The sequence below is a fragment of the Panthera uncia genome, chromosome B1 (genome assembly GCF_023721935.1).
Source record: "Panthera uncia isolate 11264 chromosome B1, Puncia_PCG_1.0, whole genome shotgun sequence".
Lineage (NCBI taxonomy): Eukaryota > Metazoa > Chordata > Mammalia > Carnivora > Felidae > Panthera > Panthera uncia.
The window spans coordinates 91,135,611-91,207,699 of record NC_064811.1 but is presented as its reverse complement, the minus strand read 5'-3'; positions in this window follow the sequence as shown (position 1 = coordinate 91,207,699).

Below are 72,089 nucleotides of genomic sequence, written 5' to 3'. Positions count from 1 at the left end.
AACAAAAATATACTGTTTTATATATATATATAAAATTTCCTTTTGTTTAGAGTTATAGAGAAGGAAAATTGTGAGTTAAGTATGAGAAATAGCAGGAGAGAGCTAGATAGAAAGGAAGGAGGCTAGCAATGCTCTGACAGGAGAAAACTGTGGCAAAAATGAAAAGACAGAACTGGAAAGTAGATCAGGGGAGGGTTGCAGGTGGAGTTTAGAGAATCAAAGGCCTCTAGGTGAGGCTTAGTACTTTCAGTTTTGTTTTGCTTTGGTTTGTTTTTTATTTTCTCTGTGATATGAAAATCATTTTAAGGCATTAGTAAAAAGATCACTCTGCAAGCAGTGTAAAGGGTAAACTGAAAGATGGTGATCCTGGAAGCAGAAAGACACTGTGCAAGGCTAATGGAAGAGCCCAGAGGCTCTGTACTTGGGTAGGATGGAAAGGAAGGAGTGGATTAAGAGGGGGTTATATGGAAGGTATAGTCTGGGGTATCAGAGCAGTGTCTGCAGTTATATCCAGGTTTTGGTCTTGGTTTCTCAAAAGGTAAAGAAACGCAAATAAAAGAGAATGTTTCAAAGTGAGAAAAGGGAGTATTTTTGTTAATTTGGACATAGTCTATTTCAGACAATGATAGGACATTCAAGTGGAGAAGTTTCATGGGTAATGGGGCATAGAATGCATGTAGCAAAAACTCGGAAGTCATCAGTGCACAGGAAGTTTACAGTTCCACTTTTACATGAAGAGAACATACATACAAGGCTAGGAAAGCAAAGGTTCAAGAAGATAGTTCCAGGGCATTTAAACTCTTAAGGAGAAAGCAGAGGAACGAGGACTCAACAACAGGGCTGTTGCATGACTGGAGAAATAGGAAGATTAAAACACACACACACATACACACTAAAAACACAGCATTACAGAAACCATTGTAAAAGAGTTTTTCAAAAGAAGAATCATTCATTGGTCTCAATGCTGTAGAAAGATCAAGAAGGAGAATATAAAAAGGTCCAGTGAACTATTTTAATTTGAAAGACACTGGCCACCTTAGCAAGAAGAATTTTAGTGTGGTCTTTAGGTTAAGTTCATTAAATTAAAGGGTAAACAGGAGACAAAGAATTGGAGAGGACAGGTATAGATTGCATTTCCAAGAAGCTTATCTGCCATTAGTGTAATAGTAATTATTATTATAATTATTTAGTCTTTTGAGTGCTTGCCATGTGTCAGGCTCTGTGCCAAGTGCTCTGTAGTAAATAAGCCATTAATCATTAAAATCTATTTTTAAAAGTATTGTTATCCTCGCTTTAAAGTGATAAAACTGAAGCCTTTAAAGATTAAGTAATGTGCCTGAGATCCACAGTTAATAAGTCAGACATTCTTAACCATTCTTCGGATACCCATTAACAGACGGAGAGACTTAGAACTTGAAATGGAAACAACAGATGGAAGAAAGGCATTTTTCTTTAATATATAAGAGGTAAGACTGATCATGTTTCTAAACTGATGAAAAGGACCAGGGTCAAAGGAAAAGCTGGGGTGCAGGGGACTGAAGGAAAAAGTCTTGCCAGATGTCATAGGGTCCATTATGTGGTTGGAGGAACTATTCTTGTATAAGAGATAAAAATGCATCTTCTTGGACAACAAGACTGAGAGAGAGATGTGATTATAATTACTTAATACATTAAGACTTCAGTTTTCTCTACTATAAAATGGGGATGATAATAACTGGTCTACAAATTTCATTTTGCTTTTATAATGGAAAATAAAATCAGGGAAGCTGAAGAATTTAAACTCGACTGTGCAGTTCGAAGAGTGGGTTTAGCCACAGTCCATTGATATGTGTATGTGCATGTTAGAATACTATCAAGCATTCCCAAATAAAGGCATATCATTAGCAAACTTGACTTATCCATGATGTAGTTACAGTTTTTAAGTACAACGTGTCTCTAATTGCTCAAAAAGTTTTTTACTCTTCTTTTTGGAACTCCTTGTCTGCACCAGACATTCTGGATCTTCTAGCTCCCCATAATACCCTAGAGCATTCCCACACTGCTCCAGTATCTACACATCCTTAACTCCCTGCATTTTGTCACACAGAAAATGTCTTCCTATCCTCCCTTAGAAAAAGAGGTGGCTTCTCTCTTTAAAAGCAACTCTCTTGGGGCACCTAGGTGGCTCACTCCATTAAGTGTCCGACTTAGGCTCAGGTCATGATCCCGTGGTTGGCAAGTTTGAGCCCCTTGTTATGCTCTGTGCTGACAGCTCAGAGCCTGGAGCCTGCTTTGAATTCTGTGTCTCCCTCTCTCTCTGCCCCTCCCCTGCTCATGCTCTGTCTCTGTCTCTCTATCAAAACTAAATAAACATAAAAACAATAAACAAACAAACAACTCGTTCACTTGTGTCCTCAACTTCATCCCTGAGGACATGGAATAACCTATAGATAAACAAAACTGAGATGTAGTCCTGCTTCTAGTGAATATTTAAGCATACGACTTGGGAAAATACCTTAACCTTAACTGAATTTGAATATCCTAATTCATAAAATGAGAATAATACTAATTTATAACAAAATTATTTGAGCGTTAAGTTAGGTACTTATGTCAAAGGATGTGAAGAATCTGTTCTTATTCCGTTTCCTAACCCATAAATTTGTATATTTTTTTCTCCAATATCTTCTTTATTTTAGTTTTCCACTATTTATTCCCTCCTTATTTAAGAAAAACTATCATCATATTTTTAGTTTCTCTTTTTCTTTCTTTCCCATATAGTCTTTCTTCTAACTTCTTTAATGAATTGCCTCAATAGCCAACTTCACTCATATGCCATTTTCACATCTACTAGTCCCTCCAGATTAAATTTTCTATAGAAATCAGCAAAGGGCAGGCTACATAAGAGATGCCTGTTGGATTAATGAATGAGTAAAGAATGTGTGTTTACAAGTTCATTTTATAAACACTTCAGTAAACTATATCTTGATTACAAAATCAATAAGCTAAGCCACACATTTGGTTTATACAAATGAAAACACAAAATGGCTTATTATATCAATATCAGTAAATTTGGATGTCAGCAATGGCAGAACAAAGATCATCACTATAATGGCCCAGCATTTTACACTTTACTAGTTACATTGATTTCACTCGGAATGCAGGTTAGTGCTGGATCTTGAAGAAACATAAGGACATAGCTGAAAAGAGACAGCAGGAAAGCGGATGGGGGGGGCAGTTTGTTATTCCATCTTTCACTGAGTAATTGTCATTCTTTTATTATTATTTATCAAAATAGATTGAGAGGATTTAATCTATACTATTGCATTACATTACTATATATTACTATATATACATTAATATATATACATATATATTACTCTACTATAAATTACTATATACTATATCATTACATTACTCATCAGAGGCCATTTATTTTTTTAGAATGTGATATAATAAGCGATTTTAGCTTTCAAGAAAACATAATAACTCTGGTTGCCAGGATCCCATCTGAGGGCGATGCTTAATAGTTTTATTTTTTCTGTATACCACGAGTTTTCATCTCTCCATTACTCACCAAAAGGAGAATGTGGAAGCAATCCTTACATGAATATTTTTTTCATTCCCCCTGATACACCCAGATGGCTCCTTTTCTAGTACACATCACTGTGAGACCCAATTCCTGGATCAAGTAATATACGCTTTGGTATGTGCTGGGATTGGAAGAGAGCCTGAAATTACTCTCCCACACCCATAGCTCTTCCATCACATTAATTGCCAAAAATAAGTTAACGACATATGAACCATCTCTACAAGAGAATAGTCAAAATGCAGTCTGATTGTTTGATTGAATCATCTACTCGTTCAGTATTAAGTGCTTATCTGGAGCTTACACGGTCTAACCCAGTAGACAGAAGCAGTGCTGGAAAAAACTTATTGCAATTTACAGCAGTCTTTAATTAGAGAACAAACAGCCATATATAACATGGGTATGATTCAGGAAATATGGTGATTATAGCTGTAAGCAATAAAAGAAGAAATTCAAAGCACGCTGGATCAGTTGGGGAAAATTTCATGATGGATACAGGACTTGCATGAGATATTGATGCATGGGTAGCATTTGAATAGTCTATGGGTATGAGACAGATATTCCTATTGGTGAAACAATGTGGATATGTGCACAGCTTGGAATAAGCTGAGAATGGACATGTGTATGGGGTCTAAGACTCACATTCTGGAATTATAAGAGATAATTCTAAATATGTAGATGAATTTTGGAACATCTAGACCAACTGTATATCCTATATAAAGTAGGATATAGACAATGTAATAAAGGCTTTTTAATTGTGCAGATGACTGTTGAAGCTCATTAAGCAGATCAAATGCCTATACTTATGGAACTAAGAGAAAGAGTATCAAAGCCATCTGATAAGAATAAAATTTCAAATAAAAAATATCTCTAGACTGATAAAAGTTCCTAGTTATATGTTGTACATAGGGGGCAAAAAAGTATCTATTGCAAACTTTTTATAGAAAAGGATGTATTCCTTTAGTTCCAATAACAATAGGTAGAAGGTAAGCTTCATGAAGTTAGGACTTAGTCTGTTTTGTTCACTGCTATTTTCCCATTGTTCTGAAGTTTTCTCAATATATGGAGGTACTTAATAACAATAAATCTATGTAGAATGAAGAGCTGATATTAGAGAGAATAGCATGATCACTATTTTACAGATACAAAAGCTGAAACTTTTACAGGGTTTAAACGCATGCCCACTTGACTCCAAACTTTACCCTCTTTATTTGGAAGAGTGAATAAATGACAGAGTCAGAATTCTCATTACAAATTTGCAACTTCTATCTCCTTCAGCAATCTAGCTCTGCCATAGCTCAGGACACAAAGATGTGTCTCAGCATAACCTATATGTCTTAACAGAAGAGGGAAAAAAGGATTTCTCTTTTAATCCTATCCTATCCTATCTTATTTGTCTATGCATGTATGTACGTATCTATCTATCTATCCACCTATCTATGCATCTATGTATCTATCTATCATACCAAATCACATCACATCTCTCCCAAAGTGTATTATCCAAAAGAGGCATGACTCAGGAAAAAGCACAAGGGAGAGTTTGCCTGTTTCGTGTCTGTCAAAAGCAATCAGGTTTCTTCCCCCTCGTTTCTGCAGCTTCTGGCCAGGCCCTGAGTAGTGATATTTGTGAACAGTTTAGCCTCACGGACTGAAGGCAATGCAGAGAAGACCCTTGTCCCTCCTTTCCTTTAGGGTACTTCCACAATTCAGGGTTCAGATAAAAACTTTGCGTGTGTTTTATGTTAGCCATTAGAGGTGTGTTTTTTAGAGCTGTCGATAACTATTCTTTTTTTCCTTCTTTTTAAAATGTTTACAGTAGGAGGGAGGGAGGGAGAAGAGACAGAGAGACAGAGACAAAGAGGGACCGAGAGAGAGGGACTGCAGATATAAAGATGGCAACAGACCCAACACAGGAGTAATGAGAATGCAAATCCTTCCATTTGACCCACCACTGACTTGGTGAAGTCTTCAGCGGCTTGGCGGCCTCAGAGTCTATTTGATGTGGCTCTTTCAACCCTTCTGTGTGTTTACATAGCCAAATCCACTGGGCTCTTTTCCCAAACCTTACTTTTTAAAGGTCTGTTTCAACTAGCAGTTTGGGATCACTTACCACTCAGCTGAGTTCCATTGACAATTATGTTAGCAATATCATAGTAAAAGTAAGAAAATCGCTGTATTTAGAAGAATATTAAAATTCTTTTATTTGGCCAATGTAGAAATTATTTTGTTTTCATGTTAATCATAACTTAAGTGTACATCCACAAACTGGATTAAAAGAAAAAGTTCAAAGCATGATTTAATCAATTTAAACTTATAGAATCTTATAGCTCCTGAATAGTACTTCTCAACATTTTAGTATATTAATTATGTCATTTTAAGTTTATGTCTACTTCTTCTGCTTTATAATTCAATGAGGGCAGAGTCTCTGATGTCTTTCTCAGCAATATACCCTGCTTCGATATAGTATCTGACAACAAATAGATAGGTACTCAATAATTAGGTATTGGTTAAAGAAATGAACGGCTATTGAGTGCGTACTATATTTTCAATGTGTTTACTGAGGATAGAAACATACCAAACAACATAAGTGGCTCACATTAAAATGCTGTAAAAGTTTATATGAGCACAACAACTTATTCAAAAAATAGCATAACTTTTGTGGTGGTTCATTTGAAAAGCCATGACCACTATGCACCTTCCGTTAAGAAAACTTAGGGATTCCTCTCAGCTTATGAAATATCATATCAACCAACCTGTATGGCCATCATGTACATCATCTGCAACAGAGACTTCTGTTAAGCAATAAATCTGAGGGGGATGGTTACTTTAGCTTTGAGAGTTTCCAGGTAAAGCAAGTCAATTTCTCATCAGATCTTAAAGATTAATAGCCACAAATTGTAAGCGTCTTGTGGCCATTTCAAGTTTCTTGAAGTTTCCACTGTAGCATTAGCTCCTTGGTGTATATATAGGAGATTCAGTAAAATAAATGTTAGAGTGAAGACAGTTTCCAGTAAATGGAGAAAGCTGTATTACATGTCAAAGTCTATTATTGCATTGGCAGCCCTGGACACTTAAATGGTGTGCATTTTTCTTGAAGCAAATATTCTTTCATAATGAAAGGGGGGGGGGGAATGTATTCCAGTAGATGTTGTGAAGCAAGCAAGGGGAATAGCTAGATACTTAGTACGAATCCATGGTCCCTTCCCCTGCCCTTGCTACATAGAACATAAATTTCAAAAGAGAAAAGTAATACTCAGCAAGTCTTCCAGATATCCTCTAGAAAAAAAAATTCCAAACAGGAAGATAATCAGAAGAGAAAATGATGCTAGAAGAACACTCAATACAGAAAGAAAAACTTTTGTCTATTTTGTTGTCCCACTAAATATTCCCATTCCTAGTTCTTGTCTGAAACATTTCCTTGAATTTGTCCCAATCTTTCTCCTTAGTGGGGGATCAAAGGATTAATCTTAAACTCTTACTAAAGATTGGAGCCTAATAATATGCCAGCTCCAATATTCCAAAATCAGCAAATGCGGATCATTGCCTCTTGAAATTTATTTATTCACTTGGCCAAGGAGCATCAGCTGCCTACTATGTGCCAATCACTGTTCCAAGGGCTGCGAATCTGGTGATGAACTCAACATAAAAGTCGGCCTTCATAGAACTTAATATAAGTTATCTTAGAGCTCGATGCTAAACAAAGTGCTTTATCTCAATTATTTGATGGACTCCTTCAAACTCTTTGAGGTAGGCACTGATATTATTCACATGTTACAGATGAGGAAACTGAGTTTTGGTAAGGAAAGCAATTGCAAAGATGACATAGAAGGCCAGTTTCCTCACCTCTTTAGTAGATCGCGGACACTTGCCCCAGCGATTACGGAAGACAGAATTAAAAACAAGGGGAATATGCTTCCAGAACATCATGGTGACTAAATGATTGGAAAAACCTAAAAACCAAAAAAAAAAAAAAAAAAATTATAGTTACCTGACAGCTATTTTAAGTCAGTGCTAGACATGGAAGAAAATGAAAATATATTTCATTTTCAACTTATATTGGCAACCTGTTGTAATAACCGAGTGGTGGATGGAACATAAATCATCAATAGTAAATATAATCCTCATCATCAGCTATTATTTATAGTATGCCTCGGGTATACAAAAGTCAACTTCATTTTAATATATCAAGGCTTATAAATTATTATAACATTTAGAAATAAGAATGTAACTTTGTTTGAGTGAATCATTAAGCTTTGTATGACCATAAGCATCTCTTCTGTTTATTATCTCTGCCATGGCACCCCACCCTCGACAACAGAATAGCTACTGCTTTAATCCCCATCATCTTTATCTCCAGCATTGTTTTTCTCACATTTATACAACCACCTCTAAAATGAACAATTTCTCTCTGGGCCCCATAAGTTTTCCAATCCCTTCTGAGATGTGCCTCTGAGATTCAAGCTACTATCATCAACAGCCTCCTCCTAGCCAGTTTTCTTTAGGTCTATCAGCAGATAAAGTTCTATCATCTACAAAGGATCCGCAGCCAAAAAATTTTAGTCCCCTGGAAACACTTCTAAGGCATTTAGAATTTCCCCCATTTACCTTCAAAATAAAAATAACAAGGTAAGTCACACTAAATTAAAAACAATAATATGCTCTAATATTTACGTTTCAGGGAGGAACAAGTAAGAATAAGGTTTACTCCAAACATGACATAAATAACATTTTATGTAAGAATTATGTGTATGCCACAAATTATCCCTCGGAAGGCGAATGTGTTTCCTTTGCATTGTCTAACTAGCCACAGGTTTCTTTCTTCATGCAAACCAGTCGTCAGGAAAGCAAAACCAACAAAATTCAAAGTGGCTTCTGTGTGGATAGAGCCTCAGTCTAGTTTATAAGCTTGGACCCAAGGGACGTTATCTCAGATGCCTCTAGAATGAAATGGAATTAACAATTACACAGATCTCCTCCACTAGAATTGCATTAAAAATAATTTAACATACTTGTTACGTATACTTTAATCATATTATCCCATAAGTAACCAGCCACTGATCTCAAAGGTCAGTATATAATTACAATGTATGTACAAGGGGGAATACAGCCCTAGACATTGGAATGTATCGTTGCCTCTACAATTCTTGCTTCCTCCTTTTCTTGTACAGTTCATTCAAAGAAGCTAGCTTCTTACCTCTCTCTGTAGAAAATACAAATGAGAAGTCTTAGAGGAGAGGCACTATAGATCTGACACTTTGCTTGAAATAAAACAATATGTTGTCTTCATATAGAAAGATAATATCATTAAAATAGCTTTGCTTCATCTGTCTTAAATCTAGTATGCTCAGAGGTATTCACTCTGTCATGGAATGAAGAATCTTAATTAGCCATATGTACATGTGGCTCATGACCTTTCCCAGACATGAAAAAATAAATGCATTTTTTCAACAATCTTGATGCATATGTTTTCATAGCAAAGTGTTCTTCATCTTGACTGCTATTTCCAGAGTTAGACTGTACTTTCTGAGCATGGAATGGGAAAAATGCCCCTTCTGCCTAGTTATCTATCCAGGAATCCATTATTGAAACATACAAAACAAGTAAGAAAATTATATGGCCACCTTATACTGTTCTCTGGCATGCAAAAAATTAGCCATACATGTCAATTTAGAGAGTAAAAGAAACTCCCTTCCTGCACACAGAAAGCCAGAGATGATGTGGTAGAAAATAACAGCCTAGCTTAATCTCTGGCTCTTTCTGGTGCTGTACTCTTGCATCCGCCCAGCAAACAAGGTTTGCTACACAGAGAAAGGATGAAGATATAGATATCTGTCTCTCTCTATATATATATAGCCAGATGCCACTACCTTCTATGTAAAGCTAACTCTGCACATTAAAGGAGAAATGCTAAGTGTTTTGCTTTCAAGGCAACATTAACACAAGTCAATCAATGTCTGTTAGCCAAAAAATGGAAGCACTGATGGGCCTAGGTTCCAAAGCCTAGTAAGAACAAAACAGGAGAAAAACTACCATTCCCTGAGTGAATTTTATGGTGAGGAATTGTAGGCAGTCATACACTGATAATCTGATAAAACAGTTTCCTAATGTGTTTTATCTCTAAGTGCTGATAATCCCACCCAACACTCTGTCAATTTGTGCCCATAAATGACTTGCTTTATAGCTCCTAAAGTTCTCACTTCTTTTTCCAAACTAAATGTCTCCAATTTTATATTCCTCAAAAAATATAGATTTTTTTTTCTATTTAAGGAAACAGGTGATAGATAGATAGATAGATAGAGCATTAATAAAAAAACAGACCAATAAAAATCCAGATTTTAATGGGAGTGATCATCAAAAAATTTAAAGCAGAAACATTTATTTTTTTTTCTGAAAATAAGAGAAACATCTCAACCAATAAGAAAATTATATTAACATATAATTATTTTTTTTCTCCCAAGTATACTGCCTTAATGATAGAGTAGCCATAGTAAATTCATATATTTTCTGGTCTTCTGTCCAATTAGGACCATATTTTGACTAACTGCTTGTGTATCTTTGCATATATTATACATACATACATATGTATATGTATACCTGCATATGTGTATATAATATATATACACACACATATATATATAAGGTATTATATATATGTATACATTATATAATGGGCATTATATATATATATACACATATATACACATATACGTATCTATGTATGTGTGTGTGTGTGTGTATACATATATATATATATATATATATAGAGAGAGAGAGAGAGAGAGAGAGAGAGAAAGAAATAGGCGTGCCTGGTGGCTTGGTTGGTTAGGCAGCCGACTTTGGCTCAGGTCATGGTCTCGCGGTCTGTGGGTTTGAGCCCCCCATCAGGCTCTGTGCTGACAGCTCGGAGCCTGAAGCCTGCTTCCGATTCTCTGTCTCCCTCTCTCTCTGCCCTCCCCTGCTTGCTCTCTGTCTCTTTCTCAAAAATAATAAACATTAAAAAAAAAAGAAGGAAAGAAATAGTCTATGTAGTTGTATAATTGAGATTTCAATTGCTGTTTCTGCTTGTTTGTTTTTGTCCTTTTGAGTATCTGGCAGCACGCTGCTCTATGACATTTCCATTTTAGGCTCTGCGTAACAGTGTTAGTCATCCCAATGGTTTTAGCTGCTATGAGTCACCGTTTGCCAAAGTTGCCTGTTACCACTACCCAAACATTATTAAAGAGCTGTGTTCTCATGTATGAACCTTAATGTTTGCAAATGCAATATACTGACTGGTCATCATGAGTTCAAGACATGACCTCCATGTTTAGGTTTTATGAGTTAGCAAAACACGGGCTTTATGAGATCGTTCTTCTCTCAGTGTCCTCAGCATTTTTATTTACCTTTTCCTTCTTTCTCATCAGAGAACTTGTTTCCGTGACTGAAGTTTTAATTTGTCCACTTGAGAAGACATTTGTTCACTTAGTATAGGATTTCCCTCCATCTCATTCTAATTGTGTCTTTTTTTTTAATTAAATTTAATTTAATTTTTTAATTTGAAATTTATTGTCAAATTGGTTTCCATACAACACCCAGTGCTCATCCCAGCAGGTGCCCTCCTCAATGCCCCCCCCACCCCCCATCAACCTTCAGTTTATTCTCAGTTTTTAAGAGTCTCTTATGGTCAATTGTGTCTTAAATCAATCCTTCTTTCTTTGTTATATCTCCTCTTCCATCTATAAATAAAATCAAGCTTCCATGTCTTGGAAAAGAAAATTCTATTTTCTACCAAGTATCATTACATATCTTGCCTGAACTATTACAATAGCTTCCAGCATGGTCTTTCTGCTTCCAGTCTTGTTCCCTGTGACACAGTTTTATTACAACAATCACAGTGATCTTTTTAAACTATGAATTAGGTTATTAGCATCTTTGCTCCAAATCCCTAGATGACTTTCCCTGATTTTCTCACATCCTCCAGTCTGAGTCAGGTGCCCCTACTTTGTACTTTTAGAATATTCATGTATACTTCACTATGCTATGCTACAATAATTATTTTACTTGTGTCTCTCCTGCACTGAAATCTTTGAATTCAATTTACAGTAAAATACCTGTTTTTGTATCTACCATGCCTAACAATAACGCATGCTTAAAAAATTTTTCCTCAATAAATGAAAAAGTAAATGAGTCTATTCTGAAACTGTAGAGCTCATATTTTTTCTTCTATCAACTTTTATCAACCTACTGAGGGTTACATTTATATGCTCTTTGTCCTTCTTTAGCATTGTCCACTCCACTGCACTCTAGCTTTTCATTTCTTTCATTTCATGAAAGAATGATAGCAAATGATAATCGGTCTTCAAAGATAGACAAAGATTGTTCAAGGGAAAAAACTTAGCCTTATAAATGAAAAACCTAGATCAAGTCCTTTTTTGCTTATCATGTACCTTTGGTCATCACTTATTTTCTTAGTTTCTTCATCTTAAATGGATTTATTGACTTCGTGTAAGATTCAAATATTAATATTTGAGAAAACATTTTGTAAGGTGTCAACCTCTACACAAATAATAATACAGGTAAGACCTTATGATTTAGGCAGCTGACACAATTCTAACGGTGTCAACTGTTTCAACTTTTTTAATACAACAGCTGTATAAGGTGACATGTCTACATCAAATGGAGATATCTACTTATCCCCATTTTACAGGTGAATACATTGAGGCATAAAGATGTTATGTGAAGCACCCATGAAAACAGCAAATAAGTGACAGAGTCAGGATATGATCCCAGGGCATCTGGCTGGAGATTCTGAATTCTCGACCTCTCTCTCTTTTTTTCCACTGTACAGTGATGGCCTCCATCTCTGCTAAAATATCCTAAAAGGCCTTTGAGATTTCCGGAACTTCTTTGCTTCATGTGCGTTTCTCATGAACAGCTCTGCCATACTTTTTGAACCTTTATATAAAATAAGCTTGAAGAGTGAAATGAAAGGATATAAAACAAACAAACAAGCAAAAACCCCCAAACAACAAACAGAAGTTCAGGAGAAAGACTCAGAAGCGTCATGGCATGACCATAATCAACCTCACTGTCTAGTTGGCATGCAATTACTGAAAAGGATTTTGAGGAAGGACAAAGCAGATTGAGGAAATCAAAATGTAAGTTACTTTTAATTTTTTTTAACGTTTATTTGTTTTTTTGAGACAGAGACAGAGCATGAACGGGGGAGGGTCAGAGAGAGAGGAAGGGGCTCCAGGCTCTGAGCTGTCAGCACAGAGTCCGACGTGGGGCTCGAACTCATGGACCATGAGATCATGACCTGAGCCGAAGTCGGTCGCTCAACTGACTGAGCCACCCAGGCTCCCTGAAGTGTAAGTTGTTTTTTTTTTTTTACACTTCCATATTCTGTCTCCTTTCTCCCCATGTCAAGTCTTCCTGGCTTTTTCCTCTTTGAAGTTCACAGAGACATTAGAACCAAAGGTGAATGGTGGGGCTGGAGCCTGACAGGCAGCTGCTACCAGGGCCTTCGCCAGCGGGCAGCCAGAATCCCAGCAAACGTTGGACATATATACATCCCACGTCACTGCAGGCACTGTGTGAAAGCACACCAAGAAAAAAACAAATCAGGCAGAAACTCATGAGAGGACAAGTCATCTCAAAACCTGGAATAGTAGTGCATAGGCATTTCCTGAGACCCACCCCAGTGATGAATTCAGAACAGTGTTCGGCTCACAGGTTTCACTGACCCAAGAGCACAGCACCTGTAAAAAGATAGGAGTGAGGAGACTTCTTAATTAGGCAACTTCTCAGACACTAGAGACAAATCTACTTTCACCCAGGTTTTTTTTCTTGAATGGTAGAGAGATATTTGAATGCTACTTTTAATTTATAAATGTTACGATCTCAGAAATTCAGGGATAAAGCAGCCAAGACATCAGAAAAGAGTTTTGTATAATCATTTGGATTCAAAGAGTGATTCCTGCAGTAGCTCGGTATGACAAACTGAAGAAAAAGAAATTAAATGTAGTTTCACAAATACAACACAATGATTGATAATTTGAGTCGAGAAATGAAAAGTACTAGCTATGGGGAAGGAGCGAAGAGAATTAATGATGCGTGCTCCAAAATGATATGCTGTCGTTCTCACTAGACAAATTCATTCTGACTTTAACACAAGAGTATCTAAAATATCATGGCCGTTTTCAAGGATTGCATCAACAAACACAATTAAAATTGCTCACTGGAAATTTTGTACTTGCTCTGTGATTTGTAAGTACAGGTCTTAAAAGTTCTAGAAGGAAAGGGAAGAAGGGAATGCAAAAAGAAGAAACGTTATCTTACCAATTTTCAGTTTGAAACAGAATTCTATTTGAAATACAAAATTTTCAGTAAGTCTTAGCTGTAATTTCTCAGTATAAAACAAAAGTAACAAAAATTAACCATATTAAAATACAAGTCTTTTAAAGCTTTCTAATAGCAAACATTATTTCATAGTAAGTATTTTGACAATTGCTTACAATATGTTAATTTTAAATAAATCTCAGTTTCAAAATTTGTTGAAGGTAACTAATTGCCAAGAATGCATTTTATTCTCTTAAACCCAAAGTACTTGGGAGGAAAAAAAAAAAAAGAGCCAGGACTGCCCTATTGTCTTCCTTGATATAACCTTTCAAATTTACTCTCTTTGCTATGTGTTATTTCTATAACATACATACTTTGCTCAATGCAAAATGATCATTCTAAATACATTCTCTTTTTCAGTGGTGTGCATGAAAAGCATCCCTACAGTCCAATGTCAGTGGTGCAAAGTTGATTATGGCACTATGAAAGATGGCCAAAAATTCAGAAGCAGACTTAAAAATACATTGAAGGGAACAATGATAAGATAAAATAGTGCCAAGCTCATTATAGTGAACAAAATACTAAATGCTTGAGGATAATAGAGAGGATTTCAAGAGGAGTAGCCATTAAATATCCCAGTATAATAGTATGCTAAATAGAGTACATATTCTCATGAACCTTTTCCACATCCAGGATCCAAATCAACATCGACAACTGAACATGATCAGTATCAGTTTGAGTTTTGTCACAGTTAACAAGCCAAATTGATGCAGATCAAAACACCTTTTTCATGTCGGAATAGAGCTTGGTTGTCAAAAAAGCATAGTGATGAGTGACCGTGGGGAAACATCCCGGCAATAATCAATCGTCAATCAGTCATGGAAAGTGCTTATTCTGCTCTTGTACGAGCCTCTTCATTACTGGCTGTGCACTGATCTCAGGAGAGAGAAGATAAAGGTTCCTTTCAATGAATAAAGCAATAGTTTCTGCTCAGAGAGAGAGAAATGGAGAGCAAAGTGACCTAGACTTGGTTTAGAAATCATTTTTGTTTTCTAATTGTTTGGGTTTTTCTTTTTCTATTTAAAAAGATAGCTTTTTACGAGGTGGCAATAGAAATAACTAAAATGGTGCTAAAATTTGCTTTCCTCAAACCCGGTAATTCGTCATGTCCTTAAATAAATGTCATAAGTCAGAGATCTAAATCTGCACAGTGGAAGCTGATTAATTGAAGTGAAGATGTTCTCTTTAAATATACACATAAGAATATTTCTCTACGTGTATATATGGGGACTAGAGTAATGGTACATGGCAGCAATATCTTAAGAATATTAAAAGGTTAATCAAAATATTGGTTTCAGGTAAAGTTTACAGAGTTAAATAAAATGTGTACGATTTATGGAAGCGCAAAGGCAGAACATTCAAGTGGCTTGAATTTACAGATGCCCTTTTTTGGGGATATTAAAATTCTGTCCTCTTGGGATCTGTACATAATAACCTTGAATCCCACCAGAAGGCCAAAAAAAAAAGTCATTTCTTCTCTTCTGCCTGTTTATTTTTGAAGCAGATGCATTCTGTATTCCTTAAGTGAGTCCACAACCGCTTGGCACCTACCCTCAGCTACTAAGCATAACTGAATGCTTATGGTAGGAAAGATGGTAAGGGAAATAATTTTCAATGTATTTTCATAGTGGAAAACAGGTTTGCCAAAATAGTTTGACTTTATGAAAGAGGAGAACAGCTGTATTTGGTTTATAATAAATCTTTCACAAATCAGTAAAAGCAAATAGACAGCACAACTGCAACCCATAAAAGTGGAAAATATTAAACAACAGGCAGTGAAGTTGTTAAACTTTCCCACAGACACTGCAGGTTTGAAAAAAAAAAAAGAAAAGAAAAGAAAGAAAGTCTAGAAAATCCACACATGCGACTCACATGAAAAAGTAGACCAAAACACATCAGAAGAGGAGAAGGAATTATTGCTGATTAGAGGAAAAATCCTGTTAAGGTGACTTTTCTGGGCATCGGGATGAAGGTGTCCACGGCAGTTTCCTCCTCCTATTACTGAATGTTAGTGCAGAATAATTACTTGCTTGCCAAAAATGACAGGACATTGACCCTGCAGACTTATTGAATTCTCATTGCTTGCCTCCAGGCCATGTCGGGGGTTATTCAATTTTGCCTGAGGAGGACAATCTATTATGAGAGATGAGTCAAGAAGGCATCCTCCTTGATTGCCCACCAAAACCATTATCGCAGCACAGAGAGGGCATCGGCAGGGAGTGGACAGACAAGACAACACTGATCTCGATTACCCAGGGACAAGATACAATTTACATTACTTGAAGCCACAGGACAGAGGGCAATCAGCCCTGGGAATAGGGCGGCAGCCCTAGAGTGAACAGGTATTAACAGCAGAGCGGCATCTGAGCTACTTGCTTATGCTAGACATGACCTTTAGCCTGACAAGGTAGTAACTGGTTTGATCTGTAATTATGTAAATAATCGTACATTTCTAAACAGAATTGTTCTCAAAAGCTAGAAGCAAAAACCAGAATCCTAAAATATGAAAATCTGTGGGTCATATTTACTTTCTCACGTCTGTCCTAGATTTTCTGTTCTAAGACAATTTCATAGCCATAGCAGTTATTTTGACCCAGGGAACTTGTTGCAACAAAAATTGCCTTCCAGTAGAGAAAACAAGAGCCTCAATCCTAAAATGGTCACAATCCCCACAGCCTACAATCCTTTTATTATTTTTTTTAAGTACTGGATAATGAATGAAATTATGAAAATATCCTTTAAGCATAAACTCTCAGCGTGCAATGTGCCAGAGTGATGTAAAATCTTGATATGAGATTCTGCTCAATAAATTAATTTTACGGGGCTAATGATAATATATAAAGAAATCAAATAATGTATCTCTTTAGTCTTGCTAGCTAAACCTTATTGGATCCCAACATCCTGTTCAACTATTCTACTCAATTGGAAAATCGTACACAATTTTTATTTCAGTCAATGAGAAATGCTTTATTACATGTTTTGGAAAATGATTTAATTGAAAAAAACAAATGCTTACATTTTTCTGTAGTTATCAGGGTCAGGGACTATGGTAGGGATTTCTAAATATAATTATATGTTCAATTTAACATATTGGAATAATAGTATGCTCAAAAGACCTGGTAACGGGGAGATTTTTCTGATCTTGGGAGTTCCTGTCAGTGTGAGAGAAAATTCCAATAGAAACAATGGTTCACATTTTCTAGATAATTATATAAGAATCCATGGGAAACGACTTCAAATATGAAAAATAACCCATGTTATTTCAGAATTCTCCTGCTATGCTATTAGTATATCTGCAGAAGCTGAAAAACAAATAACCTCTTGTTCCCCCATGAACACTGATTAATTAAGGCATGAAACGAGGGTGATTTGTGAAAAAGCTTTGCAAAACAAAAGCTTTGTGTGATTTTATGCTTGACTCCTATTCTGAATGAAGCTAGCAACTAAAGACAATTACAGGAAACTACTAACTTAACAATTGAATATGTACTAGTAAAGGATCAAAAATAACTATCAGCCCCTCTTTTTGAGTTAGAATTTGTTAAATAATCAAAGTGCTTTGTTTGGGTTCAAGCCCAGCATATGCACAGATCGATATGTCTTTGATCCCATATATAAGGCACACCTGTCATTCAGTTTAAATGGTTTATGAAATTAGAATCAAGAAAAAGAAAGAAAAAAGATAGTACTGAGCTTGGCACATAGTAGGCACTGAAAAAATTTATTGATTGGTTACACAAAACATAGACTTTTGGCAAACATTGGGTTAAAGATCACAGAATAATTATTGCATAGGTCGCCTAGCATTTTACAGTTGAGGAGATGAGCTTCTCATGTTAAATTGGAGCTGGAATCATACTGTGTAGTCTTGGGCAATTTATTTAACCTCTCTGTGCTTCAGTTTTCTGAAGCACTAGGGATAATAATAGTACTTACCTTATGTGGGGGTTGTACGGATTCGCTGGGCTAATACACTCATAAGAGACATCTATCAGACACTTGGCACAAATTACACTCTCAATAAACTTTAGCATTTACTGTTAACCGTAAAGCCAAAGTTATTCAATTAGGTGATGGTAGGGCAACAACTGAAAAGCAGGCTGCTCTTGTATTAAAACACATTATCACTTTTCCTGTGAGGCTCATTGTTGTTAATTGCATTAATATTGTACATCCAGTTTTGAAAAGATAGAAAATCAAATCGACAAAACATATATGTATATATATATATATATATATATATATATATATATATTTGAAATAATCCATAACCTCAACACCAAGAAAGAAGCAGAGTCAGCAGCATGGCATATGGTTTACCAAATAGATTTATTTGTACATGATGTATATACAATAAAACCCTGTAATACACTATAAATGCAGTGTAAATTTCATTATATAAAATATGGGTAGATTTTCTTGTAGATTAAGACAAAGACTAGAGTGAACCTGCACAGCTAGATACCTGAACAGGAGAGCAAAGGATCTGGTAATCACCTGCCAGTCACAGGAGCTTTATCTCAGGGTTTTGTTTTACACACACACATGTGTGCATATGTTTGCATTTTTATGCAAATGAAATCATGCTATGATTCATAAAGTTTGGCTACGTACTTCTTCATTTAGCAACAGATTATGAGCATCATTCCATGCCCAAACTATATCACACCAATTAAAATCTTCACCTCTGGATTCAGACAAATGTGGGTTCTATTGTTAACTTTGACAGAAGCTGCGTATCATTGAGCAAAAATATGTTTTGCATCTGTTAAAAAAAGAAAAAAAACGATTTTAACCATCCAACACATCCATTGGAATAATCCATACTAGGCACATAGTACAAATGCATGGCACCTAATAAGTAAGCTCTGCAAAAAAATACTAGTGTTTTTTACATTTTATTTCTGTGATAATCTTAAATGCCTGGATAGCGCTCTATTTTGTAGTTAGAACATGATTATCCAGTCCAGTCCCCAACTCTTAGATGTTTAGAGTTTTCTTGTCTTGCTTTCATCACTATCTTAGAACATGCTGTCGGTGGCCCAACATTTTACAGGTGGGGAGATGAACCACTTGTGTTAAGTCTGCAGGGAGGGTACAGTTTAAGGATTTATTGTCACCTTATATATGCATTTTTGTCACTTGCCAATTTCTTTCCTTAGAAGCAGTTATTAGAAGCAAGACTTTCTGGGTCAGATAGTACAAGCATTAAAAAAAATAAACCTTTGTATCATATTTGAAATTGCTCTCAGGGAGATTATAACTATTCCATTTCTACCTGCATTATATAAGATTCCCATTTCCATATTGTCCATTTTCTACATTGAGGTGCAATATATACAATGTAAATTGCAAGATCTTAATTGTACAGCTTTGTGGATTATTGCATATGTATACATCAGTGTAACCATGATCCCAATTAGTATACAGAATACCTCCAACACACCGGGATACCTCTTACCTCTTTCCAGTTAATACCTAACTCAAAGGTAAATTCTCTTCTACTTCTAAAACTGTAAAGCTAGTTTTGTTTTGTTTGCTTCTCTTCAACTTTAAATAAATGGAATCTCATAATATATGCTTTTTTGTATCTGCCATCTTTCGCTTTCCACAATGTTTTTGGGATTCATCCTGCTGTGCAACAGCAGTTTCCTCTTTTTTATTGTAATGTATTATTCCACTATATAATCATACCTCTATGGTTCATATCTTTTCATATGTTTGCGCATTCCGATTGTTCTTATTTTGGGATATTATGGATAAAACTGCTGTTAAGTCATGTATATCTCATTTGGTGGACCTATGCCCTCATTTAAAAAAAAATCTATGAGTAGAATTGTTTTTTCATTAGGATGGGCCTATATTAGCTTTGGTAGATAACTAACAGGTTTTCCAAATGCTTAAAACAATTTATACTCTTTTCAGCAAAATTTGAGAATTCTAGCTGTTCCACATCTTCATGGACAAAAGATTTCATCAGTCTTTTTAACTTTAGCCATTTTTATGGGTACATATCTCATTGTGGTTTTAACTTGCATTTCTCTGATGAGTGAAATTTTAAAATGTTAACCACTTCAAAAATGTTTTTTAGCCATTTTGTAATCCTTTTATAAATAACTTATTTGATCTTTTCCCACTTTAATTAGGTTGTCTTTTTCTTATTGACTTGTAAGAGTTCCTTATACGATGTTAAGTACAAAGCTTTTGTCAGATATATACATACCTAACTTTCTCTATAGATAGATAGATAGATAGATGATAGATAGATAGATAGATCTCTTTCCAGTTTGTAGCTTGCCTGTTCATTTTTAGTGATATCTTTTGATGGCAGAAGTTATTATTTTCAAGGAAAATTATATATGTATATAGCAATAATATTTGAAAAATTTATAAACATATTAAAGTAATACATGGCTCTTAGCAAGATCTCTAGATATAGGTCAGATAGAAAAATTAATAGAATTTTTATAAGCAAAACAAAGAATTTGAAACTGAAATGTAAAAGACAATACCAATTACAAAAATCTCAAAAATGTCAAATCACTAGGAATAAATTTAAAGACAAATGTGGTGGGGCGCCTGGGTGGCTCAGTGGGTTGAGCGTCGGACTTCAGCTCAGGTCATGATCTCACGGTCTGTGAGTTCGAGCCCCACATCAGGCTCTGTGCTGACAGTTCAGAGCCTGGAGCCTGCTTCGGATTCTGTGTCTCCCTCTCTCTCTGACCTTTCCCCATTCATGTCTCTCTCTGTCTCAAAAATAAATAAACATTGAAAAAAAATTAAAAAAAAAATAAAGACAAATGTGGAAACCTTTACACTAAAAACTAAGAAAAAAGCAAAATTAAAGATGATTTAAATAAATGGAGAATTAAAACATTTTAATGGATTAGAAGATCCAATATTATTAATGTATCAATTTTTTTATAATTGATCTAGATGTATTGATTTAGGGTCAATAAAATAGAAAGAAAAATCACAACAGGAATTTTTCTTAAAATAGATAAGTTGATTTTAAAATCTATTTGGAAATACTAAGAACTTAGAATAGACAAGACAATCTTTAAAAACACTGTAACATTTCGATAATCATGATAGACCCATAGTAATTATTGAAGTGTGATATTGGCATAAAAATATATAGAGACCAAAATAATAGAACAAAGAATCAAACTGTAGAGAAACATATACGTATTTCTCTTGATTTGTGGCAAAGGCATCAACACCATTCAAAGAGAAAGGATTTTTTTTTCAATAAATTACGCCGAAGCAATAGGATATTCATAAGAAAAAAAGAAAACCTTGATCTCTACCTAACACACACAAAAATTTAATTGGAGATTAAGGGTTTTTTCTTATGAATATCCTATTCCTAATTTAATACATAAAAATGATGTCTTGGTGATACTTCTATTTGCATTTCTTTGAATACTAATATAGTTTAACTTCTTAAATTTTTGGCTTACATATGTTTTTCTTTATCATACTACTCCATGGAGTTGTTGTTGTTGTTGTTGTTGTTTGGTTTGTTTGTTTTGCTTATTTTTCTAAGATATTCATTACTTTTGTAAAAGCACTCAAAGACTAAGAATATTAACCTGTTTTATTATATGTGTTATTAATTCATAGTTCATAGTATTTTTCTCTAAACTTAACAGATAAATTTTATTTAAGCAAATTTATCAATGTTTTCCTTATGACTAATTTCATACATACTTAGACATCCTTCCTTTAATGCAATGGAGAAACTATGTTTTCTTCCTGTATTTTATGATTTCATTCTATGCATTTAAATCTTAATCCAGTTAATATTAACCTTGGTATTTTATTACAATTATGGCTGTAACTTTATTTTTAAGCACTAGTTAGCCTGTTGTCTCAATATCATTTATTAATAAATCTTTTCAATGTTTTGAGATGCTGTCTTCATCAACTTCCAAAATTGTTTCTATTTTTACATCTATTTCTGGAATTTCTTTATATTCTTTTGATCTGTGTGTTTTTACCTATGACAAGAATGCTACATAAGATACTAGTTATTATTTGAAGGGGATAGAGAGAATTATATCTAGCATTGTCTGGAACTTAAACAGAATGTTAATAAAATTGATAATAATGGCAATCCTTATGTTGTGCCTGACCATAGCTTCCAAAAATGATTGCAAGAATCAGATGACTGACTCACATGAGAAAGAACAAGAATCCAAAGCCATGCTTCTTCTAGCACAACTTTATGGCAGCAATGTGACCATAAGAGACAATAGGCACCATGTTAACAATAATCCGCAAGTAAGAAAGGTTTCCTTTAGGTGTTCTACAGTCTTTTTATAATTTTATTGAAGTGTAGTTGACCTATAGTATTATTTAGTTTCAGTTATACAACATAGTGACTCAACATTTATATACATTACTAAGTGATCGTCACAATAAACCTAGCTATTATCTGTCACCAAAGTTGTTACAGTAAGAAACATAAAAAGTACTATATATACATATTTACTTTATAGTACTATATAGTACATATTTACATATATAGTAAATATATGTATAGATAATATAGTAAATATATGTATAAATATATATGGCTGGAACTTGCTTAGACAAACAAAATAAAACAATAACAACAACAACAAAACATGCCCCTGGTTTGTATTTTTCATACCAAAGATCTTACCGCGATTCCTAGAGCAAAACTAAATAGGTCATGGTACTGATAGATCTCTTCATGCCTCAAAATGAACATAGGTAATATTTTAAAAACCAGAGGTCTAAAACAATTCATGGATCTGATTGCTACCTATTCTCAAGAAAGGCAGAAGGGAATAAGAAAAAGGTAATTACAATTATTAAAATTAAAGATGTTTCCATACATATAATTATAAATTTCACTTATGGTTTTCAACCCATGGAGAGTATGAAAAGGATGAAAAACTAACTTGAGTAATGTTTTCCTAAATGGCAGGAAAAGGAGGAAATCCTTTAGCCTTGAAAGGATTTATTGTGATACTAATACAAGTACATTACATATTGGGAGGTAAATATACAGAATTCAATATTTCATGATGAGATTACAGATGCTAAATACACATGGGTTCTAACAGGGCCTTGAAAATTCAATAGTGAGATGTACAGAGTAGTTTAGAAGCAGGATATGGAAATGGTATTTTAAGCCCTTTGAAACCAACAGTTGGAAAGAGAAAATCTTTGCTTTCCTCAAAATATTCATCAGCAAGAGAGAGAACACTGAGATAAGGGGGAGCTTTTTAGTCTGACAATCTAAGCACGTCCCCTCATTGTCCCATTCATTTCTGTAAGTTACTGCTTTTGAAGAGAAGGAGAGCATATGCTGCCTTGTTTAAATTTCACTTGAAACTGCAGCACTAGCAGGGTGCCTGGGGGGCTCAGTCAATTAAGCAGCAGACTTCGGCTCAGGTCATGGTCTCAAGGCTTGTGAGTTCAAGCCCCGCCTTGGGCTCTGTGCTGACAGTTCAGAGCCTGGAGCATGCTTTGGATTCTGTGTCCCCCTCTCCTCTCTGCCCCTCCCCTACTTGCACTCTGTCTCTCTCTCAAAAATAAATAAAACATTTAAAAAATTTTAAATAAAAAATAATAAACTGCAGCACTAGGTTTATATCACCTACAGAAAGATAATAGAAAAGTATTCTAAATTATCTCTTTACAAAATATCTATGAAGTGATGAAAAAGAACAACCCTGTGGTTATATGCACAATATTTCTTATCATATACCTATTTCTAGTTCTTTAATTCATTTGTCTATTCATTTATATATTCAACAATCACTGTGGAGTTGTAGGTACATAAATCTGGCAAGGCTTTGGGATTATCAAATACCTTTAGATTCAGGACTACCCTGGAAGAAGTCTATAGTCTAGTATGTCTTGTGGCCATCAAAACCAAAACTATATGGTAACTAGGATAATGGACGGACTAGAGCCAAAAGAGGGAATCATCAATACCACGTAGGAAGGGAATAATTGTGATTGTGAATTGTCTAGGAACCAAAAGATCAGGACTTGCATCTTAGCTGTGCCACTAAATAGCTGTGTGATGGAGGGCACCATCAGCTTACTCCTCTGTAAAGTGTATCTTTACTGACTACTACCTCATAAAACTGTTGGATGGACTCTGGAGACAATACAAAGTCTTTAGCAAAATTATTACACGATATAAATGAAGGCTATTTTTATCAATTAAGGTTGTCCTCAAGTTTCCCTCATTTTTAAGATAATTTGACTCTTTGCTTATTTTACTCTGACAACAAAACAGATGAACATAAAGGAAGGGAAACAAAAATAATATAAAAACAGGGAGGGGGACAAAACGGAAGAGACTCATAAATATGGAGAACAAACTGAGGGTTACTCGAGGGGCTGTGAGAGGGGGGATGGGCTAAATGGGTAAGGGGCACTAAGGAATCTACTTTTGAAATCATTGTTGCACTATATGCTAACTAATATGGATGTAAATTTTTTAAAAATTTAAAAAAATTTAAAAAAGAGATGACATATCATTATATTAGAGGATAAGAATGCCTTTTAATTATGCAAATGAATCATTTATGCCAAGGCCATCAGTGGCACAGCAGGCCAAGCAACCATTCCATTTGGGTAGTTTTATCATCTTTGTCTGTTCAACAGTTTTGTTAATTATTTGACTCTTTAATTTCAAATTATTTATACTTTCTTATAAAAAATGTTTAAAAAAGGAATACAATGAAAGTGACAGGAAGACACTAGTGATAAGATGCTTAGTTCTCATAAAATTATTGTAGTTTAGACAAGTCTGGGAATTATTAAGGTTGGCAGGCTAGTTGATCTTTAATCTCAAATTGAAGTTGACTCTGCAAATATTTTTGAAATGTGTCATGGACAGTAGGAAAAGAACTTGTCACATTGTGAGAGTTAGAGATGATGTAATCATGAGTGTGAGAATGTCATGTTAAAAAGAAACGGTGGCTCTATCCAGACAGAGGAATTGCGGGTAAAAGCTTAAAGTCATGTGCCATTTACATCCCATGTCAATAGAGTTGTGAAAACTCTGTAATTAGAACACAGGAGGCATGTAGAGAAGAGAATATTAGTTTAGAGAGGGAATGGGCAAGTTTATAGAAAAAAAAAAAAACTGTGTGTCACGCTAAGGAGTTAGAATAATTAAGGTACATTTGAAGAAATGATAAAATCCAACTATTTCGTGGCTAGGGTTTTGCAAGGAAACTTTTATATTTGTGTCTACACAGGGGATGTGAATAAGGGGTAGTTAGACTCAAAGGAAGGAAAGCAGGAAGGAATTTTGATAAAGCCATACTTAGAGTAATTTTAGAACTGTCTAGAAGTGGGAGGAATCTATAATCCAGGAAGAACTGATCTGTTTGGGATCATTATTATGTGTCCAAAAGCTAGTATGGTGCTTGGTTCATTACAGGCACTCAGTAAATTGCAGCATGAATATAGAAAAAGAGTTTAGAAATAAGTTGTTGGGGCTTATCTTTGATCAAAGCCAGAAGCTATGATCTTATTACTTCTGCTGTGAACTGAATGTTTTGATTGTATTCCTAGGGCATCCTTCCCCCACAATTAAAACAAGAAGATGCTTTGTATATCCATTGCCATAACTATTGTAAATAAAGACCCTTGTCTTAAAGCTAAAGTAAATTAAAATTCTTCATTTCAAATCTGTGAGGTTAAGAAACATATTTTTAAATGTTTAAAATATATTTCCCACTTCTTTAAGGGTATATATAAGTCCTTTGCTCTCAACTATTATATATATATATATATATATATATATATATATATATATATATTTTTTTTTTTTTTTTTTTTTTTTTTAAAGACTACTTATAGAACTCCACTAATGATATAGAAATTCACCAAACTAATGCTTTGGAAGCTTCCACACAATGTTGCAGAACAATTCTCACTCATTATGTGATTTGGGGCAAGTGATTTAACTTTCTTGAGTTTTACTTCCTTCTTTTCTTTGGTAGTAGTGTTAGTTTGTTTTCCCAAAGATTAGCTTTATTAATTAGTTGATAATGGCAAAGATTAATATAGTATGTGAAGATGCAAGTATGTGAAGATCTTTCTTTCCTAATTTCACATTTTTATGGTAAGATTTGGTTTGACTAATTTTATAAAATTAAACTTCATTTTTTAGCTATCATATATTTAGTTCCCAAACACTAAGCTAAAGCTATAAAAGCATTATTTTATCTATAAAAAAATTCAGGTAATATTCTCATTGTATGGAATGGAAAAATGAGGTATAGGGGAATTAATAATCTGTTGTTCAAGGTTACACAAGTGTAAATAAAGAGACTTAAAATCTGTGCTCAAAACTAATATATTAAAGTAGCTATTATTAATATTTGATATTCTGTATCAATCATAAATATTAATGGATCTGCTGCCTCTCATAGTCTCTAGAGTTTAAAGCTTGGCTAATCAATTTAGTTTACTCCTTTTAATTAGATATCATGTAGGTATTATCGAATCACCTTTTATTTCCATTAAATAAATTTGTTAGTGGTCCTGCATACACCCCTGCAAAACTTGTTTAGTAAAATAACTCCAGTAAAGTAAAATAAGTCTTGTTTAGTAAAACAAGTTAGTATCTTTATGGATTCTATTATTTCCAAATCATAAATTTTTTTAAATTTTTACTAATACCACCTCCATTAATATTTCATTGCTCTAAGCCTATCAACTCATGTTTGTTGAATATTACGTGAATCAATATACATAAATATTATTCATTTGATATCTCAATATATAGTGACTGTTTATTTTAGAGTCCAAAATAATCCCCAGTCCAGAATTTTTAAAGACGAAAGGGTTGAGATTGCTACCACCTATGTTTTATTATGTACCTACTACAGTCTTTTATTTTCTTCTTTTGTATCTTTAAATCAAAAGATGTTTCACAATATTACCATTATTAAATGGCAAGCCGCTTTTTCCCCCCTTTCCCCCCTATTTTTTGGATCTTAGATACACTGCTTATTCCTCAAGTTCAATCCCTTCTTAGTCTTCTCTATAGAGTATATTTCACCTATCAGTTTTGACATTCCAATTAAGGAAGTGTTCCCTTTCTATTTTTATTATACTCAACAGGTCATAGTCTCCATCATTTAGAAACATTTCCAGTTAATCTTTTTAATTTCCCATTTACTTTGTAGTTACTTATAGACAATTAAGTCCAGTATGTTAATATTACTTATCACTTATCTTATATTTCATCTTAGCTTGTAGAACTCCCTATTCTCTTCATTGTGCATGTTGAGATTATTTGGGCTAAGCAAAAGATCCTCCCTTAATACCCAATTTAAAGCCAACTTAATGAGCCCTGCCAGTTCTGAACACAACAGGGAGTTTGGTATCCCATCTGGTTAAGTGGAGACTACAATAACTTCCATGATGAGGACATCTGTTTAGAAAAATCAGAGTTCCATGAATCCAAAACTCTCTTTCCTGTGCCACTAACACACCCATCATTTGTTCTTTATCTTACTCTCTTCATTTGTGATACCCAGGTCTTCAAGATGACTCCCTTTTCTCAATTCCCTTAACTGAACTCCTTGGTACATATAAAATAAAATAACAATAAAATAACAAAGTTGAAATCTTGTAACAAGTCCAGATTTGCTCTTTTTGATCCATGACGTTTATTTTTATCAAATACATTTAGAAAGTGATACAAGTATAGACTCAATGACGATAATAGAAATGATACTCAACATTTGTACAGTGTTCACTAAGTTAAGCACTAGACACTCTATGCACATTATTTCCTTTCGTCCTCACAGTAAACTTAGGAAGAAAAGTAAATGAGCGTTCTGATCACCTCTCCAAAACCTACTCTGTTCCCCATAAATTCTGTAGCAAAAGGCCAACTGGTAAAGACACGCTGTAATACAGCAGCAGCAACAACAAAAGTAAATAAAACCCACAAAAACAAAAACCCCTGCCCTCATGACGTTTACATTCTCTCATTCTCCTGAAGCCTGAGCAACTGTGCACTTGGATAAATGAGGCAAGAAATCTCCTGATGCTATCTAGTTAAATGTTATTGGAACAATTTTACAGTGAAAACAAATAAGGTTTGTGCTTTAGTTCTATAGATACAGGGAAACAATGAATACCTTACCTATCCAAAGCAAAGCAATAACAACCCCTTTAACATGCCAGATATTGTAATAATCACTGAAAACACAAAGTGTTTGTGTCCCCAAAAAACATGCCCATGTTTTCAAGCAGAACACAGAGCTACCAGAGAGCAATAAAGGTCTCTAAAGGAAGTAAAAGTAAAAATATTTATCTCATAATCCAACACACATGAATACTACTCATCAAGAAAAACCTCAGTCTCTCTCTCTCTCTCTGACCTTATTTACCTCTATGTCACATATCATTTTAACCTTCAGAAAACCGTAATATCTTACATGAAAAAAATTAAAAGGATCCCTTCCTTATTATAGTGAAAACTGATTCTTTATAGCAACAGGAAAAAGGCAAACTTGTAAAAGAAGACCTACAAAGTTAAAATAAAAAACTAAATGGAGCTATATAACATAAAGGCCAACAAATTACCACAAACCCTCAGGAAACTACTATATTGTAAACACACTGAATGGTTGGTGGTAGAAATAATTTCAAGTCATAAAGTAGAGTGAAAATTATGGCCGGTACGTTACATTTAAGAAGTCAGGGAAGTATACAGTACCTTGTAAGTATATTTCTATTAAAATGAATTCCATCTTTTTAAAGGATCCAGTTTAAAGGTGTCAATCATCAGTTATCCAGTAAACTTGGCCATGCTAAATGTAAGATAGGTTTATTTTTTGAAACTAAAATAATCTTAATAATTGCAAGTGTTCTCCAATGGTATTGTGAAACTTTGAAATCTTTACTTCACTTTCCTTCCCTGCCTATTTGTAAAAAAAGAGCAACCTGACTCTCAGAACTTTTACATCAATGCTTTTAGAAAAATTTTTAAAAATGAGGGGGTTGGGGCGCCTGGGTGGCTCAGTCAATTAAGCACCCGACTCTTGATTTCTGCTCAGGTTGTGATCTCATTGTTCGTGGGGTTGAACCTTGCATCAGGCTCTAGGCTGACAGTGCAGAGCCTGCTTGGGATTCTCTCTTTCCTTCTCTGTGCCTCCCCTGCTCATGCTCTGTCTCTTTCTCTCAAAATAAATAAATAAATATGGAAAAAAATTAATGAGGGGGGTGGGAATAAAGAGAATGTATAGGGAGACACAAAGAAATTAAAAAGAAATGATAATTCTTTCTTTTTGTCCACATATATGTTGTTTCTTATAATCTTATCCCTTTTTCTCTTTCCAGAAAGAATTTGTTCTACTCACAGTTTCTAGTTTTGAACCTACATTTCCATTCTAAGCCTCTTTCATTGTGGCTTCTAACCATTTTATAAAAGACACAAAGTGCCCTCCGTATTCTTTTCAGTGCTCTTCACACTTCAATAACACTATTCTACGTGGTTGGCCATGTCCTCCCTAAATTATGCTATTCCCATGGCTTTTGGGATTCAGATTTCCTCTACTCTCTGAAAGTACAGCATTCCCGTGAAACCTCTTCTGAGTGGAAATGATGGAAAGGGAAGAAGCAACTATCACTAGTTTATGTGGACATTTTTAATTATGTTTTTCTTTTAATTCCAGTATAGTTAACATGCAGTGTTACGTTAATGTCAGGTGCACCATACAGTGATTCAACAATTCTGTATATATGGAAAGTTTTTGAACATTCCCAGACCCAAAAAGCAACGTCACTATGTTTTTCTGATACCTTAGGACACATCTTGCTAACAAATGCACAAAAGAAATGTAGATAAAGCACAGATACTCACAGACACCCTTCAAAGCTGTGGTGGCTTGATGCCGAGTGCGGTTCCTAGGGAAGAAGTTTGGCAGGGACACTCTCCCTACTTGGGGTGTGTACTGCCTCAGCAATAGCTTGCTGCAACACAAATTCTAAATGCTAGTTTTGCTTTCCACCTTTTTTTCATAAGAGCCAAAATCCTCTTTGGGTTTCTTTCAGTTAGTGAAAACAGGTACGAAATGTAAGCCTTTTGTAAAAAGGAGCGTGGCCTAACATGAGCTTTTGATAAGAAAGGGGATACCTGTATAATTCATGTGTTTTACCCATCTGGCTATTCTTCTCCTTGCTAGACCCATCCTCCTCTACTTGTCTATTTCATGTTCAATTCTTTGAGCCTTGGCTCCGATCATGATCTCGCAGTTCATGAGTTTGAACCCCGCATCGGGCTCTGTGCTGAGAGCTCAGAGCCTGGAGCCTGCTTCAGATTCTGTGTCTCCCTCTCTCTGCCCCTTCCCCACTCATGCTCTGTCTCTCAAAAATGAGTAAACTTTAAAAATTTTTTTTAATTCTTTAAGCCTCGATTCTAACCCACCTCTACCTCTCATTCTACACTTTTTTCCCAGATGGTGTCATTCAACTATAATAGAGATGATCCATCAAATTTAACTCCAGGTGAGGCATTTCCTCTGCACTTCTGGCCCATAAGGTTTTCTAACTGTTTAACATTTCTTGATGATCTCAAAAGCATCACAAATTCAACATAACCAAGACTAAATTCATTACTTTTCTGTTTCCTCATTTCTCTAATCAATGAATGGCCTCATGGTCCATTCTGTTATATCAGTTAAAAACTAGGACTCATTTCTGAGTCTCCCTCTCCTTCAACCTCGTAAAAACCCACGAATACACTCTCCCATAAATTTTACCTACTAAATATTTCTTGAATCTTTCCATGTCTATGGTTACCCCACCACCTTCTTAGGCCAAGATGTCATCTTCTCTTTCCTGTTCTATTATATCCTACTAATTTGTTTTTCTATGCTAATTTGTGTATTTGCGTCTGTTTGGTATCCTATGCACCTATTCTCCACAAAATAGCCAGAGCACTCTATTCTAGAAGCAAATCAACTTATATCACCTTCCTGTTTAAAATTCTCCAATAATTCCTCAACTGAGAATGATCTATAAGGACTTGCATGACCCAGATTACTGTCCTACTCTAGTCTTACCTTGAACCGTTCCCATCCTTTTTCCTGCTCCAATCCTATTAGATTCTTGCTCATTATTTTGTATTTGCACCATGGTTTCTGTCAGGTGCTTTTATCTGTACTGTTTTCTCAGATTGGCACACTATTTCCCTCACTCTAACCTAGCTAACTCCTATTTAACCTTCAGGTCTCAACTCAAGTGTCCCTTTCTTAAGAAAAGGTTTCCTTGGCTTCCCTGAAAAGATTAAATCCCCATGTGATACAATATCACTCTATTTTTAAAGTACTTTCCATGTTGCAATGTTAGATTTGTGTGAGTGTTTGATTAATGTTTTTGTCTCTAACTAGAATGTATGCTACCTACGAACAGAGATTTTAACTATTTTGACTCACTATTTATTTTATTTATTTTTTATTTTTTTTTAACGTTTATTTATTTTTGAGACAGAGGGAGACAGAGCATGAACGGGGGAGGGGCAGAGAGAGAGGGAGACACAGAATCGGAAGCAGGCTCCAGGCTCTGAGCCATCAGCCCAGAGCCCGACACGGGGCTCGAACTCACGGACCGCGAGATAGTGACCTGAGCTGAAGTCCGACGCTTAACCGACTGAGCCACCCAGGCGCCCCTTGACTCACTATTTAATCCCAAATCCCAATACAGTGCCTGGTGCAGTTCTATTCAATAATCACGGCTGAATGAATGAGTGAATGAATATCTTTAATCTCCTGCTTCATCTGAATAAATGCTTTTTTTGAGCTCCCACTAGTACTTAATTTTCAACACCCTCTTCCATTTCAGATATTTTTAAGCTCTAATGAACCTTAAATAGCTCCAGGAACAAAATCTTGAGGAAAAAATGAATGTATTTGGTTATATACTCATTATATTACTTATCACTTTCAATCTTGACTTTGGGAATTTATATTTTCCAAAGGTTCTACCCCTGTATTATCCCATTTTAAACAAATACTTTTGGTGCATAAATGGTATCTCTTATTAAATGACTGAACTATGATACAACTATATTGTGGTAAGTATGGATCTAAAATGCTACTTTTCTGACATCCAGTTCTGTTCTGCTTCCTCCAAACGAGCAGCTATGAATTACCCCACTAAAAGAGAGAATAGATCACAAGAATTGCAGATAATTCTCAAATATTATGTAGATATACTTATGGAAAACGTGAAGACTGCCATTTTTCTACCAGATTTAGTTCAGGAGTGTTGTGCCCCCAAATTTGACAAGGTACTCTTGGCTTCATGAGAAGTTGTGCTGAGTCTATATGTCTGGTCCTATCCCTTCCTATTCTAGTAGTCCTGTGGGTCCCTCTCTACTTTTTAAGTAGAAGAGAAAACTAGAAAATGCTGGCTTAGTGTATGGTTTCTGAAACGTTGCTGACTTTTGCCTATACCAAACTTCATTTATATGATTTCTTAGAGAAAAGGTGTCCAAGAGAAAAGCGGTTCAAACTCACTGATTAATATCTGAACACAGATACTCTTAGTTAAAATGGTAATTATTTCTAACGAAATATTAAAATATAGTATGTATTTTATGATTTTAATAAACTATATTTTTCAAAATAGAAATAACTTTGGCAGATATTATTATGAAAATAACACTCGTCCTATATAATCTGAATGGCACTCTGCAGTTTTCAGTGCTTTCTTTAGTATTTTCATTGTACTATGCTGGGGTTCACAATGCATTAAGATAGCATTAATATGTGAAGAATATTTACCCTTAACAGGATATAGACCTGGATTATTATGGACTTTGATACTATTATTATACTTATTACCCACCACTCCTGAATAATATTGGGAATACAATCTATGTTTGGAGTAATACATGCAGAATATCCAAACTTGTGTCCATCCCTTTATTTCTTATTATTGTTTTTTGGGTTTTTTTTTTCCTCACCCTTTACTCATACTTCTTCCGTTCCTATATTTGCTTTTCTCCACTTTTGCTTTAATGTGTCAGCATCTGCTTCCTAGTCACTAAAGAACAAAACTAAATTTTTCTAGGAGAAAGTAAACAAACTTTGGGTGTTACCCGTTAATAATACTATTTTTTTATAATGACAAGATTATAGAGGCAAGTTTCAGGCATCTAGGAAATGCATTCCCAATGACATCAGTCAAATGAGATACTACTGTGATGTATGTTTATTCATACAGCAAATATTACTGAACAGTGGTTCATAAATGCTTTATTTAAGTCATTACCTCTTGGACAGCATAAAAATTCTACATCAAACTTGTTATTTTTCTTCTTAAACATTGGAAAATATATTCCAAATATAAACATTCATGTATGCACTATCTCTTACTTCTTCAACCTCTATTCCTTGAGGATCATTGATTATCAATAAACAAGTTTCTTTTCTTTTATGGAACTTACCGAGCTCTATTTGGTTAAACTGTGAGATATTAAGTGGTCCTTTAAGAAAGCACAGGATTTCAAAGGGTGGAATAAAGGCAGATAAACATCTTTCATGAAGAGACCAAGGCCCAAAGAAATGAACTGCTGGCCATGTTTCTCAAATAATATGGCTAAAATGCAGGGTACAACAAGAATTTTATTATTTAAATGACTCTTCACTATATCATACAAATTGTTTTTGTTTCTTCTTTGTTTTTATTAACAGGTTTAATGAGGCATAGTTGGCACTTAACGAAATTTACTTGTTTTAAGTGAAATGTAATTTATTTCAAATAAATAAAACAGCATCAGAATATAGATTTAGATGAAGCTAATGGGAAATTTCTGCCTTTTAAGAAAATCAATAAGGTAATAGTTTGGAGTTAAAGTATTGTAATACCAGCCATGAAAGACAGCATGCCCACTATTATCAAAACCATCATCCTACCATTCTTTTGTATAGTTTATATGTGACCAATGAACTCTAAAATTGGTTTCCTTTAGATTTTAAGATGAGAGGTAAAAGCCAACCAATGAGTCACTCATTTGAAGCTCATGTCTGATAAAGGTGTGAGAGTTTTTCATGACCAAAGTACTAGGAGTTGAAAACTTCTAGAAAAACAAGAGGAAAAAAAAAGTTCATATACTTGAACTCACAAGTGGGCAGGTTGATTTCATTTTTCCTTTAAAATTTTTTTTTGGTCGCGGGGGCGGGGGGGTGGGGGGCAGACTGATTTTAAAACGCTAGACTCATCAGTGATATCCTTGCCCTTTGCCAGGTGGTATTCTTTGTAAAGCTAGAACTCCCAAATCAGTGGCAGCATACTGAGAAATTAGATTCTGTATCATTTAAATTTGCTTTTCCCAGGATCCAGAAACATTTTCACTTGCCAAAATGGAGATAATCTCCCCAAAAGTGAATATTCAGGAAACTTCAATTACATGAATCTCATTGATATCCAAATCCCTATCATAAGAAATTAGGTCATATACTCTGAAAGAGAAACCCTTTGGCACATCTAATCCCAATGTCCATCCTAATAAATTCCCTGTTACCGCATTCTTTTATTCAAGGCTTTGCCGCTGGTTCTACATCATTCCCTATATCCATTTTAAAACCAATACAGGAGTACAAACGCCTTACTTTTGCAAGTGCACACACATTTACCATCTATTTGCACCTTATAAAGGCCCTAAATCTTTGGTTCTCAAATTTGGCTGCACACTGCAAGCACCCGTGGAACCTCAGCCACAACTGGGGCCAGTGTCTCTGACTTAATTAACATGGCAGGTTTTGATAGCTCTCCTGGCATTTCTTAATTTTTTTAATGTTTATTTGTTGATGAGAGAGAGAGAGAGAGAGAGAGAGAGAGCGTGAGAGCGTGAGCAGGGGAGGGGCAGACACACACACACACACGCGCGCACACACACATACACACACACAGAATCTGAAGCAGGCTCCAGGCTCTGAGCTGTCATCACAGAGCCCCACGCGGGGTTTGAACTCATGAATAAGATCATGCCCTGAGCTGAAGTTGGTTGCTAAACCAACTGAGCCACCCAGGCGCCCCCTGGTGATTCTAATGAGCAACAAAGTTTGAGAACCACCGCCCTAAACTACTTCTGAGGGGAAAAGGTGGACCATGCTCGTGCTCTTCTACTGGTACTAAGAAGTAATTCTGCCTCGAATGAATGCAACACAGTACACAGGGAAAGAATATATATTCTTAGTCCGAATATGAGACACAAGAGCTTCCTGAAGCAACAAGAGTCTTTGCCAACCTCTAAGTCTTTGCCAGAGGGACTGATACACTTTCCATTTCAAAATGTTTCTTCCTTGACCTTTTGCTGTCGACCAGATGCTTCATTATTTCACATTATGAGTTTTACAGAATCAGATGAGTGCTATTTGCATTGGCCTCCATCACTTTCTGGTTAGGGGCAGATTAAAATCCCTATACTACCTTTAGGAGAATTTCTCTATTGGCACCAGCTATATTCAGGAGACCTTTTAAAAGTAAACAAGAAAACCCTTCCTAATATAATTCTCCATGGAGATTATTTCAGAGGATGGGCTTTGCAGTTGATTGCACTCACATTACTATTTAAAATAAATGCACAAGAGAAAAAAGGCACAAAATATAAAATATTAAGGTAAAGCTTAAGTATAATACTAAAATAAAAATTTGAGTTTTGGAAATCCTTTATTTTGAATTGTTGAACATTTTTTTTTAAAAATCAGCTAAAAAATACTTTTTAGCTGTTGAATTCTAAGTTTTTCCTAACCACCTTTTATTTTTTTCCTGCCAGCGGAATTCTCTGAGGCAAATCGAGTGAAATATTTCGCTGGAGGGGATACTTTACTTTCAAGAAGCATTCCTTTGCATCATGAAATATATTGAGGGAAAAAAAAAATCAAAGACAATACTATAATTTGTGACAGGCAAGAAACAATTAAGATTAATATGGTCATGGGATCTCTTAATTTTCCTATAGCTTAAGTCATGATTTAAAAATCAGTTAATTATTCAAATATTAAAACATGAACCCACATAGTTTTCACTTATTTCATTTAAATATTCGTTGTTTTTCCCTTTGATGGCATGTCAAGGGAAGAGAATGCCCTTTCCTACTTATCTCAGACATCTGCTGCTAAGGAACCTTCTGTTAATTATCCTGACATATCTAACCTGTGAGGATTTTTTTTTTCCTTAGGAGCTGGAGACTAAAAGGTAAAAAGAAAATAAAAGAGGAACTACATTTAAAACATTCCATAATTGAATGATACACTTAAGTCATTTCCACATTATTAACTTGCTTATATTCATAGTCTATTTAACAACTTAAGGTCTAAATATTCAGAACATGCTTCACAAGCAATTGTGAGGCAAGAGAGATATATCAAATGAATGAATGTTCTTTTTGTGTTTGAGGCTTTCAGTCAAATAGATTGTGTGTGGGTTTTTTTATTGTTGTTGCCATAGTTAGTAACTTATGCCCTTAATAGTGTCTTGCATTGTTACTGTTAAGGAGGTCCTTGCCTGAAGGAAAAGAGAAGATTTATTCCTATGAGATTTTCTAAGATATTGTGTGGATTGTAGATGGCATAGTTTTACATTTATTGAAATTGTCTTTCCCCTTGGGTCTTAAGAAAATGTGCCTAAAGCTATTATTGCATCTATCGACTCTATGGGATTTCATGGACGCAGCTCTTTGTCCCAAGTGGTTCAAGAATGACCTTTATGAGCCAAAGTTCAAGCTGAGTGAAGGTTCTAAGATAGAGATTAGAGACCTGTCAGTTGTCTGAAAGGATAAAAGTGTAAAATCATATGTGAGGCTCAGTTCAGTCACATCAAACACTAAGAAATGTTTACTGAATGAACTACACCATCTCTCATCATACGTTTCCCTTAAGTATCCACATTATCACGGGCCCCAAACACCGCGAGAGGTTGCAAACGAAGGGCTCCTAATGAGTATGCACCAATTACAGCAGGCATGCGCTTGCACCTTAATTTCTTACAGCAATTATTTTTACTGTTCAAATGAATTTGACTTGTTGTTAGAAACTCTCCATCTCATTCCTCTGCTTCTTTTAATTAACTTTTCAAAATTAAGAGAGAAAAATCTGAGACATCAGAAAAGTCTAGTAAATATGGTGGCAAGAGCAAAGGCAAAATGCATGTTTACCAGAGCAAGATACGGAAGATTGCCATGGTGCTTTGAAAGAAGAAGTTCCCTTTGCTCACAGTTCTGTGCATCTCGTAGTAGTAAAACGAGGGGCTTAAGTGACAGATGCAAAGTGGGTGACTGTGGAAGTACGACTTGCAATTTCTGGAGATCAGATACCATTCTGCTGCTGCAGACACCACTCCTGGTGAAAATGAATTAAACTAGAGTGGAAATCCTCAGTAGCAGAACATCCCTCCTCCCTCCAACCCCCCGCGGGGCTGCCACGGTCTTTTAATTTGCCATATCTTGGTTGTAGTTGTTTTATTCTCTGAACAGCTGAACACATATTGCATGCCTCATTGATGCATCATTTGGAAAAAAATTAGCACTTATCATCTTGTTATTTTAATAAGAAGCAATATCATAGGCATTTAGCTACCTGAGACTTACTTATCTTTGTGGGAAAAATAATAAATTATACTAGGGAACTAATTGGAATAGTAATCAAATCGCTTCAAAGACAATACTAAGAGAAAAAAAAAAAGTTAAACACATAAAGCTGGACCCTGAAAGTCCTGTTATTTAAACAGCTGCATATTTTTTTTAGCTACTCAAAAGTAGTTTTACTGTAGTATTGCATATTTTGTGTTTGGAGATCCAAATATTTTAATGCATTGCTCTCCCCATGAAATAGCTGTCAGATTATAATTGGATTCAGTATTGCCTTAAAGTGCATGTGTTTTCTTTAACATTTACCTTTAAACAGATTTCTACCTTATTATTAGTTCCTTTTTTTTAGTGCTTACACAGAGAACTGATTTCCCTAAGTTATAATTTAAATAAATCTTGGTCTTCACTAATTCCAAATTGTGTAACATCATAAAATAATCTAATTAAAAAAAGCAAAGGCCTCTATTTTACATAATGTATTCAACAACCAACAACTAAAAACTCCTGTGATTTTTTTTTTTTATCTGTAAGGGAATTATATAGACAAGAGCTTAATTAAAGTTGATCTCTCTCTATTTTATAATTTTACAGATAGAGACTTGGAAGAATAATGCTTAAAATTTCTAAAACTAACATATCAATCTCCATCATCTCAAAATAGTTCTATTTTTTTAAATGGAAGAAAGAGTACTTAAAATTACCTTTTGTTATCCAAAAACGAATCATGAATTCCATTTAAATGATATCTAGAATGCTTAAGCTATTTAGAGCATCTTTGTTTCTCCTATCAAAGTGTAAGTTTATAACTTTTGTTTTCCTCTCTTTCAGAAAAGTCATGGATTTAAATAAAATACAGACTCTCCTTCTACCTAATAGTCAAGAGAATTATTATCAAAAATAAATTTTAGGGGCTCCTGGGTGGCTCAGTCGGTTAAGCATCCGACTTCAGCTCAGGTCACGATCTCATGGTCCGTGAGTTCAAGCCCCACGTCGGGCTCTGGGCTGATGGCTCAGAGCCTGGAGCCTGCTTCCCATTCTGTGTCTCCCTCTCTCTCTGCCCCTCCCCCGTTCATGCTCTGTCTCTCTCTGTCTCAAAAATAAATAAACGTTAAAAAAAATTAAAAAAAATAAAATAAAATTTAAAAAATATGTAATAGTTACAAAGTTATTTCTGCTTTATCAAACTATAAATTTAGGACTTTATGTTATTAAAGTTATTACATAATGTTATTACAGTCTAGAAATCAGTGGAAAATCCCCTCTTGCTCTGGCAGCAGAAGAGGAATAGTGACCATTCTGAAATATGCCCAGAACTTTCTGTTCTTAACAAGGCCTGCCCTTAACGTAAACTATTTTACCAGAGCCTAACCAATTGAAGTTTTACCAAAGCCTAACTGACTTGGAAAAGGAAGATACTCAAATCCAACCCCTTTTAGCCTTCAATGTGGAAGAAGAGATATACTCAGCTTAGGCTCACTGGAAGACCGAAACCTAACTATAGGACCATAGAGAACGTTTCCCTATTCCATACTTTACCACCATATTGATAGAGCTCCTGTGTAATCGCAAGGATTACCACTAAAAGAACTGCAAATCTCAGTCCCAAAGGAGTCTCTAGAGAAACCCAAAGACAACAGGGGAGACAAAAACAAGGACACTAGAGGGAATTTTAGCCCGTGACACCATAACTACAGAAAACAGTGGACACAGTCTACTGTTAGCCATATGACCATAAATCTTACATTAAAGGCCTATCTACCTCCGTTCCTTTTTACCGATACACCATGTCCAGTTTTCAATAAAGTCATGCTAAAAGACAAAGACATAGATTGAAGAAACAAAGCAAGTATCAGATCTAGACTCAGGTATGGCAGATATTTTGGAATTTAAAATAATTCGGTGCTAAGAGCACTAATGGAAAAAGTAAACAGCTACAACAGATGGGAAATGTAGGCAGAAGATAGAAACTCTAAGGAAGAACCAAAAGGAAATGCTAGATATCAAAATCACAATTATAAACATAAAGGATGACTTTGATAGGGCTCATTAGTAGACTGGACACAGCTAAAGAAAAAGTCAGCAAGTTTGAAGAAACGTGAATAGAAGCTTCCCAAACTGAAAACAAAGAGAAAGAATATAATATTCTATTTCACATATATAATATCCAAGAACTATTTAACAGCTACAAAGATGTTACAAACAGGGGCGCCTGGGTGGCGCAGTCGGTTAAGCGTCCGACTTCAGCCAGGTCACGATCTCGCGGTCCGAGTTCGAGCCCCGCGTCAGGCTCTGGGCTGATGGCTCGAGCCTGGAGCCTGTTTCCGATTCTGTGTCTCCCTCTCTCTCTGCCCCTCCCTCATGCTCTGTCTCTCTGTCCCAAAAATAAAAAAAATTAAAAAAAAAATAAATAAATAAAAGATGTTACAAACAGTTACACCCAATGAGAAGAAGAAGAAAGAAGGAGAAGAAATATTTCAGGTAATATTGATTGAGAATTTTCCAAAATTAATGACAGATCAAGTTATCTCAGAAAATACCAAGCAGGATAAATGCCAGAATATCTATCCCTAGGCAAATCATTTAAACTGCAAAAAATCAAAGACAAAGAGAAAATATTGGGAGAAGCTGAGGTGGGGGTTGAGGGATATTACTTACACAAGAAAAAGGATAAGAATTATATTGGACGTCTTTTTAGAAACCATGCAAGCACAAAGGAAGTAAAGCAAAATATTTAAAATGCTGATAGAAAAAAAAATCCACCAGCCTGGAATTATGTACTCAGTGAAATTATCTTTCAAAAGTACGGGAGTAATAAAGATTTTCTCAAACAAACAAGAGTTTAGGAAATTTATCACCAGAAGACCTGCCTTACAAGAAATGTTAAAAGAAGCTCTTCTGAGAGAAACAAGATAATATAGGTCAGAAACTTGAATCTACATAAGGGAGAGTGTTAGAGAAAGAATCAAGTTTTTAAAAAGTAAAACAGGCAACAGATTTAAATAGGCACATCACCAAAGAACTATACAAATTGTCAAAAAAAAAAAACACAAGAAAAGGTCAACAAAGATATAAAATGAAAGAATAATGATATAGGACTACAGAACCCCACACTCAGCCACCCATTGACAAAAGCTAGAAGACAGAAATTATCAGGTGGTGGTAAGGAGTGTGGAGCAACGGTAATTCTGTACACCTGCCAGAGAAATACAAACTGATATACCCACTAGGGAAAACCATTTGGCAGCATCTATGAAAACGGACCACATCCCCTACACTCTAGGGCCCTATAATTCCCTTCCAATTAATATACCCAGCAAAAATGCAAACAGAAGTTCACCACAAGACATGTTAAAGAATGTTTATAGCAACACTGTGTGCACTATCAAAGATCTAAAAATTACCCAAAGAACCATCAGCTATTGAATAGATAAATTAATTGTGCTGTAGTCCTACAACAGAATATTATGAAGCAATGAGAAGGTACTTTACATGACAGAATAATAGGAATGAATTTCAAATGTAATGCCAAGCAAAAAATAAGCCAGATACAAGAGAGTGGATACTGAATGATTCTGCTATGTTAAGTTCAAAAACAAGCAAAAGTAATTTACGGTATTTGAAATAAGGATAGCAATCATTTTTGAGTAAGGATAGTGGCTGGAAAGGGTATGACTGTGGTTTTTGAGAATTTGGTCAAGTTCTGAATGTTTTCCATATTGTAAAAATTCACTAATTTGGGCACCTCTGCGCACTTTTCTGTGTGTGTGTGTGTGTGTGTGTGTGTGTGTGTGCGTGCGCGTGTGTGTCAAAAGAAAGTTGACACAAATGTTTAATTTTTAAAAATAGAGATCTTGGAGCACCTGGGTGGCTCAGTCAGTTGAGCATCAGACTTCAGCTTAGGTCATGATCTTGCAGTTGGTGAGTTTGAGCCCCGCATGGGGCTTGTTCCTGTCAGCCTGTCAGCACAGAGCCTGCTTTGGCTCTTTTGTCCCCCTCTCTTTGGTTCTCCCCCACTTGTGTTCTCTCAAGATATAAATAAACATTAAACAGATTAAAAATAGACATCTTTAAATAGACAGTGGTTTTCAAACAATTTAGCTGGAGAATTCTTTTTTTAAAAATAAAACTTAGAGTGGACACTTCTTAATATATCTATATCTATCTATCTAATACAATATAATATATAAATTACATGGAAGCAGATAAACTCTGGATGAAATCAGAGGACTTTAAACATTTAAAGGGCTTAAGTATTCACCCACTATCTGCATACTTTTACCCCACCCCTATATTCCAATCCTACCCTTTTCTAGCCCTATGGTTCTATATTTTTTTATTGTTTTATTGTTTTGTTGTTTTTATTTGTTTTAGAGAGACAGAGAGAGCAAGAGAGAGAGTGAGAATGCTAGTGGGGAAGAGAGACAAAGGGAGAGAAAGAGAGAATCCTAAACAAACACAGGACTCAATCTCAGGACCCTGGGATCATGACCTGAGCTGAAATCAGGAGTCGAACACTCAACTGGCTGAGCCTCCAAGGGATCCCCACTCCTACAGTTCTTAAGGGAACTCCTGGGACTTTGGAGAAAGCAGGTGAGAAACAACTGGCCTATAGAAAAAGAGAAGTGATGCCCAAATCTATTTGAGCATTTGTACCCTCAAGGGAGCTTGTTCAGACACATAAGACTCATTCCAGACCTACTAATCAGAATGTCTAGGACCACTGTGGAGGCTTGGGCATCTATATCTCTGATGAACAGTCCTGATCAGTATTATGCCAAGGCAAGTTTGGAAAGCACTGCTCATCATAGAGCAGTGGTTCTCAAACTTTAAGGGCAAAATCGTTGATGTACTTCTTTTAAAAGCTAATTGTAGAGTACCATCTTAGAAAATCTAATTCACTACTTTGGGGTGGAATACAGGAATCTGATTAACATTTTCTTACTTTCAGAAACATGCCTTAGAAACTGTGTAATTACAAAGTTCAAAGGCATGATAGGGAATACCTTTGGGGCAATAGTGACTGCAAGGGAGGCTAAGGAGGCTTCTGGGTGCTGGTGATGTTTTGTTTCTTGATCTGGATGTTGGTTACAAGGAAGCTCAGATCCTGAAAGATGGAGGTACCAGGTAAGGTTATAAAGCCATGGTAGAACTGAGATTGGAGCTCAAGTCTCTGGACTCATAGTTCAAGGCTCCTTGCACATCCCTGTGTAATCCCTGTTGATCAGAGACCACACACCTGCCACACATTCTCCAATTTTACTTCATCAGGAATCCCTTACAAAATCAAAGCTCACATTACTTCTTCAGACACACCAAACTGAATGGAGACCTATAACTGAAACATAGTAAAAACCCTTTGGGCAATCAGGAAATCTATCACTTTCAGAGACACTCTTTAGATTATGCATTTTCTTCTCTCTCCTGATATTGCTGCCATATAGAGTGACTTCTGTGTGGTATCTTGCTTTCTGTGTTATAAGAAAAGAATAAACAGATAGGTTAAAAATCCATTAAGACTCGGGTCAAACGTGAAGTGCACATTATTTATTTTATTTTTTTTATTGTTTAATGCTTATTTTTGAGAGAGAGAGTGAGAGAGAAACAGAGCACGAGCAGGGGAGAGGAAGAAAAGGAGACACAGAATCTGAAGCAGGATCCAGGCTATGAGCTGTCAGCACAGAGCCCGACACAGGACTAGAACCCACGAGCTATGACATGATGACCTGAGCTGAAGTCAAGACACTCAACCGACTGAGCCACCCAGGCTCAGGCATCCCTATTTATTTTTTAAGAAAAGAAAATTCTCCATCAACTCCAAAGGGGACTTTGAGGCCCACTAGAACTAGTTATGGAGTTTATACCTACTAAAATGATGGGCAAACATTTTTATTACATTGGAATTCCACTACATAAGATAATTAAGTCATCTTTACTACAAAATTCTCTAAAAAATATTTTCCCCAAATATAGGGAATAATAGCAATGAAAATATACAATCAAAACCAATATGAAAAAAGAAGGAAAATACCAAATGTTGATGGAATGTGGAGGAAATGGATCTCTCATGCATTGCAGGTGGGAATATAAATTGGTACAAGCACTTTATAAAACTCTACAGTTAGTTTTAAACATATGCTCACCTTATGGTACACAAATTTTGCTTTAGAAATCTACCCGATAGAAATGCATGTATGTATTTACCAAAATACATGAATAAAGTATTCATCATAACACTATTCATAATATACCCAATCTGGAAACCATCCAAATGTCCATCAGTAGTAAAATGGGTGAATATGCTGTCCTATAGTTACATTAAGGGATACTATCAGCAATGAGAATGAGTAACAACAACTGCACACAATAAGTTGGCTGAAACTTGTAAAAAGTGAACGTAAGAAACCTGCTATGAAAGAATACATACATTATGACTCCATTTACATTAAATTCAAGAATAGTGAAAAGTAACTACAGTGTTCAAAGGCATGATAGAGATTGCCTTTGGGGGAATAGTGACTGCAAGGGGGTGTTAAGGAGTCTTCTGGGTGCTGGTGATATTTTGTTTCTTTTTTTTTTCAAATTTTTTCAAATTTTTATTTTTAAGTTATTTTTAATGTTTATTTATTTTAGAGAGAGACAGAACGTGACTGGGGGAAGGTTAAGATGGAGAGGGAGACCCAGAATCCAAAGCAGGCTTCAGGCTCCGAGCTGTCAGCACAGAGCCTGATGAGGGGCTGGAACTCATGAAGCACAAGACCATGACCTGAGCCAATCGGACGCTTAACTGACTGAGCCACCCAGGTGCCCCTGATGTTTTGTTTCTTGATCTGGGTGCTGGTTGCATGGACATTCAAGTTGTGAAAATTCAAGGTGTTTTGTATTCATGAGTTAGACCTTTTTATGTATGTATACCACACTTCGATAAGTAACTTTAAGTAGGCAAATGATATACTGTCTGTTACAGGCCAAAGTCTTACGAATGTGTTACTGAGATACCTAGTCCTACACAATTAAGGTTGATATGGGCCTTGATTCTCTCTGAATGCCTGCCTTGTTTCTGGCTGATCAGTTGGGGTATACATCCATCTTTATAATTGCAGAAGGTGGGCTTGGGATCAGATAGACTGGTGCAAATCCCTGTTGCATCTCTTAGATTTGCCATCCTGAGGAAGTTAAGATATTTAAACCTCAGTTCCCTCGTGTGTAAAGTGAGGATAATACCATCAATCCTGTAGCATTATTGAGAGGGTTGACTGAAATTATTAAAGTATTTAGTATATGTCTGAAATGTAATAGGTGTTCAAAACTATAGTTATTTTGACAAGGAGATGCTAATGGAAGTATTTCTGTTTACCTGCCAATCTCTGCCCTGGATCAATACATTTACCTTAATTAGACATCCCTTACTTGAGGAAGGACCCTGGGCCAGGTGTATTTTTCCTTGCATTGTCTCCTTCTTGGTGACCCCATATGATGTTCAACATTCTGACTTCTAAGCGGATTTCAACCCTATGTATTTTTGCACTTATGTGGAAAAATTCAACTGTTTTTGTCTCTGAGATTTTTTGCCTTTTCACTTTAGTTATCTTTGCATTTACATGTTCTATTTACATTTTTACATTTACAAAAATGTTTAGAGTACTAAGTTTTCGCTTGGAGACATTACTAATGAAATTACTGTTCCCTGGGACTCAACCACCCTCTTCCTGCTGGTGTTGTCTTACCTAATGCTTCATAAACAAGCAATTGCCCCTGAAGAGAAAGAGCCTGAATTGCCCACCACGTGGAACCACCCCTCACTCCAGAGTCTCGGCTGCGTATTTGTTTAACCTGCTTCGCCTCAATACTGTGTGCATTTCTGCTGTCACCTAAATGACCTTTCCTATTTTTTTTTCATTTTTCATTGGTATTTTCGAAATGCTTTTCAAACATTCACTGCCAGACCTCCCAGCAGCCAATAAACCAGGTCAATGTTATTAGCCCCATTTTACAGATGAGGTTAAGAGAGTTCCCAGAGGTCACAAGTGAGTCAGTGGGAACGAGGCTAGCAATTGTCATTTTCTTGGATCCACTATTTTATTCATACAAGTTCCGAGGCTACCAGGAGAATGTTGTTCACTGCTCTGTAGATGGAAAAAAAAAAGGTTAAAACTCGAAGCTTTTCCTGAACACTTTTTGTTATAATGGCATTTGCAATATTAAATTTCAAAGCCAAGTCTTATTTTTATGATGTTCCACTACCCGCAGTTTTACAGCTAAAATACCTACTGATGTATCTGCCTATCCATCAGCTATCTATCTACCCTCTCCCTCTCTTTTAAATTACAGAATACTCATTCAAGATTGTCTCAAAATTCCTAAAAGCAAGTTTTAGGAAATTCTTCTCAGACCTAGAGGGAAAACACGAGTCATGAAGACTACTTGTTCTGAGCCGCGGGGAGATTTTACTGTCTGTGAAAGCGAGGGAGAGACGGTGGAAAAACTGCTCAGCTTTTCCTATCCTCCTGGAAGCCACAGTTTCAAAGGGCATCTTTCACCCCTCTTTCTACCCCAATTGAAGGTCACTGGGGGGACCAGAGTTACAGGGAATGCTCTTACTCTCTGACCAGGCGTAGGGAGACTAGTGCCTGCTGCTGCTACTTCTTTCTAAACTAATAGTTATGTGTTTCCATTAACTATGTGCCCCTTTAAAGATGCTCAGTTGAACGTGACAATTTCAGGCATTGAGGACTGAATGAAAGATGATGAACATGGAAAGACAAGTAATCTAATGTCCTTATTTGAAGCTGCTTTGGATAACCACAAGAATAATAGTTATTTCAAAATCTCTGCCTGAATTTTTACCCTCCGAATGTGCAAGTTAATGAATTAGTTAATTAAATGTGAGGTAATGATGTCATAACCTGATGACAAGGCTCTGGAAAACCCAGCATGCAATGTAATAGTACATTGTATTTCTACGTAATATAAGATAAAGAGTGTGTGTGTGTGTGTGTGTGTGTGTGTAGGGAGGTAGGGGATAGAAAGAGAGAAAGGAAGAAGGTATAGTCATTTATCCAAAAGAAACAATTTAAATTATTTTGAGTTACTATCAAATGTGAAGCAACTGGAATATAAGACTCCTTAAGAAACAAGATTTAAAGTGGATTTCTAGATATGAAGGTAGGTAATAATAAGCAAATAACATACCCACAATTTATTTGCTAAATTTTTGTACAAACACAGTTGTAGACTTAGTACAAAAATATGACAGCACTCTGAAAGGAACACACATAAACAACACAGTAATATTAATATTTACTTATGTTAACTATATACATTCATGTCAAAGAACTAAAAATATGAATAAAATAAGTTTCTTTGCAACATATCTCCATTAGAACACCATCAGGTTTCCCTAAATGTTAAATTGAATGTTTGCACTTCATAAGACTGTGGGAAAGTAGTTTCTCAGCTTGTAACTTTCTTCATAAAAAACTCAAATTTTGTAAGATATGTACTTAAAGAAAACTTTCTGAAGACTTTTTAACTTGTAATTCAACATCAGTTGGAAGGTTTGCTTTGGGCTTAATCTAGGCCAGGATAAGCCATACTAACTCTTCCATCATATGTTTTCAGCTCTAATAAAATGACTTTTTTCTCATTCAGAAGTCTCGCTGCTTATATGGAGTCCTTTTCTGTTTATACTATGATGGAAGCGATTAATTTTACCTGGGTCCTCTCACCTCAGCGAATCCCCTCAGTTTATTCATTCTCATTTTTGTAGAGGCACAAAATTTCTATGAATTAGTACCAATAATCTGTTTCTCTTTGATAGCATGCATTTGGGGAAAATCCATTTAAAACATGAAGTGATATGCAAAGAAAACTTTTGGAAACCACATGGGATTTTCCTTGTTATTTTGTCTTTTTTATATTAGTTTTTTTAATATGAAATTTATTGTCAAATTGGTTTCCATACAACACCCAGTGCTCATCCCAACAGGTGCCCTCCTCAATGCCCATCACCTACCCTCCCCTCCCTCCCACCCCCCGTCAACCCTCAGTTTATTCTCAGTCTTTAAGAGTCTCTTATGGTTTGCCTCCCTTCTTCTCTAACTCTTTTTTTCCCCCTTTCCCTCCCCCATGGTCTTCTGTCAAGTTTCTCAGGGTCCACATAAGAGTGAAAACATATGGTATCAGTCTTTCTCTGTATGACTTATTAGTTTCCAGTCATGTCAAATTTGTCTTCTGATTTCTCTAGATCTTGGTGGTTCTTTTATGACTTCTTAAAAACAAACTTCTATGTCACCCTTTTTATATGGAATTGGTCTAATCATTGTATATTAAAATATGGATATTCCCTAATAGGTCTTTCTTCAGGTCCCTGTTGAAAAGGACTATCATTTCTAGTATTATGAAAGATACACATTGTTAAAATTAAAGTTTTGCTTCCTTCTGAGATTTAGGCCCTAAGGACTAAAAATATTACCAAATGTGAGTTCCCAGGGCATAGTTTTTAAGCACCAGGCAGTTACTCAACTATGACAAACCAGAGACGTGGATGGTAATATTTAGAACGGCCTTTCAGGAGACTGTATTGACATGGGAACTAATTGGTATGTGGACAGCAGTGCATGCAACTGAAGATTCAGAATTCCATGAAGAAATCCTCTGTATTCATTTCCTAGGGCTGCCATAACAAAGCACCACAAAATGGGTGTCTTAAAACCACAGAAACATACTACCTTACAGTTCTGGAGACTAGAAGTCCAATAACAAGGTGTGGGCAGGGTCATGCTCCCTCTGAGAACTGTAGAGAAATTCTTCCTTGCCCCTTCTAGCCTCTGGTGGTTTCTCAGCAGTCTTTGGCATTCTATAGCCTGTGGAGCCATCACTCCAATTCTGGGACTCCACATGGTGCTCTTCTTGTGTATTTTCACACCATATTAAATGTTCCCTGTGTGTGTAGCTATATCCACATTTCCCCTTTTACAAGGACACAGGCCCTATTTAGATTAGAGCTCACCCTAATGTCCTCACATTAACTTAATTACCTCTATTAAGACCCTCTTTCCAAATAAAGTCCTGTTCCTAGGTACTGAGGGGTAAGAGTTCCACATATCTTTTTGGGAGGACACAGGGTAACCCATAATACTCCAGGAAAGGGAATAGGCAGGCCCTTATGAGAGGAGACTACCTAGAGAAGAGAAACATCAAAAGGAGTGCCGGGGAAACGTGAGAGCTGAGGTTTGACATGTAATGGTAGAAGCAAGATTTTGAGAACTGAACCAAGATAAACAGCTTGCAGAAACATTCTGTGGAACAGCTATCCCCAGAGGGGAGGCAACTTTTTAAAGACACACACTGGTCAGGACACAATCCTTTCATTTCAGTGAACGATACTCTTATGGCACAATAAATGTGTCCACAGGTCCTTTGCAGCTTCTCCTGACAGGAGGTGGAGTTCATTTCCCGGATGCTTGTATCTGGGTTGGGCTTATCAATTGCTTCTCAACAGGCTGCAGCAGAAATAACTTTGTCTGAGTTCCAGAGCCTAAACCTCAAGAGGCCTTGAAACTTCACCTTCTTTTTCTTGGAAATTGCCCTGAAACTGCCGTGGGAGGAAGTCATTCTAGCTTACTAGAGGATGAACCACCATATGGAGAAGAACTGAGGCATCTTATGTGATAGACCCAACTGTCAAACATGAGTGAAGCCATCTTAAATCTTTCTGTATAAGCAGCCAGTAACTAAATGTAATCACGTGAGTAAGTGCAACAGAAACTAGCAGAGAACCCACTCAGTAACCCCCAGATTCAGGAGAAATAATGCATCTTCATTATTTAAATTACTATATTTTGGTACAATTTATTACACAGCAATACTTAACTGATACAGACATTTTTACTGAAAGTGTGGTGTACTATATGTGAATGAACTGGAATTTTTTTTTTAATTTTATTTAGTTTTGAGAGAGACAGAGACAGAGAGAGAGAGAGAGACAGAGAGAGAGGATCCAAACCAGGCCCCGTGCTGATAGCAGAGAGCCTGATGCAGGGCTCAAACTCATGAACCTGAGATCAGACCTGAGCCGAAGTCAGAGTCTTAATTAACTGAGCCATCCAGGAACCCCAACTAACTGGAATTTAAATAAAAACTTTAAAAAAGTAAAAAAAAAGAAATAAAGTGGGGTGTTACCCTAATAGATCCTTAGATCCTTAAATATGTGGTGTTAGTTTGTGGGCAACAGTGGCAGTTGGAAAGATGGAAAGAAATCTGTGGAGGTGAGAAAATGGAGAAAGAGTAACGTGTGTTATATAGTATAGTTCAATTGAAAAATTGTCACCTGTGGTAATTTGGAAGACAGGAAATACACCTAATAAGTTCTGGTTCATTCTTCATTTCATAAGACTGCATATCTTTGCACAAAATGTCGAAAGTGCCAGTTGGCTTGTCTTAGCTGTATAGGGTAAGATATAAGAATACAGAGATGAGCTAAAGGAAAAATTGTTCAGTGTGCAAAAAAAAAAATTTTTTTTAATTTAAAAATAAGGAAAATACAGAAGGCCAAGGACCTTCTGAGTCTGAAAATAAGTCTCTCAGTTCTCTCAGTTCCCATCTCCCCAGCTGGTAAAAATCCTCAAGGTAAAATAATACTTGGGATCAAATATCAAATCAAGTGAGTGTCGAGAGCTGATCTGCCAGAATATCAATTAAGACAACAAGCCAAAGTTAAAGTAACAGTCAAGACTTCTATCACTTACCCTGGGTAGTGTAAACAAGAGTCCAAACAAATAGAATAAAGTGCCAGAAACCTTAACCTTCCAATTTTCCAAAATTGCCAATTTTTACCATGGAGTGGTGTTGGCTGAGGGTCAGGTGGATTGGGGAGCCGTAAAGGATCATCTCACTGCCCAGGAAGCCTGGAGTAAAGGTTCTTGCTATTTATGAACCTGAAGGTGAAAGTGCACAAGTACTGAGTACCAAATTAGAATGGAGAAAATTATTTTCAAGATACTTCTCTCACCCTGCAAGACGGTCTCACCAGAGATACCTGTGGAAGGACTTGGCTGAAGTTCCTGATAAGGAGCCCTCCAAACAGAGGCATCTGGGCTAGGATGCAGATATGTGGAGAGTGTGAGCAGCCAGGGGTACTGGGTCCTTCCCTGACTGCAGCTCCCTTCAGAAGCTGCAGTGTGCTCGTTGTGCCCCAAGGCTAGTGTTGGGGGTTATCTCTATTCTGTGGGGGCTGCCAAATACAGTTTGTAATTGCCTACAGTCAGGCCTACAAGATCGCACATAGCTTTCTGGCCTATGGCCAGAGTCCATGGGGTGTGGCTGTTTGCTCTTTTTTATAACTTCTGTAAAATTTCAGGTGGTACCTGGTAGACCCTTTCGGTGATAAGTATCTGAAGGACATTGCCACACTGACCTCAGAACAGAGTCAGGCCTCTCTCAAAAAAAATTATGGATGTAACTGTTGGAACTCATAATGGAGCCCCATCAGATCCATAGACAATCCACAAAGATTTAATATAATGGTATTGAAAAATACTCTGAGTTTGGATTAAATGGGATAGGAAAAAAAAAGAAACCTCTTGGCCCCCAACTTTCTTTGGGTAGGAAGCAGTCAGAGAGCCACTCAGCTGCTAACACAAAAGTTTCTTGTCTAAAAGGAAAGATATCTCAGAGAATGGAGCCAAGTTCCACTCCCCGGAACAGACAAACAAGCCCTCTCAAGGACTAGTCCTCAGTCTGGGAGTGTCCCAGAGCCCAAATCTAAGGAGAACTTGCAACCCCACCTTCTCTCTCTTGGGCTACTATCTTGAGACTGTCTTAAACAATTGGCAAATATCTTTCACATCCTTACCTTGAGAAGTGTGCACTACCTTTACTCTACCTTTGAGGAAACTGGGATGTTAAATAATTGATGAATTATATGAATAGCAAATGGTGAGGATAAGATTCAAGCACAAGTCTTTCTGGATCAAACTTCATAAGTGAAGTTTTTATATATGGTGTCTTACTATGCTTTCATTCTTATCATGTCGGGCATTCTTAGAATTAATTGCAAAAGTGAACTCCTTCTTATACTGTTGCTTTACTGCAAAATTGACTGATAAAATATCTCCAAGTTTGTGCCTAACTTTTGAGGAACTTTTACTAATGATGATTATGTGAAAGCACTTTGTATCTATTAACTCATTTAATCCTTACATTAAACTTGTAAATAGGAACTATATTTCTATTTTACAAATAAGGAAATTAGTCACAGAGAAGATGAGTAATTTTCCAAAGCCACATAGCAAGAAAATGATTCTTTTCCTGTGATTCACTATTCTATATTGTCTCCCTAAATGCCACTTTGATAATATCTTTTCCACCTGAAGAAGAAGAAGAAGAAGAAGAAGAAGAAGAAGAAGAAGAAAATTCTTAAAATAGGATAAGCATTTCCAGAAGTAGAATAATGACATCTTATTAAAAAAAATGTTGTTAGAAATCTTTCAAAAGAGGGATGGGAGGTTTCTATCACCATACTTTGTTTATGAAAGGGGTAGAGGTATGGGTATAATATTAAGTCCAGAAGAAAACAGTAGGAGGTGACTTCCCCAGTTCTAATGGTAGTCAGTAACTGCTCAAGGAATATAATGAGAAAGCAGACAATGAATTAATCCATGTTTAATTGAAAGTGCTCCTGCATGGGAGAAAGTTACTTACCCTGAGTCTATAAAGAATCCAATTAAAGAATCATTCTGATCTAATAATTGCCATCAAATAAGTACACCACATTTTTCACCCTATTTTACTGGTTCATGTTTTTAAATATGAGTGCATATATTTTGTTAAACTCTTTTAAGTCTTTTTTGAAACATGGAGGAAAATAAACAATATATAAGCAAAGATGATAGGTAGATAGATAGATAGATAAATCTCACCTAGCTGTAGAAATACTCTTTTTCAGATTAAAAGGTAAAATACAACAAAAGGATAACTTGAAGTAAATGCATTATACGTAAATGGAAGAAAAAATATCAGTAGGGTTATAAAATGGAGCCAGGAATGAGACCCCTTAAAAAATTCATACCATAAAGACTAGCTACTGGTAGGCTGCAAATCTGGCTCTAAGCTTTCTAACAGTCAGTGAGAAAACAGAATCCTGATCAGTTACACAGTTTACAAGGTATATAAGATAAAATCAGAACAGTTGTTAGGAGAAGCAAAGTTATTGCTGTTACTGATATCCGACAGAAATTTTTCCCCATGGTCCTCATAAAACCAGTACCATGTAATATACTGGCTTATATCCTCAACTGTGCTTTTAGAGTAGACACGAAGACAAGTTTCGTAGTGCTGTTGGCATCCCTCTAAAACAACTATTTAGCAAAGGCAATTCTATAAAGTCAACAGTACAAGGCTACCCAGGTATGCAGCTATCCTCTGATTTGAACAAATCCAGGGGCAGATTTTAAAGTTTATGGAATAATGGATGGATTTCATCTTTTAAGTAAGCCCTTCTATATATTGTTTCTGTCTGAAGGTCTTTGGATAGATATTGGGAAACAGTGAATTTGAAATTACTTTTTGGCAAGCAGTCAGAATTCAGATTATTTGCACTCATGGTTAAATGTGGACCTAGCTATTTTAACCAAAGGTTGATCTGGTAGAGAAGACTTTCCATCTCTTACCAAAAAGGGGGGCTGTAGGGAAGGACTTCTACCTGAATTAAAGACCAGTTCTTCTGTAGTCAAAGATTAACTGATGGAGAACCCATAACCTGTTCTAAAATTCTCAGAAAATCTTTTTAATAAATAGACAACTGAGGCCATGAAATACTAGACTGGACACTTGTTTTAGCTTATATAATGATGCTTAACTTCCAGATAATCACAATAAAGCACCTAGACGATGATTAGTTTGAGCTCTTCTAATAAATCTGTAATTCTACTAAGAATAGCAAGTCTTAGTTCTGGAAGGAAACTTACAGAGCACTTAAATGAATATGGAATTTAACAAATAGTAAATTTGCACTCAAAGGAGGTAAAATCACTTTCACAAGATTATATACACCTGAAGAGTAACAAAGCAAGAGGGAAAGTCCAGGTCTTTCTTCACACTGTTCATTGACTGCTCTGTCTGTGGACACATGGTTGATGAGTCTCAACAATTCCAAGGAAATCCTTTGATCTCTTCCTCCAGTCATGTCTATTCCATTACCATGAAAACTAGTCTTCAAGGGAAGAACTTTACTACTTTAATTCACATTTTTTAATCTTCTCTTCCTTTCCTAGTCTGCGTGTCATTTCACCTAAATTTATTTTCATACCTTACTTTCTTACCACCCAGAGTAAACAGATCTCTGCGATCACCATATTGCTATGAGTTTAATTACATGAAGAAATATGATTATCTGATGATAAAATACTTCATTTGGTTAACAGAAGGAAAAAAAAAAACATTCTCTGTCCTTCAGCCACCAACTTATTACGATGCCACGCCAAGTCAAGATGTGCGAGACAAGGACTATTTGATAAGCTGCTGTATTGTTAGTGCTTAAATCTATGAGAGCTTCCACGTTCAAGCCGCTGTGGCTCACACTGTGTCTTTCTGCAGTCCTCTGGGCCCCTTGGTACCAACAGCTACCATTCTGCGGTCACTGTCACTTCACATATTCAGTCTCTAAAGCTGTTTGCTGTTCCATTCTGCTCTATGTCTCCCCTAGGAACACCTTCATTTTAATATAAATAGAGCGCTTCATCACACGATGGCACAGAGTCATGGAAGGTATGACTCTCAGTATTACTGGACACACTGCATACAGATCTATTCCAAAAGGGGTTTAAAAAGCAAAAATTTAAAAAGGAATAAATTGAATAAAAGGGCATCAGTATCATTTATGTAAATATAACGCAAGCCATATGTCTGTAATAGTCAAGAGTACAAACTGAATGTGAGGCTGTAGCATTTTGTATTTGTGGCTGTGGCCAGGGAGCAGCTATGTGACAGATCCTATAGCTCTTATCCGTATCTTTAAAACTCAGATTACCTTCATTGCCTTACCTGGAATTAGGGTCACTTTTGAATCCCTAATAATTGTTTCATATGTCAGTTATTAGAAGAGCTTAATTGTTTTGGACAGTTAAAAATATTTTATAGAGATGTCCTGAGACATAACAAAATTAAGTGTAATCCTGGCTTGACTCACCCATCTTGACTTTGAGAGGGTGGGGTAGGGGTCATCATAAATTAAAGTGATCAGGGAAGTTTTTTCTTCTAGGCCTGGCCTTCCTAAGACTTGCGGGGGGTCTCAAGAGCCTTCCTATAGCTTCTGACAGTCTCTTGGGCTAGTGTCTTTCATTGTTATTCCCCCTCTGCCTCCTAGTGGCCTGGCCCCGTTTCAGGTCCAGCATCCAGCAGTCACTGAGGTGATGCTATCACCAAGACCCTGTGAGAATGACCTCTTCCCTGCCCAGTGTCACTGATCCTCTCTCCTCTCTCACATCATTCAGGAAGATGATTCTTTCCCTGACACTGAAATATTTATTAGAATCCCCCAACATCAACTGGAGACCTTATTTTCATTTGTAGTACACCTTCCTCCATGCAACAATTGTTTTTTCCTACAGAGCAAAGGTCTGGCAGAAGATAGATGTAAACAAACAAACAAACAAACAAACAAAAGAAGATAGGTGTAAACATTTAGGAAGACAAGACCATCATACTTAAAAGGATCCCTTTACAAAAATCCTGAATCAGCATCCTGGAAGGTAGTTCAGGCAAGTATCTTAACTGTTTTCTACCAGAGAGGCACCTTGAGATCTACCTGAAGCCTTTCTCTTTCCCTTACCACAAGTTGGGTGTCTTATATTTTATTTTGGTTTTTGGCTAGAAAATATCAAATTGAATTTAAGTCCCCATATCCTTCTTTCTATATCTCTCAGCTGGAGTACTAGTGGTGTGATAGTATGACCAAAGATTCCCAAGTCTGGTATTCGTTCTAGACTTTCTCTAGAGGCGCTGCAGTTATAGCTGTTATCTCTCAAACGTAAATATGTTTTGATTTTTTAAATTTAATACCTCTATCCAAAACATTCATAATTTAATAGTATGATTACCATCTCCCAACACACATCCACATACACTCAAAAGTGACTTGAGTTGTCGATTTTTAAGAGGTGCTTCACTGCTCATTTTGAAAATAAAAGATAAAAAATATTTTTCTCTTTCCATTTCATCTACCATAACATTTTAAAACATGGGAAAAAATGTAAATATATGCGATATATTTCTTTACTTTGCTTATACTTTAAGTCAGTAGAAGAGTGTAGGGAGAAAATAATATGAAGTCTGGAGTTTTGTTTTGTTTTGTTTAAATAGATTTTTACAAAGTTGATTGTTGTAGAGCCAAGGACAGGGGCAATGGTTATTATTTATTGAATGCTGATACCAGTCCCAAGATATTTCAGTGAATCTTTACCTGAGTCCTTCTGAAGAAACTCTGTGTTATGCTAGCTTTGGACCACACAGCTGGGCATCGGAGAGACAGTGCAGTAGTGTGCATATTCTTATGTGTTTTCTACTAAATGGCACTCACTTCCACAAAAGAAGAAATGCATCAAAACTTGTTCCACTCAAATAATTTTTTAAGGTTGACAGAATTAAAAGTAAAGCCTGGTAGAGACTATGGTCAATTGTTTATTCCATATTATGTACTTTATAAACCACGAGTTATTTTGCATCAAAAAGGTGCTTTTTCTCCAACTGCCTTTGAGGTTTCTGCTTTAAAATAGGTCTTTATCTTTCTACCCATCTTACAGCATTCTTGTAAAGATTTTATTTGTAGTCACTTGTGGTGTATTGGAAAACATCGCCACAATATGTTTTCAGATCCTCTGCGCTGGGCTGTTCCTTGCTTTGAACAATAGAATGTGGCAGAATTGAGAATTCTTAAGCCTTGGCGTCAGAGGCCTTCAATCATGAGACCACATGCATAAAGGGACCCAGACAAGAGGCAGCATCAAGGCCTCAGGTATACAGGGGGTTCATTTGAGATGTCCCACCCACAGATGAGCTATCCAATGCTTGCTGTCACATGAGTGACCAAAGGTAAAACCAACAGAATTGTCCAGTTAAGCCCAACCAATCTGTAGAACTATGAGATGTAATAAACTATGAGATGTGATTTTAAATCACCAGGCTTTATAGTAGCTGTGTATGTGTGTTTTAATTTTTTTAATGTTCCTTTATTTTTGAGACAGAGAGACAGAGACAGAGCGCAAGCAGGGGAGGGATGGAGAGCGAGGGATTCAAAGAATCCAAAGCAGGTTGCAGGCTCTGAGCTGTCAGCAAAGAGCCTGACGTGGGACTCAAACTCATGAACTGCGAGATCATGATCTGAACCAAAGTCAGACGCTCAACAGACTGAGCCACCCAGGCGCCCCTGTGTGTGTTTTAATGTAGCAAAATTAACTGATGTAACATTTGTAAAGAAAAGAACTTTGGTATATAGTAAGCATTCAATAAATTGTTAGTTCTGATCTTTTATTTCTGTTGTTTCTGTACAACTAAATAGTAATGACTTATTGATTTAAAAAAACATAACTGGTCTATAGAATACTATCAAAAGGACTCAGTAAATATAGCTGGCATCTAAATAGACTAAAGGGTTCTAACAGTAAATCCTGACTTATGAGATGTGATTTTATAATGTGAACATATGCAGAATGTGCAATTTATGACAATCCTACCACAGGGAATAGAAAATAAAAGTGTGTTTGATGAGAAAAAATAATGACAGAGCTGATGTTTCCAGAGAGTTATAGCAATTTCGTTGGACAAATTCAAAGTTCACACATAGAAATATGTGATTTGGGCAAATAAAAAATGCGAACAGTAAGATATTATAGCCAAAAGAAACCTGAGGGTTTGTGTGGGGGGGGGCATGTGAAAATATATGCAGTCTATTTCCTGCAAACCACTCTCTAAAAGTGGTTCCTGGTAATAAAGAGGGGTAGGAGAGAAGAAACAAAATAGGAAGACCAGAAAGAAGGAAGACAAAAGAATGGAACAGCAAGAGGTATTCTGTTGCACAGTCTCATACACAATTAGAAAATGCTGCATTTTGTATCAACCCTCTTCTTGGAAATTCTTAACTAGGTACTAAGCCCTGAGAGGTCTTTTACTAGAGAAACCTGTTTAATTTTATGAAAGCCACAAACTTTCAAATTCAGTTTACGATGGAACTTTTAAAAAATGGTACAACTTAACATTCTTTAGTTTGCACTTTAGGGCAGTATTATTCAAACTGCAGATCATAAACCATTAGTAGTTGAAAACAATTGAAAACAATTGAAAACAATTTAGTAGACATGACCTTCATTTGAAAAGCATAAAATAAAATGGGTTGAAAAGAAAGAGAATATAACAGATTAGAGCATAATACATATGTAAAAGTGACATTTTGTTTCATGAAAATTTTCTTTCTGCATTTCTATGAATAAAAATAAAACAATTAATTATATTTATAATTTTTAAATAAATGGAACTTAAAAAGTCATCAGGTGGTGCCACAAATATATTTTCAAGGAACTAACATTCCCTTACTATATATTAACAACTGGAAATTTTTTTTACATTTTTTTTAACGTTTATTTATTTTTGAGACAGAGAGAGACAGAGCATGAACGGGGGAGGGTCAGAGAGAGGGAGACACAGAATCTGAAACAGGCTCCAGGCTCTGAGCTGTCAGCACAGAGCCCGACACAGGGCTCGAACTCACGGACCGTGAAATCATGACCTGAGCTGAAGTCGGACACTTAACCGACTGAGCCACCCAAGCGCCCCAACAACTGGAAATTTTTAACAGTCTATATGAATACTAACTAAATTCTTGAATATATATCATCATTATCTCAATAATAAAAGTAAGTTGGATGGTAATTTTGATTAAAATTTTAAGTATCATACTATAAACTTAATTTTTTTACTATTAAGTTTGATTTAACAACCTGAATGTAGAATGTTAACAATGTGAAAAGCATCTGAATCCTACTTTTTTAATAATTTTTTTAACTTTGTTCAAAGTGACTTAGTTTATTACCATTATCAGTAAATCTAATATTATTAAGATTATGGCCAACTAACCTTTGACAAAGCAAGAAAGAATATCCAATGGAAAAAAGACAGTCTCTTTAACAAATGGTGCTGGGAGAACTGGACAGCAACATGCAGAAGAATGAAACTAGAGCACTTTCTTATACCATTCAAAAAATAAACTCAAAATGGATAAAGGACCTGAATGTGAGGCAGGAAGCCATCAAAACCTTAGAGGAGAAAGCAGGAAAAAACCTCTCTGACCTCAGCTGCAGCAATTTCTTACTTGACACATCCCCAAAGGCAAGGGAATTAGAAGCAAAAATGAACTATTGGGACCCCATCAAGATAAAAAGCTTCTGCACTGCAAAGGAAACAATCAACAAAACTAAAAGGCAACCAACGGGATGGGAAAAGATTATTTTCAAATGAAATATCAGACAAAGGACTAGTATCCAAAATCTATAAAGAACTCACCAGACTCGACACCTGAAAAACAAATAATCCAGTGAAGAAATGGGCAGAAGGCATGAATAGACACTTCTCTAAAGAAGACATCCAGATGGCCAACAGGCACATGAAAAGATGCTCAACGCCACTCCTCATCAGGGAAATACAAATCAAAACCACACTGAGCTATCACCTCACGCCAGTCAGAGTGGCTAAAATGAACAAATCAGGAGACTAGATGCTGGAGAGGATGTGGAGAAATGGGAACCCTCTTGCACTGTTGGTGGGAATGCAAACTGGTGCAGCCGCTCTGGAAAACAGTGTGGAGGTTCCTCAAAAGTTTAAAAACAGATCTACCCTATGACCCAGCAATAACCCTGCTAGGAATTTACCCAAGGTATACAAGAGTGCTGATGCGTGGGGGCACTTGTACCCCAATGTTTATAGCAGCACTTTCAACAATAGCCAAATTATGGAAAGAGCTGAAATGTCCATCAACTGATGAATGGATAAAGAAATTGTGGTTTATATACACAATGGAATACTACTTGGCAATGAGAAAGAATGAAATCTGGTCATTTGTAGCAACATGGATGGAACTGGAGAGTGTTATGCTAAGTGAAATAAGTCGTACAGAGAAAGACAGATACCATATGTTTTCACTCTTATGTGGATCCGAAGAAACCTAACAGAAGACCGTGGGGGAGGGAAAGGGAAAAAAAAAAGTTAGAGAGGGAGGGAGGCAAACTATAAGAGACTCTTAAAAAGTGAGAATAAACTGAGAGTTGATAGGGGGTGGGAGGGAGGGGAAAGTGGGTGATGGGCATTGAGAAGGGCACCTGTTGGGATGAGCACTGGGTGTTGTATGGAAACCAATTTGACAATAAATTTCATATTAAAAAAAGATTATTCATAAGAAATGTTATTTATTTTTTATCTATTATTTAGTTATTACCAATTTATTTATCATCTATTACTTTGTTTAGGATATGGCAGGTGTTATCCTTGACAATTTATATGCATTATTTAACTTAATACTCAATAGTCCTAAGGATTAAAATTATTAATAACCCCATTTTACTTCTTGAGGAAACTAAAGTTGAGATCATTGAAACAACACCCCCAAGATCACTACCAGGAAGGAGTGAAACAAATTCAAACCTAGATATTTGCCATTAGACACTAACATGGATACTAAAATCCCTGAATAGGAATCAAATAGCATCATCATTTCAAAGGTTTCATCATAATTGAGCAAAGCTAATACTCAAAACCATTATGAAGAGCACTGAGAATTTGCTAACTTTGTGTCTGATCCTATTACTCAGACAGATCACTTTCTGTCTGAAAGTGATTTTCAGACATATTTCACAGAATAATTTAACTTGAGACCCCAAAGAGACCTTCCTATTAGTCTACTGATGAAAGAAAGAAGCTTCTTTTTTTTATCAAATCAGAAATGTTCCTGAACAACAACCAGTCTCACCGCTCCTCCCTTGAAATTTTTCTCTATTCTCTCACCTATGCCCTCAGCACCACAAGAACAGAGTGGCTGAGATGGTTAAGAATTTGTGCGGAGAGAGTGTTGTGAGGGGAAGCATTATATAAGGTCCCTGAGACATATCGCCAGCATGGAGAAGTGCTGTCAAAATCAACATGAAGTCCAACATGAAGTGAAAGTCCAAATGGAGAACTGCAGAGTTAGCCATGGAATCTCTAATTAGAAAATTTCAGCGCACCTAGGTGGCTCCGTCGGTTAAGCATCTGACTTCGGCTCATTTCATGATCTCATGGTTTGTGAGTTCAAGCCTCACAGTGGGCTCTGTGCTGACAACACTGATTCTGTGCTGTTTGCTACTGATTCTATGTCTGCCCCTGTCTCTGCCCCTCCCCAACTGGCTTTCTCTCTCTCTCTCTCCCTCAAAAATACATAAACATTAAAAAAATTTAAAAACAGAAAATTTCAAAAGGGTAAATTCAAAATGTGTCAAGTGTGGCAAGACACGAAAGGAGACTTGACCCATTCGGTAGAGCATGAGACTCTTGGTGTTGGGGTTGTAAGTTTTAGCCTGGTGCTGGGTGTAGACATTACTTAAAAATAAGATCTTAAAGGAAAGAAAAAGAAATAGAAATCCTCTGAAACATATGAAAGGAGGTTCAACTGGGGCGCCTGGGTGGCTCAGTCGGTTAAGCGTCTGGCTTCAGCTCAGGTCATGATTTCATGGTTTGTGGGTTCCAGCCCGTGTCGGGCTCTGTGCTGACAGCTCGAAGCCTGAAGCCTGCTTCAGATTCTGTGTCTCCTTCTGTCTCCATTCCTCTCCTGCTTGCACTCTGTCTCTCTCTCTCAAAAATAAAGATTAAAAACATTTTTTGAATAAAAAAGGGGGTTCAGCCTCATTAATAATAATAAATTCAGATTAAAACTACTACATTTTTTATGAGATTCTCAGACATGGCTCACTACATTTCTAGAAGGAGTGTGAAATGGCATAAACAAACAAAACCAATCTCATGGAGGTTAACTGGGAAATATTCACCAAAATAACAATTGCATTTACTCTTTGATTCAGCTATCTCAGGTATTTAAATGTATGGACAGATACACTTGCACATGAAAGAACAATATATGTATGTGTAAGTTATCCTTTAAAGCATTAAAATTAATTCTTATGGCTAATGAATGGAAACAGTTTAAGTAGAGGTAATATAGGAAATTGGTTAAATAAATCATTGTGCATCAATTAAAAAAAAAAGAGCCACTCTATCAAAACTGAGGTGAAAAGATAACTAGGACATATTATTTTTAAGGGAAAAAATAATACTTTTACATGGAAATCAAACAATTCTACCAGGAGCAGCATATTATTTTTCACCAAATATGTTTTATCTAGAAATGAAAACACTGATGTATGATGCACTGATTATGCAACTAGATTTGACTTTATCTTTTATCCTGGCAGCTGTAGGTATTCAAACATTCCAAGCTTATGATAATTATTGATGTCCAATTAAAGGTATATTTGTTTTAAGTATGTGACTAATAAACTCAATAGTTACACTTGTAGGTTATAAATTCTTTTGCATTCTTTTTTTTTTTTTAGTTTATTTATTTATTTTGAGAGACAGCAGGGAAGGACAGAGAGAGAATCCACATGGGGCTCAAACCCACAAATTGTGAGATCATGACCTGAGCCTAAATCAAGAGTCAGACTTGATTAATTAACTGACTGAGCCACTCAAGCACCCCAAATTCTTTCACTTTTTTGATGTGGCATGAATTGGACTGGCAGAGGAGAATGTGTTCTTACATACTCTTGTCACCAAGACCCGCCCTCACACAAATTTCCAGAGCAGTCTATAACTCATAATAACTTGAATATAAATGTGCTTCAGCTACGCTGGAAATGAAACGATTACATAAATTTTTACTTTGAGGATTTAGTAGGACCGAAGAAAGACTATTTGACATCTGATCGCATTACTATTATTATTCTGGGTATGTGTTTCTTTCAGAATTATTTCAGCTATTCTGGGAGCCTCATCAATGCTGGAAATAAAATAAATAATAACTGTCATTCCAAATTTAGAATAAAGAATTCCAGTTACAAACCAAGTGAACAACTTAATATGTTACTTTGGGGTTTCACATTTCCAGCACGATAGGTATCATTAACTGAAAGATAATAGATTTGAGGCAAACCTATCATGATGTCAATCCCCTTTGCTGTAATATTTGCCGTATATGATGAATTTGTCCTTGGAATGACAAAATCTCTATCTTTTAATCATTCTTCCTTACTGTACTTTATCTTGAAAACTAAAATGAATATATCCATCTTTTTAGGATTTCATTTTGATAATAATTATAATCTTATTCATTTCATGACACTCAGTGTTGCTGTCATTGTTGGCAGAAGAAAATACCACAGACTGAGCTCAGTAATCAGGACATTTTTTTCAATGCCCTTCATTGAATATACTCTTCCACCTGGCATTTTAAACTTTTAGGTTAAAATGTTACATGTGCATACTATTATAAAGAACGTCTAATTCCAGTTAGAAGTTTACAAAAAGCAATCACGAAACAATTATGATGAATGTCATTAACTCCAGAATAATTTTTAGATATGTTCATAAGGTTCTTTTATGTGCAGACACGATGTGAGAAATCATTCACAAGTTTAGACTTAGCATAGGCATGGGGACAAAAGAAGCCTGGGAAAACACATGCAGTTGAATATATTCACTTTTCTTTCTTTCTTTCTTTCTTTTTTTTTTTTTTTTTTTGCACCATTTAGAACAAATTCTTTAGTCAGAATCTTAGAATAGAACATTTAATTGCTATAACAAAACCTACGATAAACACAGAAGTTCTTGGATTTCCCACTACACATGTGTTGCCTGGTAAATATGACTTTATAATTGTTCAGAGCTAATGAAATTTACATCAAAATTACCTTAATCAGGCTTATTAGAATTTGTGTGACCCTAACATTTTTTTTAGAATTACATGAGCAGTTTTTATAGTTATAGTGCAGGTATTTAAAATAGTGACTAGTTTTAGGTCACTGAACTGGTCAAACATGTTAATTAAAAGTAATATTAATATACCAGAATAGGAACTTTGAGCTTGGTAGGCAAGGCAGTGTAGAGCTATGCAGAAGAGTCTGATGCTAAGACAGTAGAAAGTAGGTGCACCCACGCTTGTGGATCATATGCCTGAGAACAAGGCAGCAACTTGGAACTAAAGTCAGAAACTGAGAATGGCAATAGGTGGCATCACTATCACCTAGTGATAGGTGGCAATGACCAGAGAGGTCCAGAAGTGGTAATAATTGGTATAATAATGCAGAGGTCAAGCAAGACAGCAGACACTCTAAGAATAGAAAATGTGCAGAAATTATTTTTTTTATTTGACCCATTCGATAAGCATTACCTAAGCAAGCACTATATAACAAAATATATAATACCTAGACATTGGAGGTTGAAATCTTATCTACTAGATAAGTAAATTAGATAAGTAAAAACTAGGTAAGTAAAACCACAATAATGACACACTGATAACCCAGAGCCTGCTTTGGATTCTCTGTCTCCCTCTATCTCTGTCCCTCCCCCGCCTCTCTCTCTCTCTCTCTCTCTCCTTCAAAAATAAACATTAAAAAAAAAAAAAAAACAACTTATGGGGCGCCTGGGTGTCTTGGTCGGTTAAGCGTCCGACTTCGGCTCAGGTCATGATCTCACGGTCAGTGAGTTCGAGCCCCGCGTCAGGCTCTGTGCTGACAGCTCCCTGGAGCCTGTTTCAGATTCTGTGTCTCCCTCTCTCTCTGCTCCTCCCCTGTTCATGCTCTGTCTCTCTCTGTCTCAAAAATAAATAAACGTTAAAAAAAATTAAAAAAAAAAAAAAAAACAACAACTTAGCAAGAAGATATTGGACACCAAAATGGTGGGCAGAAAATAGAGATAGAGATAGATAGATAGATAGATAGATGATAGATAGATAGATAGATAGATAGAAAAACTGATACGTGTTATATATGTTCCAGGAAGAATTATGAAGTACTTACTTGATTTACTCTATTAGCTAACAAGTAGGTAACCATAATAATGCAGCTATCTAAAAAGCTATTTGTTTTTTTAAGTTTATTTACTTTTGAAAGAGAGAAAGAAAGAGAGAGAGGAGAGTAAGCAGGGGATGGGTAGAGAGAGAGGGAGAGAGGGAATTCTAAACAGGATTCATGCTGTCAGTGCAGAGCCCAAAGTGGGGCTCAGTCCCACAAACTGTGAGATCATCACCTGAGCTGAAATCAAAAGTCATACATTTAACCTACTGAGCCATGCAGATGCCCATCTAAAAATCTATTTAATACTTAAGATGTATTAGCAGTAATTGTTATTACATTGATAATAGAAGCTGCAGCTCCAGACCGGAAGAAATGAAAGACCTGCGATCCAAAATACACCCAGAGAGGTTAACCTTGGTGAATATCATGAACATTTTTATTCCTGGTAAAGTAGACAAGAAGGGGTAGGTGGTTCAATAATAATGCCAAAAAAAATAATATTATATCTCAGTATCAAGATGGAGAAGGGAAGCATTGGAGCCAGACATAGCTGGATTCAGTATGATCCCTCCAGTAACCTGTAAAATACAGGAGTCTAGAAGGTTGACGGGAAGCTTTAAATCAAGTTATCTTACAATTGGAATGTTGTAACAAAGATCACATCACATCATGCTTAGGTAACTTCTTTCAGAGATAGAAAACTCCTTGAAAAACTAAACACATAGTATTAAATGCATACAGAGGCGGCAAAGACCTTACAGTCAATGAAACCATCTACTGTCAGTGACTGTTTCTAGTTGCTGCAATTAGAACCTACATTGACAGGAGTTTTACTGACATCAGTTTTAAGCCACATTTAATACTGTTTAGTCCTAAACAGTGTGATAGGACGTGGAAGGCAAAATCCGAATTCTCAGCAGTCAACTGCTCCTCCAATAACAAAACGCCTCCAAGCTGGCTCTACACAGAAAATAAACAGCAAGAAGCAACCATCTAGAAATTGGACAGTCATGAAAAGCCAGATAATCAGCCACTTTTTCAAAACCAAGTTGAGAAAACAACTTCAAAAGGTTGTAACTGCATGATCCAGTGGACGGCGTACTAGATGCAGTGACAAAAGATCTTGCTTTTCCTGACGATCACACATTAGCTATGTGACCTTAAACAAATACCCGAACTCAATATCTGGAACAGTGCCTGGCAAATGGTAGGCACTCACTAAGTGTGAGTTGGTTGAATTTCTAGGGGACAGACTCCCTGAACTTGGTAGTGAGATGTACAAACTGGATTCATGTAACCTCTAGCCAGAATCGCTCCTAAGTCCTTTGTATGGCTGTGGGTTGCTCAGGCATCCTAAGGCCCAGACGCTACTGACTCAGGGCACTGAAGCCAGATAAAGTGGAAACTGATTTCTGACAAAGGTGTTTGCCAAAGAGAACACAATGAAAATAGGTCCGGTTTCGGCAACTACCACCCTACAAATATTTTTTTGTTCTGTTTTATTGCTAAGCATTGAAGACTACTTCTTGCTTATTGCCCTTCTTAGGCCTACCTGCATGAGGCCAGCCTTAAAGCCTTGATAGCATAATTTTGAAATATAGGGACTTATGAGCAGGCTCCTAGTAAAATATGAGCAAAAATTTAAGTGTTCATGTGTTTTTATTTTTCTTCACTTTATTTGGATAGTTCATGTATCAACCTGGCTTTCATTCCCTCTCCTTTGAAACCATAATATTTATTTTTGTTGAAATCATTTTCTGCTTGGTATGAAAATATACTTTAGTAAGCATTAATACTAGTTAGGGGTTCAGTTTTAATGAAATTTTAAGGCAAAAAAGTCTTAAATCCAGCATGATTCACTTCAAAAGCATAGGTCAAATATCACACTCCTCAGGGAAATCTTTTCCCACCATTCCTTCCTTTACTCCTTAAACATTCTGACCCTCCATTAAAATTATAATATTAGGTGTCACTAAACAAATAGCTTCTTCTCTAGCCTCTATATAGTGCATATGGTCCTCTTCTCTTCTCTTCCTTTCTCCTTCACCTCCCATTTCCATCTCCATCACCCTCTCTCCATCATTTCTGCCCTTCATTTTTTTTTTTTTTCAAAATTATAGGACTGCAACACTCTGAAACCCATCTACCTGGGGTAAAATCCAAAATCCACAATTTAGTGTATGTGTGACCTTGACCAAGTTACTTAAACTCGCTGTAGCTCAGTTTCTAGATTGGTAAGTTAGTGATAATATTTAAGAGTGGAACCAACCTTGGGAACCTGGGTGGCTCAGTGATTTGAGGATCCGACTCTTGATTTTGGCTCCAGTCATGATCCCAGGGACCTGGGATTGAGCCCTCCATAAGGCTCCACACTGAGTGTGGAGCTTGTTTAAGGATTATCTTTCTCTCTCCCCCTCTGTCCCTCTCCCTGCTCATGCTCTCTCTCTCTCAAATTTGAGAGAAAGAAAGAAAGAAAGAAAGAAAGAAAGAAAAGAACCAATCTCAAAGAATTGTGAAGATTCAATGAGTTAGCATGTTTACATTTAAAATCATGCTTAAATCATACCGAGTTCATGATAGATGTCTAATATTATTGCCGTTGTTATTTCACAAATGTCTCTTTGGCTCCTCTGGACACCTTGTTCTACTCAAGATACTATAGGGCCCTTATCTCAAGTACTCTTGGGTGTTCTTGGCTTGCCTGTCACCTCTTCTGCTCCAGGTCATATTCATACATATATTGACATACATATATTTAAATAATCAAGAAACTGTTTTAGTGTGATCCACTTCTACCCACCCCCTCACCCAGCCATACCCTGCCCTGCTTGATTGGCTTATGAGAAGGGAAGGCATTCTCTACATCTGCCTTCAACAATAAACCTGCAAGGAAATAGCTATAACTCACAGCCATGTATCTATTTGTGGCTCTGAGTCTTTATATCACCTGTGTTAAAATATCACAATATTTCAGCTGTTAATTGAAGCACTCTGGCGTCTTGAGTTATTTTTATAGTCAACTTGAGATGACATGTGATAGTTCAGATTAATGGAAGCTGTGAGTCAGAAATTCTGTCTCTAGTTATGGTTATAACTTTTAACATGTGCTAACATGTGATATCTGTGGATCATGTGACCTGTAGTTATTTCTAAAATGGGTATTTGAAACACCGAACTTTTGTCATGGTAACGCTTTATGCTAAATGAAAGCAACACTTTAGTCTGATAATTTTTTTTTTCTGGTACCACATGTCTTAATAAAAAGCAGTCATTCTAATGTTTTTCAGATGTCTTCAGCAAACCCAAGGGTGTTTAAAATAAGCAAATACCAGGTGAAATAGGTTTATCAACCTTTACAAGATTATTTATAAAATGCTGATCATGAGTGAGAAAACAAAGAAAGCTGATTTGTGGGAAAGAAAGCCCATCTACTTTTAAAGTTTCCCTGATATGTAGGAAATAGATTCTTTCAAAGTCGAGGAGGCATTCAAGAAACCAATGCAAAGCAAGTATAAAGTCTCTAAGAAGGCAGCCTGGAGATCCTTTTAAGTGATGTGAGCAGTGAAGCTCTTAAAATGGGGCTAATTAGCTGTTTGATGTACTTGACAGAGAAAGATGTATGCAAGCAGAGAGAAAAGACTGCAAACACAGATATCCCTGATTGCATTATTGTCCAAAACTTTAATTAATTTCTTGAGGACTATCTTTTCCATAATTTAAAATGGTTTAAAAGATGTACAACTAACAGGTTCAAAGTGTTTCTTTAGCTAATCACTTGCACTGCAGGAGGCTGAAAATTATAGAGCACATTTTATACACTCCTCAAGCCATCCAAGAATTACTTTTACAGCCTCTGGCTTTCATTCTGCCTCTGTTTGCGTAATGGCATTGAGAAATGTGTGACTTGACTTTGACGATATGTTGTTCAAAGGCCAAACAGCCATCATTCTGCTCTTCATGGCACAGAAGGTATAACCGTCTTCAGGCATGAAAATGTTCTCTTGGCACATAGGTGTCATGAGAGATATAAACTGAATTTCTGGTCATAGGCTTAGTTAAGAAACACACTTTTCAATAGCTTAGAAAGACAAAAACAATTTGCATATCAACTGGGGGCAACTTTCTGCATAAAAATGATAACGGTAGTTTGTACACACAATAGCGAACAAAACGAAAACATGCAGAGAGATATGAACTTGTCTCCATTTATTTCAGCTATTCAAACACAAACGACAAATGTCATTATCTTTGTTTATTTTCTCGGGATATTCTTTTTCCTTTTTTGTGAAGTTGTGTAAGTATATTCAGAAAAAAAGATATTTGAGATATGTGCGCATAACACCCTTGGTGTCTTATTCTTTTAAAAGCTCATTATGGAGCACTTCAAATTTACTAAGTTTAATTAGTAGTCAGGACATTTTACCGAAAGGGACTTTTGTTAAGGATATCCAAGATTTTTGTCAAAATCATGGATGACACAAATTCTATGAGTTTTTCAACTTCTATACTGTTTTTATACCCATGGGAAAATTCACTCATTCATTCCACACATATTTACTGAGGACATACCAGGTGTCCCAGTTACTGGTGACACAGCAGAAAAGTAAACAGGCAAAACTTTCTTTATGGAACTCACATGTTAGTTAGAGTGAGGTTTTGAATAAACAACATAAATAAGTAATGCAAGCATTATATCAGAAGGCGATATGCTCCTTAAAGGGGATGGGACAAGGTGCATTATGTGGGGGCTTGTGGCCTACTGGTGTCTACGTGGAATGGGATGGAGAGCTTTTGAGCAGAGAAGTGACAGAATCTGACCGCATTTTAAGATTCATTGGTTGCTGTGCTGAGATTATTGTAGAGTGGACCCAGGGTACAAATAAGCAGGCCACTTCGGGGGGTTATTACAGTGATCTGAGCAAGAGGGGATTATGACTTGGGCCACCACTCCATTGGAGCAGGAGAGCTGTAAGCAAACAAATGGTCACAATCCATGGGGGTGTGTAAGAGCAGGCACACAATGCTTTCCTTCTGCGCTTTTGATCTTACCTTTATCATCTCCTTCTGGACTGGGCTCCATCAATTATCCCAGCCAATCAATCTCTCCCACTCTGCTGCCTTCTCTCCCAAACAGTCTCAAGCCTCTCTTTAAAAAAAAAAAAAAGAGAGAGAGAGAGAGACAAAGGAAGACAGAATATTTTTTTCCTTTAACCTTTGTAAATGTCAGAGAAGAGGTGATGTTTGAACTGACACTTAGGGAATGAGTAAGAGTTCAGCAGGCAGATGAAGAAGAATAATCTGGGCGAAGACAACCAATGCATATAGTAGGCAAGTCGCAGCCTTGAAGAGGAAGGCATTTGGGGAACTATAAGTAGCTCGGTACTGCCGGAGTGTCCCCAGGAGGGCGAGGACACCTTTGATGTCCTTTGAGAGGAGGTCACCACGTGCACTGATACTGCTCTCAAAATTTGGTGTACTGCTTTTACACTATAGTTGAGGGTGGCAGAGAATGGCTCCTATTGACAGAGGAGGAAGGCGTCGTCCCGAGAAACTCACTCTGCATCAAAACAGAGGAGGATGGGAATTGATCCCTTCAGGGTCCGGGATGTGCAAATACAGCGGCATCTTCTCAGAGGGCATTGTGCATAATGGGAGTCTTTGAGAAGGTGAGGCCCCAGCTAACAGGGGGCTATTTGCTGAGATGGACAATTTGTGTTTAGGGGTTTATCTGTCCAGAGCACGTCAGGGATGGCCTGCTGGCCAGAGATGGGAGTCCCCCTTACACAAATAACCCACTAATACTTTAAAAATGTTTTTAATGTTTATTTAGTTTTGAGAGAGAAAGAGAGACAGAGAGACAGAACATGAGTGGGGGAGGGGCAGAGAGAGCTAGGGAGACACAGAATTCGAGGCAGGCTCCAGGCTCCACGCTGTCAGCACAGAGCCCAATGCAAGGCTTGAACTCACAAGCCATGAGATCATGACTTGAGTTAAAGTCGGACACTTAACCGACTGAGCCACCCAGGAGCCCTCCCCACAAATCCTTTTAAAAGCAGCACTATAAGCCACTAACACAGGTATTTCCAACATAGCTTTGGGGCCTAAATTCAAACTATCATTTTACAAAAGTGAGGCATTGAACTACTTTCAGGGGACAGTCTAGTCTGATATCCAAAGAAAGCAAATCTCCCTAATAAAATGGCACTCTCTGAGTGTATCCTAGGCTCTACCAAATGGGGATTTTCCTAAGGCCCACTGAGAACTGTGGAGAGCCCGTGGGAAATTCTTAAAAGAGGAGAAATGTGACTAGATTTGTATTTTAGGAAGATGCCTGTGGAAACAAGTTATGAGTGGATTAGGTAGGCAAGATGCTAGTTCTGTTGAGACCAATAAGGGGGCTATTGCAATCCTTGAGACAAAAATAATGGAGACTTAAAAATGTAGCGGACCAACTCCTGCACATACATCAGTATAATATAAGTGCGGGTCATAGGTAAGGAGACATTTGGAAATAAATTTTGGAGGAGGAAAACATAACCGCGGGAAATCCTGCTAGCATTGAACCTCCTTAATAGTGAGAGGCTGAGTACATTAAAGCGGCAATTTATTTGATGGGCAATTGATATCTGGCAGGCCTGTGACAGCTTCGTTGCCCAGAGAGCATGGTTACAGTCTCAGCCTGTGACTTTAAAACCTTCACTGGGGGGAAAATTACAGTCGTGCAAACAGCAGCAGGGCATGGCCTACGGCACAAGATGCCGATAACTAAGTCCCAGGGAAAACTGATTTGTGGCTTCTGAGAACATGCGTCGGGAGCCTCTGCTATTGACTAGTTGTGGTTCATCGGGATGTAGATCTATCTTGGCTAACAAGAAAGCACTAGAGGTCTTCATTTAGCACTGAGCCGGTCTCCAGAGACTGCGTGCGGCTGTCTTTACCTTCCCACCAATCAACACATCAAAAGCTGCAGAATATATTTTCACTTTCAAAAAAATGCAAACTGCAAGCGAGATAAAGTTGCCAAACTCGACTTGAAAAAGGGGTGAATGATTACAGCACAGCCCCAGATATAAAGAATAAATCATGTGTGCCCAGCCGGAATTTTCTTATGTGTGTCAACAAGAAAGATAACTGAGTGTCCGTATCCACGGGACATCCACACCACATCCGTTTGCAGAGAAAGGATTAAAACCATTTACACTGGATTTCTTCTTTGAATAATTGTAAGTGGCACACTTTGACAGGATTTCTTACTGAAAATAACTGATTGGAATGAAATGATTAGAATATTCATCTTAGTAACCCTCAAATAATTACCTTGCGTGGGTTTTTCGCTCAAGCCTATAGCTCAAGGCAAAAATACATTTCATTTTTCATTACATTTCAGCAAGTGCTTCCTTTCCTGGGAGTTTGAGATTCCATTTGAAATAAATTCTGAATCTTT